This window comes from Benincasa hispida, chromosome 9, assembly GCF_027475165.1.
Source record: "Benincasa hispida cultivar pf3 chromosome 9, pf3_genome.v1.1, whole genome shotgun sequence".
NCBI classification, from domain to species: domain Eukaryota; kingdom Viridiplantae; phylum Streptophyta; class Magnoliopsida; order Cucurbitales; family Cucurbitaceae; genus Benincasa; species Benincasa hispida.
The window spans coordinates 42,712,701-42,784,789 of NC_143486.1; the positions used below are offsets into that span (position 1 = coordinate 42,712,701).

A 72,089-nucleotide genomic window follows, 5' to 3' on the forward strand; every position below is an offset into this window, starting at 1 on the left:
TAGGTATACTTTCAATTTAAGATTAAGTGTACAATTTATTATCAAAGAAAAAGTAATCAATGCTGATTGGGATTTGGAACTTTGTTGTCTTTTTGTGTGTGTGTCTCTTCTTCCCCACACCCCGCGGTAATCAGCATCAATCAGGATTCCTTTTTTTGGTAACATTCGGGCTGTTCGTGGTTTTGCCCTTCGTACTTGCTATTTCTCTACAAATGGGTTCTTATAAGGAAAGAAACATTCAACCTTTCATCTCAATTGGGAGTTGGAAGCTATTCCAGATTTATTATTCCATTGAATTCTTATCTTTGCCGTGCCATGAAATTTATTATTTAATATATTATATATTGCTTCCAAATTTTATGTTTGTGTCTTAAAAACATTTATTTTTAATTGGGGAGATAATTGATAACTATGAAGGATACTTCAACTTTTTAGTGAGACATGGTATGCATGCTGTAGTTATTATTAGAGGTAGTAATAATGGGACCCTTTATTTCTTTTTTTAGCCACAGGCCCAAGTTCAGGTGCTTCAAGGTTTCAAATGGCAGGAACAACGTCTGTATTCTACGTCAGGTCCTCAGGATGGCTGTAATGAAGAGAATGAACCAAAAGAAACGTAAGTTCTTTTAGCTTTTAACATTACATATATATGAGAAGACTTTAGTCTTTAATCGCACCAAGCAGTATCACTGATTAAAATAGTATGCAGGTGCAGTGTGCATTACATGGTTGTGAGTGACTTATTTTGGATTTGAACCATCATTCTTTGTTCAAGTTTTTGTGGCTTTCTCTTTGATAGATATATAACTTTTTGAGATGGAAACATTCCCTGCCGCCAATGTAGATAGTTAAGATAATAACCCAGTTGAAACACCCCTCATTACTATATAGTGTTGATAATGGAGTTAGGGTGTACATGGGTTGGGTTGGGTTGAGTTGGGCTGAGGATACTTTTTGGAGGTCTGGTTGGCATCCCAAAGGACCCAAATAATGTCTCTAACCCAACCCAACCCAACTCTTAAGATTTGGGTTGGGTTGTCGGTTTGTAACTTATTTTTTTATATACAACACATGACTAATAACTCTAATCTCATAAAATTCAAATGCTAAATACCAAATATCTATGATATTTATTGCAAACTTTAAACAAATGCAAATATCAAAACAATTTTAAAAGAAAAATATTAAAAATTCACAAATCTCTCTCTCTCTCTATATATATAATTCGAGTTGGGTTAGGTTAACCCACAATTTTTTAGCCAACCCATGACCCGACCCAATAAAAATGGAAAAAGTTTAACCCAATGCAACTCTTACATTTTGGGTTGGATAGTCTGGATTGTTTAGGTTGTCGGGTTATTTGAACACTCCTAAATAGATTCTCTTTATGTATTTGAATTTTTAGATTTTCTACGTGTGTTTTTGGCTATTCAGGATTTTTTTTTATTACTATTTTTCTTAATGGCATTTGCATTTCTTAGTACTTTTGGAGAGCGAGTGTGGATGCTTGCGTAAAAACAATTCATATATATATAGAAACACATACAAATAACATTTTTTCTCCCTCTAATTATACAATTAATTTTGAGGTCCAAAATCTTTTATCAACGAGAATACTATTAAGAAAATCCTAGTTAACCTTACTTTTTCAACGTCAAGCTGAAGACTCTTTTCTTGTGAAACTGTACCACTTTGGCCTTCAATAATAGACTCGCATCCTGAGTAAGAACATAATTTAAAATTTTCTCGGTGGTCTGCATTTGAGTTATTCTGTTGATTCTTCTCTACCAGAAACTGTGATTTGCAGGATATCTGTCACATTTGTCCTTAAGGATGGAGAAGAGCAACAAATTAGAGTTCCCGTTGGAATGTCCATGTTAGAAGCTGCTCATTTAAACGATATAGAACTTGAAGGTAAGGAGTTTGATTCACTCCCTCCTTAAAAAGTTTAAGCACTATCCTGCATTTCCTCATGATTCAAGCATTTATTTTACATAGCTAAACATGGTATATTATGGCATGCTGGCTCTTGAGTTTCTGTTTCATCACTAGAAACTGTTTTCTCTCTCAAACCAGGAGCATGCGAAGGTTCATTAGCTTGTTCAACTTGTCATGTTATTGTGATGGTAAGTTGCTCTCTCTCTCTCTCTCTCTCTCTCTACAATTCTAGACTTGACTTTTGTGTAAAATCTGATTAAATCATGTCACAGGATATGGAATACTACAACAAACTAGAAGAGCCAGTCGATGAGGAGAATGACATGTTGGATCTGGCGTTCGGGCTTACAGAAACGTGGGTTCCTTGCGCATAAATTAACTTATTTTGATATGTTCTTTGATCTTTAGAGTATACACCAGTTATTTAATTTACTAAATGCTATAATTCCACCCCGATGTTTTAAAACATTTCAATCAAATTTCTAGTCAATTACATTGTAGAAATTGAATAACCAGCTAATGACGTGGCATTTCAAACACTAACATTATACTGTATTGGGTGAAAGATGAAACGTTAGTGAAAATATCTAACCAGATGAGTTTTATTTATTTTCTATCTTTTTTATTCAGTTTTGTATTTGTTTTTTTGTCGCTAGTATATCACTTCCTTGCGGAGTTTGTTTCCGATAGACATTAATCTCTTTTCATTTCATCAATTAAAATTTGTCTCTTATTAAAACAAATTAACTTTGACAGTCTGAAAACTGATGACCGTACTTCATAAATCAAATGATATGTTAACCTGTTTTTGTTGGTATTAATTTGTTGGGATACTGCAGGTCTCGTTTGGGATGTCAAGTTATTGCAAAACCTGAACTTGATGGAATTCGTTTAGCCATTCCTGCAGCCACCAGAAATTTTGCTGTTGACGGCTTTACGCCAAAGCCACACTAAGCATTTTGGAACTATGAGATGGGGATCAAACAAGGTTTAACCCACTAGTTTTGCCTCATGATTCAATTTATCTCTGCTTTCATGGTTCAAAGTATGTTAGAAACTGTTTCGAGTATTGGTTAAACTTATCTTCTATTCTTTTGAAAATGTAGCTGATATGTCACGATCAAATTCCATAAAAGAAAGAAATATTTAAATTTTTTTGACTAATCTCTGATTCAGGGTCAATAATTTATTTAAAAGTTCTTGGTGATCCTTTATTTATTTCTTTTCTTCCTGTTCATGCAATTTCTTTTGTTTAGTTCCTCTTTTCCACTCTCGATTTGGGTGGGCATCGGCCTGTGGCACATTTGATCCACCTTGAAGGTTGATATATCTTAACCATCGAGTTATATGGCCATATTTGAAAGACTTGTTATAATGTGTTTTAGAGAACTTTTTTAATAGTACTGTTTTCTTAGAACTCTTAGAACTCAAGGACTCATATAGAACAAATCCTGTTCACGTAAGGTTGTTTTCCAACTAAAAAATAACTACATATGAGAATTTTAAGTTGTATGGATTCTATTAAAAAAGTAGTACGCATTATAGTTTGATTTCCATATGTTTTTGATTGACTTAAATATAGCTTAATTAGTTAAGATTTATTTTCTTAATCAAGAGATTGGAAATTTGAATCTTTCCACCTCACTCGTGTAGTAGTCGGACTCGTAGAAGAAAATTTAAAATAAAATGCTATCTAGAAAATTAATACTTAAGTTTATTCTATTTTAGAGAAATATTACAAATGTAGTGACTCAACTTTTACAAATTAAGGACATGGATGGAAGGAACTAGAAAGCATTTGCAAAAATATGCATTTTTTTAAAATATTTATAATTTTTTTATAAGTTAAAAATTAAGAGCGATGTATTTTACCTTCAAAATTTATTGCTTTTGTCCTATATTAATATGTGCATTTAATAACTTGTATCTTATAATTTTGAGCATTAATCTCTTTCTATTCACTTAATAAAAAGTCTTGCTATTCTTTTCTAAAAGAAGTGTATTCAATATGCTTTAATAAATGTTCAATACATGTTTATTAAGATGTTACATCAAACACATAGGTGGCGGAGGTTTTGAAACCTGTGAAATATAGGGGATTGGGTATAGGAAATTCGAAAGCTCGTAACTCGACTTTTTAGCCAAATGGTGGTTGTGCTTTTATTAGGATTTCGATGTTTTGTGACCCAAGGTTATTATGGGTAAGTTGGGTTGATTTGTTCCTTTTTTAATGGACCTTGATTAGGGTCAGCAACATTTATAGGTCAGTCCCTCTCATGTCTCATTTTACTCGTCAAGTTAGGGGATGGGAAAGGTACTTTTTTTTTTTAGGAAGATTGGTGGTTGGGTGAGTCCTCTTGATTATGTTTTTCTCCATTTATACCCGTTGTCTTTCTTGAGGAATGCTTTGGTGGTTGTCGTTTTGGCCCAGTTTGTCTCTAATTTTGGGTTCCATCGTTCGTTTTTAATAGAGAAACGAGTGATTTTGTTGGTCTTTTTCTTTATTGGGTGAGGTTTAGTATTGTGTTGATAGAAGGGATATTCACTTTTGGTGTCCTAACTCTCCATAGTGTATTTTTTGGGAGACTTGGTTTTTGCCTTGATGTGGAGTATAAAATTTCCAAGAAGATGAAATATTTTGTTCGGAAGGCCCCTCCATGGCACGATGAATACCTTAGATAGGGTGTCTCGGTGGTGGTTGAATTTGATGGGGTTGTGGATTATTTTATTTTATCATTCTTTTTTGGTAAGAGGGTTGTTGAAGATCTTCATCATATCCTTTGGAATTGTGACTTTGTTTATGTTGTATGGACCTACTTCTTCGATGAGTTTGGACTTGATTTGATCGATATCATTTTGTTCTCCATATTGCAAAGTTCCATATCAACCAAGCTTGCAACATATTGAGGTTATGTCTATAGATTACTGACAAACTAGCAATGCTTTCAGTGTAGAGAGTAATAGGAATTAGGCATGTAGCTAAAAAAAAATTGAAGATCATTGTTTAAAGATAGACGAACGTGAAAAAGTACCTGGATCAATGACTTCCACAAGGATAGATATCAAAAACATTAAAAAGGAGGAAACTGTAATGGAAGACAATAAATCGAGATAGAAGCAAAGCCATTCCATTGCTGCAACATTGTGAAACCTGGGTCGAGAGTACGCATCAATCAATTTCATATTGGCATCCTTGAATCTCGACTCTTGATCGAAGCTCCTAATAGTTATTGATCCATAAATTGTTTCGGAGAAAAGTTGTATCACTGGAGCCTTGCATACTCCCATAAATCGTGATAGCTCTTGTGCCGTCGGAATATAATATTGATGTGCAGCAAAAGCTCAATATAAGGTAAGTGCATGGTAGAGGCTCTAAAGATTTTGGTTTTCACATTATGTAACTTTCCTATCAATACAACCCACAAGGTTAGAAGGTATACCTCATACCAGATGCATAAAGCTATCACAAGTATAAAGATAATGAAAGCCTGCCATGCAACTTAAGACATTATTACAATGGTTCCTAAAAGTTGAATCACATTGAAGCAAAAGGCTCCAACTTGAAATGGTATGTCCATATCAATAGCACTTTGGTCTGTGGAGGCCCATAAACAAAAGAACAATATTTACAAATTATGATAAGAGGTTTCAAGGAAGTGCAACATGAATATAAATTCACTCACTCTATTGAGGATTCTTCCACTTGGAGTAGTATCAGAGAATGACATGGGAGCACAAAAGATGCTTGTATGCATTTTAATGAAAAGTTCAGTTGTAGCTTTAAAACCAGTTGTCACAAGAAAGGTTGATCTCAAAAGGAAACAGAACGAGCTTCCAACAACGAAAGCAATAAAGATGATAAACAACCAAAAGGTAGAAACAAGAGGCTCTATATCCTTTGAAATAGGAGTAGCCCATGTCATCCAATAATCACTTCCTGTTTGAAGAATCTGAAAGAGAACTTGGCTAAGCAATATAATGGGCACAAGAGCTCCACCATAAGCATACTTGATGTATTTCCAATAAATTGAAAATCCAACTCTTCCTTTCTCTCTTTCTTCTTCTTGTACAAGTTGCCCATTCGATTTATTGGCATTAACTACTTTCCCGTCTTGTATACCCGTTTTATCTTCCTCATGTATAATTCCATTAATACTAATCATAGACTCCTCTTCCTTGCTAGTAGTTTTTCCAAAAGTATCTTCTTCAACATAATTAATGGTTGATAATGCTTCCTCGTGTGCACCAACAAGTGCCATAAAGTCGGTTCCGGACTGTAGAATTTCATCGTACTTTCCTGCTTGAGTAATTCTTCCATCTTTCATGACTTAATAATGAATCTTTAAAGCTCGCTTGTAATATTATAAGGAAATAGCTAAAAATAGAGAGGGAAGTCCTCAAATACTTACTAAGATAAGATCTGCCATTGGTAAAAATTCTATTTGATGAGTAACATAAAAAATGTTTTTGAACTCAAAACACCAATGAGACATTCCTGTTAGGATAATACCATACTATTGATCATTGTAAATCCATATATCAAGTGCTAATGATGGTATAATTCAACATACACATTGTTTCATTTTGTCTGAAAAGAGGGAAGTAACTTAAAAATTACAAACAAAGATTAAATAGCAAAAAGAATTACCTTGAAGAGATGAGAACCCGTAAGAGCACCAACTGCACTAAAGGGATCATCAATTAAGTAAATATCAGCAATCAGAGGACCAATCCAAGAGAATGAAAGGATACTGAAAATTCCAGCAGTCTTGTACGGGGTCATAGTTTCATCTCCATTACAGTTCATTGACTCGATACTGCCATTATAGAGTGTAGTATACCTCATGTCACCATTTGGAAGGTGTTTTTCAAGAGAGTCTTGTTCACACACACTCTTCCCAAAGAACCCAACATATATGATCAACAAACCAGAGACGACAGACATAACATCTAAAACCAAGTATATAATGGGAAAGGAATGGATTTTTCTATAATAAACTAAGTCCACAGTAAGACAGTAACAAGAAATTGTTGAGGTTAATGCCCTAAATCTCGTATGGTCCTATAATTTGTAAACACATGTATGGACAAACATTTGGTGATTTATAATATGAGCTATTTTATTCACTCCTGTCTATAAAATATGAGATATTTTAGTTGAATTAACCACCAACCAATAAATTAAGATCCCTGGTTATCGTTGTAACTTAAGCATGTATGTGGAGACATATAAGTGGATCGTACTTTAAGTGATAACCTAAATGGTCTGTAGTATATGGATAAAGGAGAGAAACCTTATCTTGGTGACGCTACGAGTGTGGTGCGCTTTGTAGGTGTTACAAGTGTTGTAAAGTGCTACAAATGGTTTGATCCTGACTATTCATGTATTAGACATACGAGCAGTGATGCTCCATACAAAGGAGTTTGTATAAGACTGGACCACGAAATGTTAATTCTCGCTATATAACGCCGTTCATGACAGGGACTTTCATTTCACTAGGATGACCATAGGTAACATGAATCCTGAGTGAGTTGGGAACTTCTGCCTTTGAGGGCGGTTATTTGATTTGCATGGGTGCGAGTGGCCAGATCGTCGACTTAAACCTACCACTTTGGGGATTCGTTTGATTAGGGAACTGGGAACTCAGCTACACAAGACGAAATTCACACCTTCCCCGAAGTAGAGGCAAGTAGATAAATTGCTCCCTTAAGGGCTGATTTCAGGGCTTGAACAATGTGGTGTCACACCTTCTCATGGCCCGAGAAGGGTTTACTCAGAGTAGGACTATGAGGTATTGTTCATTAGAGGAATCAGTGGTACTTAAGGAGTTAGATGTAACTACAAGGGCAAAATGGTAAATTGACCAGTTGTACTTACGAACGATTTGTGAAGGGTCATTGTACTGTTGATTGGTTATATTCGATAGACACAGAAATATATATATAGTGCGAAGAGTGCAGCTATCGTTCTTTAGTGGAGGGCCTGACAGTTAACAGATGGTGGATATCATGATTAAAGAGTTTAGTCAGTTATTCACATACCGTTGGTGCTTAAAGCTACAGATCCCTAAGGTCTCCTTGGTAGCTCGAAGATTCAAGTTGAGAACCAGTTTTTGGGTCAGTTTGAAGTGTTCAAATTAACTAGAGAGAATTTGATTATATATGATATAATTAAATTGATTCAATTATATGTGATATAATTGATTTTATGTATTAGATACATTAATTGGAGGAATTAATATAAATTTGATATTATATTAAATGCCAAAAAGGAGAAAAAGAACTATGGTTTATATATTACATATGATATGATATTAAAACTATAGGTTATAAATATAATATGATAAATAAGTTATTATATTTATTTATAATTAAATCGATTATGAAATAATCATTTTTTGGTTTTTCCCCCTAATAACCGAATTAGTGGGAAGTTATAATAAGTTTTTGATAACTGATGGATAAAATGAAAATCGTTTTCATTTTTTCATAAGACAACGCACATAAGGCAAAAAGACACACGATAGCGTTGAGAGAGTAAACGATCAAGGAATGAGTATCTATACGATAGTCATTCGCTACTAAACGATCAAGTACCCAAGTCAAACGATAGATTTCTATCTTCTCCCACTTACTCGATCATATAATCGATCATCCAGTTCCTCTTTCCCTCTACCAAATCCATACAGAGCCCATATCTTCTAGATTCTCACACCGAGAATATTAAGGTAGCCTCTTGGTTGTGTCGAGTTTGAATTCGAGGGTCGAGTATCGAGTTTAACTCGATTGTGATTGAGGATCTTACAGTTCGTGATGTTTGCTGGATTTTCTTGCGTTGCGTTTATGCTGTTGGACGCTTGGTTGATAGATCGAGGGATTACTAGAAGAAAGGTTCTTCAAGGGTATGTTTACTTGATCCCTTTGTTTTTACCTAATGCATAACTGTCCTGTGTTAGATTGTAAATGTTGATGTTCTTTCACAATGGGGTTTGGAACGATCTGTTTCTGCTTATTGGTTCTCTATTTTTAGAGTTTCTTTAGAAACAACAAAGTAAGAAATCCACCGAACTCTCAAATGAATTGCAAATTTTGATTTCTTAGTTTTGGTAACTTTAAAAACATTGCCCCATGCAAATACTTTCAACCCAAAGTCCAGAAGAGTCATCAGAGTTTCCTCAGACCACCCATTTCTATACCAGTAAAAGCAGTCAAGAGAGAAAAAAATAAGATTGAAAGCAGAAATAATGAGGCAGCATATGAACTTTTCGTTATAGTTCAAATACCTTATCTCACTCCGACGTTCCCCACAGCCTGATTTCAACTTTAAGCACACCCATGAGAAGCAAAGAACAAGCAACAAAACCAAGTGAGCCAAACCAGAAAGCCCATGAGCTAAAATGGGTTTAAGGAGAAAGTGATCAGTAGAGCCCACAAGGGAAGAAGGGTCATTAAAGAACAAGTTAGTTAAGCTTTGCATAAAATAATCAAGGGAACCCATGATTCAAAAAGCCTATTGGGAAAAAGGGTGTGCTATAAAACTCAACTAGGTTTAGCTAAATCCAAGTGAAGAATGATGTTAGTCCTCAACTTCCAAAGATACATTCATTAGAAATAGAGGGAGAAAACGATTTAAAAACAAAAAAGGTATTCCCTTTGTACTTTCTAGGTAATGGGCGACAAATTAGCAAGAGACAGAGACAAGGTGGATTGAAAAACATGAGCAGAAAAAACTGAAAACTTTTCTCCTTTTTTTGGAAACCATTGAAACTTATTAGAAAGGATAGTTGAAATCATGTGGAAATGATAGTCTTAAAGGTCATGAAAAAGCTATGAGGTATTTGAGAATGCTTGAAGTTAGTTGGTAAATTTACCAAAGACGAAAATGATCTATTCGATATTGTGGATGATTGGTTATGGAGGGACCGTTTCGTTTTTGTAGGTTGGTCCAGTCTATTGCTCTTTCCTTGTGCTTATTTTGTTGTTAGAGGTTGGTTTACAGGTATAACCTTTATAACTTCATGATACACCTATGGATTGGCAAGTTTCTATGGGAAAGATGCAACTTCTTAACCACTACAATTTCAACTCCTACTAATAGTTTAGCCCACTCTTTGTTGTTACTATGAAGTCTAAAGAATGAGAAGATTTTATTCAGTGGTGTTACAAAGGCGAGGAAACAGGTTACAGGTACTAGATAAAGAGGGTTGGCATCTGGTGTCTTCACATCTTCTTCTAGGTTAAGAGGGTAGTCTAGGAGGGGGTGTGACAATTACTTATCAATGATATACTTTATCACTGTCTATGAGTGATAGATGATGATAGAAGTCTGTCACTAATATATTTATTTGATATTTTATTTGTTTGATGTTTGTGTTTAATGTCTAGTTTGGGCCTCCAAGTGAAACTTAAGAGATTCCTGCAAACACTGAGAAGAACGGTTAACAAGATTAAAAATTATAAAATTTTCCATCATCTTACCTTGGCATGCAGTTTGAGAGGCCAGTTACTTAAATTGATAGTGTACGACTTAGTAGTTTCAGAGGATGGTGGCAACAAGGGATGGTTCAACCTCCCAACTGATTCAGCAATCTAAGCAACTAGGTCATTCAGACTCTGAAGATCAGTTCTAGCTTCAGATCCAAAATAAAGACTATCCTACTGGAAGTTTAAGAACTCCTGTTGCTTATGTAGTTTCTGGGAAAACTCATAAAAGTTGTTAGAAAGATCCATAACCAGTTCCTTTAAAGACTTACCCGAGTGGGTAGAAGGCATGCTTCGACATCGAAATTAGTTTAGGAAACTCCTAAGGAAAATATGCATCATGCACAGGACCATGCGAAAATTTAGGACATGCTTTGGAAGTGGGATCTTGAACCGAACAGACTCTGCATGCCTCAAAATCCCGCAATTGTTAGATAAATCTCGAACAAAAGAGGTTAGTTTAGATACTTGACTTCTAAGCTCACAAATTTCTCTTACCTCTTCTTCTTCTCTTGAACAACGTGCTTTGAATAATAGATGCATTGTTCATCTGCCATGATAAAAACAAGTAGATACAAAAAAAAAAAAAAATCTTTTTGGGGTTTTTAAAGTTTACAAGAAAAATAAATTGGTTCCACGGCAACGATACCAATTTAGTCGGAGGAGAGTTGTGAAGGCTTCCTAACTACATCTGCTATAGAATTATATCGTGTCAATGCATGATAACCAACTTTTAAATTAAAATTTAAGAATATCAATTAATTCTCACCCATTATTATTGCAACCTTCTCTCAGCCCATAATTGCATATGCTACTCGATTCGATTCACAGAACGACACTAAAATTAGTTTGCTACATTTGTAAGATATTCAAATTATTTGCTATATTTGTAAACAATTTGATTGCATTTATCATTCAATATAATTCTCATAAATTATATAGAGATTAAAACAATATTAGAATCATATTTTATTTACGACATAAATGGCCTTTAAACAAAAAGTAAACACCTTTTAGTTATTTTGAATTCAAATGACGAGATTTTACGTTCATATATATATATATATACATAAAAAACGCTCTTAAGCTATAGGAGAGAATCTTTAATTTCCTTTTATTTTCCTTAAAAGTTTTTATAAAATCTTAATTTGGGAGTCCCACTTCTTGAAATTTCGCAAATATTTGGTCGTCTAACTGACGACGACTGTTTGAACAAGGTATCGGAGAGTCTCTTGGGTCCCTGTGGCTACCCCACTGGGACTTCCTCTTCGGGTCCCCTGCCTCACGAGCTCTTCCTCCTCTTCTACCTTGTCCACCGACACGAGAACCTTTCCTTTGAGTAGGCCCATTCCAACATCACTATACCAAATATTACTTTCTTATAAGCCCTGTTTGTTTCACAAGTTTTCCTATAGAATTTCAAATAGATATTTAACATTTGTTTCATAAAATTACATTTTTTTAAAATCCACGATATTATTATCCAGGGAATTTTAGAATCCATCTCACATGAGTTTTTTTAGTATCGTGCAAAAGTATGGGATTTTCATGTCTGGAAAATAAACAATAAAAATATAACTTAATTAATTAATAAATTAATATCAAGTATTCTTTACTATTCATTTTAATTAATTATTACATAGAAATATATTATTTAGACTTAATAAATTTCAACTAATATCTTTGTCATTAATATTTTATGCTATCTTAACTATTTAATATAAATTATTATTGATAATTATCAATATTCTAATTTATTTATTTACTAATTTAATTATTTTTAGTACTTAATTTAATTATCTTTCATTAAAAAGTTTTATTAATTAAATAATTAATTAACATAACAATAAATTAATTAATGTTAAATTTAATTAAGTATTTATTTACTTTTAGTTTATATGCAAACTATTGAATTGAACACAAATATTTAACTTTCATAATTATCTTGCACATTTAAACACAAACATTAACTATCCCATACATTTAAAATCCAAACATTGAAATCCCATATATTTAATATCTATATCCATGAAACAACATCTACAGTCCAAATGGTCCCTTAGTTTACCTAATATTACTAATCCATCAGTGCATTAGCTATAAATTTAGAAAACTCATGCCTAGATAATTTCAAATGGACTCAAATAAAAAGATTTTTCCTTAACATTACATTCTTGCAAAAATTTAATCTATTAAATTAAGCATATCAACATGCATCTCTTCTCTTATACCTGCATTGACGGAGGATCGTTGTTTGCCTATAGAGATATTTATAATTTACGATGTAAGTTAGTCTACCGAACTCATGATCTTTTTGCTCTAATACTAATTGTGATGCCTTGACTCTTAAAAAAGTAGACATCGTCGAAACTCATACATTCTAACATCTATTAAGACAAGACAATGACTTGACATTTATTTTAAAATAATACTTATGTTCAACATTTGGAGAATACTCATATACAAACCACAAACTTTAGTTGTGGGATCCCAAAGAAAATATCATAAAACCTCCAAACTCATAAAACAATAAAATAAAACACAATGATAAGACAAAAGACTCGCATGAAAATCATACAAATAGATTGGAAATAAAACAAGATATCTCCCAGGGCACTTTGATTCGACTCTGCTGCCTACCTTGGTTGATTTGTTCTTGCATGAAAAGAAAGTTACAAAAAGGAATTACTTCAATTACGTTTGAGTACTATCCTTATTCAAAGTGAATTTCCACAATAATGATAAGTATCATTTTAATAACTAATTGATAAATGACCTCAAGAAAGTCAAACAAATTTAACTTGGAAAGATTGATCAAAACATCAAGAAGAAAATGAGACTTTGTTCCTAACTTCAAGATTTCGAACTCTTTACATTTAATTAATCAAACTAGATTAAAAGTTTTAAAACATGCGTTCTAAACACAAGAATACAAATAAAGCATAAAAGCTCGAAAAATTCAATTCTATGAAAAACTCATTCAAATTCCAACTTTTTTTTTTTTTTTTTTCTAAATATGCAAAAATACGATACTATTTAACTAAGTGAAAGAACACCAGGTAAAGATACCATTTTTCACCTTATTTATTATTGTAGTTCTTTTCGATGTCATTTATTTCCTTATCATTCTCTCTTTCTAGGAGAAAATTCTTCCTCGAATCTTAAGGATCATCTTATAAAGCAACTTTGTAAGCAGCATCTCGAGTTCGTTTCAGTAGTTAGATTGTAACATCTTTTATTTTAAATATGCACTTCATGTGTAGAGTAATCTACGCCTTTTGCCATGTCTCTCAATGAACCATAAAAACAGAAGAAAAATAATATGAAAAAGCATTACTTGGAACAAATCCCACTATCGTGATTTTCTTCAGATAAATATGTTTACAAATTTTACTCTTTTCTTTTTCTTTTTATCTCTAATATATCACTTTTCTATATGTTTAAGTCTACACAATGTCCTCACCTTTTCTAGAGAGTTTGTTATGATCTCATTTAGTTGGGGATGGATCTTCATGGCTCGACGCTACTAAAGCGAGAAAAAGAAACGTGAACTTTTCAGAGTGGCAGATCTACAAAGGGGTCAGAAGGCACGTGTCATACTCAAATAGTTGAATTTTATATAAATGTATATATTTTTTATTTGATTATACAAAATTTTGTTGTTAATTATACTAAAATTTGTGAACAATAGGAAATTTTCATAGATAGAAAAAATGTCAAACTATTTAAAAAATATTGATAGACACTGATAGACTTCTATCAACCTCTATCAAAGAAGATTAAAATTTTACTATTTTGTGTAAATAGTTTTTCTTATTTTTTTTATTTTTTAAAATTTTCCGTGAACAATTCTATAAAAGTTTATAGTAATTTTTAATTGATATTATTTAATGTAGATATCATATCTAAGTGCATTTAAAGTTACATATTTATATGAAGGTTAAATTACAATTTTAGTCCCTAAGTTTGGAACACTGTGATTAATAAATCTATGAACTTTCATTTTTAACTCTAATGAATTACTTAAAAATATCCGTTAGATCAATAAACTTTCAATTTTAACTTTAATAAACCTCAAATGTATTAAAAATGTTTAAAAATTAATTATTTCATGAAATCAAAAAAAAAAATCTAATTGAATCTTGAATTTTCAAATTTTTAGTTAATAATACATTATTTTTTTAAAATATCCAATAATATTTATTAGACACAAATTTGAATTTGATATTTAATATAATATTCCGTTTTTAACATTTTGAATATATAAGAGAAGAATAGATGGATCTATTGAAAATTTTTTAAACGAAAAAACTTGGATGCAGTTGGAAAGCATCCATCCTCTATGCATTCCAAACTACAAATTTATGTCCATTAACCTGAATTTCTAGATCCATCATTGGAAAATACGAACTGCCGAGAGAGAATGGAAAGGGATGCGACAATGGGTTGGGTGGAAGATAGGATTCGTGGACGGCTAGGCGGCATTTTAAAAATTGAAAAAACTTCTTTTTTTATATGTGTTATTTTTTTAATGGGAATTGGACTGTATGGAAAATTTTAGGATTTAGTATTGAAAAATGGCAAAACCGACATTTATGTCAACTCATATGACTGCAAAATTTTTAAATCCTTGTTTACCCTTGTCTGGTTCGTAGCTTTTGTTATTGATGAAACTACTAATACATTATAATTGTAGAATCATAAACAATGACGGGATTCTGTATGGAGGATAATTGCTGACTCCTTTGTTTTTCATTTTCCCTATAATCGATTCATTTGAAAAGATAAACATAATCGTCTTCCCAAAAATAACCACCATTCCTAATTTTCTTCACCTAGTTAACATTTCAATGTAGATTTTATGATTAGTTTGGATTCTATTTAATCATTCTTTGCATTAATCTCACATGAACTAAATATCCATATTTTTCTATCAAATTTATATTTTAAATATTTATATATTATCAAATCACTTTTTTTTTTTCAAATGTTTGAATTTTTTTTTCATTACTTTATACACATTCTTAATAAATTAACTAGATATTTTTTTTCATATTTTTTAAGGTTAAAATATTTTATATTTAGTCACTATTTTTATCTCATTTTATCTCATATTATATTTGAAGGAGTAATCTAACATGCAACGAAATAAATCAGAATCAATAAGTACTCTAACTACTCTTAATTTGAGTTTTAAACATGTTATTCAAAAGAAGTTCAAAGAGGGTTTGAAGCAAAACTTACCTTTGAAGACTTAATCCACGAATTTAGCAGAATCACATCAAGATTGAGCTTGAAACTTCAACAAGACCACCAACAAGATCTTCTCTACAAAGATCAAGTAGGAATATGTGGTGGAAACACTCAAATCTAGCTAAATTAGAGAGGAATTTTGGTGGTTTGTGAGGGTTTTTAGAATTTCAGCACTTCAGTCAATATTTTTAGCAAATCTATCCAAAATCCATGCATGAATACTCATTATATAACAGAGAGAGTGACTTACATGGAGGGTAGCTCCTACTTGGAGCTGATCACTTGACATCTCCCACTGCATGAGCTAAAATGACTTCATCCATTCCCATCTTGAAAGTCATTTCCTATTTATAAAGTTGTCTCAGAGAACTAGTTTCCTGTAGAAAAGTGTAAATATGATTAGCGACGCCGGAATCTAATATCCAGGTTCGGTGAGTATTCTCCACTAGACATGTTCAACTACTAGTAAATCTGTTTTACCTTGTTTCGCCTTTTCCGCTTTCTTTTCCGCCAAATACTTTGGGCAGTTACGCTTCCACTACCCATCCTCTCCGTAATGGAAACACTTTCCTTTGGGAGTCTTGTTTTTATTTTTGTTTAGCAGTGGATTTCTTATTCCCTTTACCCTTCTTCTTCATTTGTATAGATTTATCTTTCGACGAAGAGGGAACAAACTTCTTGTTATCAGTCAGTCTTGTTTCAAACGTCGACCCTTTAAAAAACTTCTTAGATCGAGAAATAACATTTGCTTCTTTTTCTTTAAGTTTCATCATCGACTGATATGTCTGTAACTCGTTCAACAACATAGTCAAATTATAAGTAATTTTGTTCATAACAACATTGGTTCTGAAAGGCAGATAACTCTCGAGAGATATTCCAATATCATATTGACTTGACTTATCTCATCTATCATCGCCCCATGAGCCTCAACAATATTAAAATGGGCCATCATATCGAGAACATGTTTTCTAACATTGGACCCATCTTTCATGCGAGTACTGTAAACATACTTAATAGCTTCATGTCGAACAGAGGATGACAGTTGCCCGAACATCTCCTGGAGCGATGCCATTATCTCACGGGCAGTGGGCATTACCTCATGTTTCTTATTATGTACATCAGATATACTTGCTAAAATGTAGGCCTGAGCTTTTTCGTTAGCCCTAATCCACCGATCATAGATGTCCCGAACATTTCGGTTCGTTGTTGTACTGGAAATCGGAGGACATTCCTCCGTCAACACAAACCTCAAATCATCCACAACTAATATTGTATTGATGTTGGATTTCCAGTTTGAATATCCTTCATCGTTAAATTTATCGGAAGCTAGCAGTTATATAATTGAATTTGACATTGCTGAATATTTTTTTTTTAAAATTCTATTAGATTTTATGCATCTAAATCCAAATTTAGCAAAATAATAAAGTACCCATAAATCTTTATTTATTTGCAATGATATTTTAGTGATTTAGAACAGTTGTTACCGTGGGGCAATCAACAATTCATTCACTAAAACAAGATAATTTTTGACCAAATACATATAAGAATAACTCTTTATTCTTATAGTTCTTTTGGTTATCGTTTTCGGTCAAGATCTTTACTAACAATTAGTAATTCTTGTAACTGTGACCTGCCATTTTTAGATTTTATATAATGGTATGAATATGCCCCCGAGACGGAAGAAAATATTCAAGATAGAACTATAAGACCCTGTTCATTACTGAAGCTTGGGTTGTTTCTGAATCCAATGTTACAACCCTCTGTGGGGATCACCGTGGTTAACGACTAGCTAGTGCTGCCTAAAAAACGACAACAGGCGCAACATAGGAATCTCATGGTTCAAACTAATGGAGGAGATTGTAGGACAATGTTGACATATTTCTTTCACACACTTCCTATGAACCACTCCCCCATTCACCTTGTTATTGACCCATGCAAACACTTTCCGTACAGAGTAGTTGCGGTAAAAGCGACATGAAGTCGAGCATGGATCTCACGGTGTGAACTCTTGGGGACGCGAAAGCTATTAACTTTATATCGAATATATTTTTAATCTCCCACTGAAGTGTTCTAAATGTTTGAGTATTTATTTACTTAGGTTTTATTACGACTAATTTAAGAAAAATCTAAGTTTATGTGATTTTATCCAAGTATAATGTTTACATTTGGATATTAATCTACGATGTCTATATGTTTAAACCAGTTTTAAACCTCACACAGCTCACACAAGCTCATAAAATCAGTTAACAATGCTCAATATTTCGGTTATATCCCTAAGTAGAAGGTGTTACGCAAACTGTCAACTTAAGTACCCCTAGCCTTAGACAGGTTTATGAATCGATTTGAGTTTGTAACCAAATTTTATAAGTTAATAATCTATTTTAACCGTTAAAACTAGTTGTTAGCCTAAATGAGCATGTTAATTATCTTTGTTATGGATTTTAAAGTCTAATTTCATTTTATAACTAATTTATAAAACAACATGCTTCAAAGGCAAAAATTAACATAACAATTACATCAATTTTTAAACAAACCATTAAAACATGCATACTATATTATAACTAATTATAACATACAATAATGCATGTAACATGTTTACCTATGGTGAGATTTTAAATCTAAAATGACATACTTTATGCACTAACATGTTTAATAAAAAATAATACATATCAAATGCATAAAATAATTAAATAATACTAATATGGTTCAACTTTGGCATTCTAAACCAATAAATAAGCTAAATTATTACAATAATAGGTAAAAAATACTTTTAATTTGACAAAGAACTGCTCGAACCGACCTGAACTGAACCTAAACCATCTAAACCAGACCACCAAGGCACCAAGGATGTTGAATCGGACCGGTTTGGAGGTGAACTGGTCGAACTAATTTCTTCAACCCACAAACCGGCCAGGCAGCACACGAAGCAAACCCTTGGGATGAACAGCATCGTGATGCTGCATCCCAGCGTTGCAACGCTCAATGAACAGCGTCACGACGCTCCTGGGCAAAATGCATAGCTCCAATTTTCTACTTGAACATGCTTGCTTGAATCTTCAAATTGCAGCTTAATTTGGATCTAATGACTCCAAATAAATTATAAACTCTAGAGCACACACATAAGTTCATCAAACAAGAGCCAATTACAAATTTCACTTGGAAATCAAAGAGAATTCTAATACCAAAGTTGAATTTAAACCATATCAGTCACATATTCAAACATGCTTAGAAATTCACCCACCAAACTCAAATTAACGATAAGTGAGTGCTTAAACCTAACTCTGATACCAATTGAAGGAGTAATCTAACATGCAGCGAAATAAATCAGAATCGATAAGCATTCTAACTACTCTTAATTTGAGTTTTAAACATGCTATTCAAAAGAAGTTCAAAGAGGGATTGAAGCAAAACTTACCTTTGAAGACTTAATCCACGAATTCAGCAGAATCACTTCAAGATTGAGCTTGAAACTTCAACAAGACCACCATCAAGATCTTCTCTACAAAGCTCAAATAGGAATATGTGGTGGAAACAATCAAATCTAGCTTAATTGGAGAGGAATTTTGGTGGTTTGTGAGAGTTTTTAGAATTCCAGCACTTCAGTCAATATTTTCAGCAAATCTATACAAAATCCATGCATGAATACTCATTATATAACATGTTTTCATGCAGGGAGAGTGACTTGTATGGAGGGCAGCTCCTACTTAGAGCTAATCACATATTGGAGGTGGAATTGGGTGACAAACCACCCAAGAATTGGTTAGTGGATTTTTCCCAAGAATTGGTTAGTGGATTTTTCCCAAAAATTAAATCCAAACCCTAAAATCAATTTTAAAACTAAAATTGATTTTTATAATTAAATAAAACTATTTTATTTAATAATTAGTTTTATATAATTAATAAAACTATTTTCAATTTTTTCAATTTTTTAATTAAAAATGATTAATTTAATATCTTAATATTAAATTAATAAAATACCAATTCTATCAATATGATTCAATTTCATATTTAAATCATAATTTAAATATTAACTGATTCTCCAATATCATTTAATTTCAACTAAATTAAATGTTTTATAATTGTATCAAATACAATAAATTGAAAGCCTTAATAACTAAATTTGAACATTTCAAATTCATAACCCTAATTCCAGAATTCATCCAATTTAATACTCAATTTGTTATTCTAATTTATGAGCTAGTAGAGGGATCTAATGGACCTACAGATCATGAACTCCAACGATTTGTAATTAATCAGTTAAACTCTTTAAACCGAATTAATTACTATTTGTTGACTATCAAGACACACCACTATAGTTCAATAGTTGCACTGTCCTCACTATAGATATATTTCTATCCATTTCGACCATAATCAGTAAGTCGATCTTTCACAGGTCGTTTGTATTTACAGCTGGGTCAAAATTACCATTTTACCCTTGTAAATATATCTTGTACCTTAAGCTTCAACTGACCTTCTATTGAACAATTGATTTGTAATACTATTTATAAATCATATCCCTCTCTACCAAGAAAGGGCAGGGCTCCGTTATTCAAGACTAGACATCAGCGCTTAAGAGAACAACCTATCTGTTAACTCTAAGTCAGGTAGGAGTGAATTCCATCTTGCATAGTTGTGTCCCCAGCTATTTACTTGGTCTTATCCCTAAAATGGAAGGCTTATTAAGCAGTGTTGTTGGACTACTCTCATCTATGCAGATCAAAGGACAATCTTGAAATAAACAAGAGTTCATAGTTAGCTCAGAATTAAGATCGTGTTATCCTAGGTCATTTTAGTTTGAAATAGTCAGTTTTAACAGAAAACAATCGTTATAAAGAAAAGTGACTACTTCGAGGTCCAGTCTCATGCAAACTCATTGCATAGGATGTCCTCACTCATATGTCTCTACATGAATGATTTATGGATCACATCATTTTTATCAGTATATGAAATGGGCCGCATCCAATAGTGTTACCAGGATGAGATACCCAATTTCATCCATATACTTATAGACCATTTAGGCTATATACTATTAACTTGATTTTGTTTATGTCACCACATAAAGTTGAAGTATTTATACTATAGCCATGGATATGTTTATTGGATTTTCATAATAGAATACAAAATCAACAACTTTATTGAATAAGATACTCAATAATAATATTTTATTGATAAATAGAATGTTTAACAAAATTTACGGATTGTGAGTTCTAGGACATTCCTAACAATATTATTATATTACCATTGTTAATGTTTGAATTACATTTTTAGTTATTTTACATTTCATTATCTAAAAATCATGTATTTGTTATTGACACATTAGGATTGAATTTACAAATTTACTTTTTTTCCTTCTTAATTTCAATTTTTTCATCCCCATCTTTTTATTTTACCAAACGATTCTATCCATTGATCCATCGGTTTTCCTATTTTCCTCTTCATCTGTTCTTGTATGACGATTCAATCTTCTTTTACTTCATTATTATAATAAAAAATTTTCTTTTTTTGGCAAAAGAAGATGAAATCTTGTTCATTAGAGAAAATCAGAGTTAGACACTACAATAAATTGAAACTTCTGCAACTGCATTGGATGCTAGAGAATCGGAGTTATGATTTTTGTGTGGTGGTTGACTACTCTTTAATGTGTCTATGAATCTTTTAAATACACTATATTTGAATAATAATTCAGCAGAAACATATCATTCTCTCCAACTTCTAAGAACATTATTATCAAATTTTGGTTATCTAACTCTTTCTAACTTGGTTCAACTTTTTGTTACCAGATTTAGTTTTATCTAAATTTTTTTCATTTGTTTAAACATGTTGTTATCAGATTCAAAATGTAATATGAAGTTAAACATATTTCTAGTTTGTCTTCAGTGGGCTCTGGAAATTAACTAATATACATTTTCACATACAATGTAATCGTAACATGAAGTTACGAGATTAACTAATCTACATCTACACATACACTATAATTGTAATATGAATTTATGTGATTTTAATATCATTTTACATGTTTTGTGATTTACTTTAGAGATTCTCACTAATTTTGCTCCAACAATATTCATCATTAGAATTTATCTTTTGTTATCCTATTTTGTTTTATCTTATTCTTTTTTATTTGTTTATACGTTTTGTTAGCATATATATATTTGTTTATTACTATTTATATAGTTTATACTTTTTAAAATGTAAACCTAGTGATATAACAATATATCATTAGTATATAAAACATATTTATATACCTATTTATTATTTTAATAAGATTTTTCTTCTCCATTGTTTCATTAAAAAAAAAAAAAACAAAAAAAACTAATCCTCATTTCCAAGTTCCAATACATTTATAATTCTTTGTGTAAAATAAAATAAAAATCTAAGCACTCTTATCCTTACATATTTGTAAATATATATTTTTTAAAAAACACCAGTTCTACTTTACCTCCCTCTCATCCCTTCCCTTTCTTCCTCTCTTTTTTATTTCTCATTTGCAACAAGCTTGTAGCCATAACATCTCCATAACCTCTCTTTTAAAATTGATGCCATCACACCCTTCTCGCCATAGTCTCATCTTGGGTCTCTTCCTTTAAAATCTTCAATTCTTCTCTTCCTTTAAAACCTTCAATTCTTTCTTCTCTCACCATCATCATCTTTGTTACATTTTGGCTTGCATAACTATCAAGTCTTCTTTTGCTCATCACCAACTGGTTCTCTAAGCAACCGCATGCCACCACCTGTGACCATCGTACTACAGGCACACCATCGTGGTCGTCCATCAAAGAAGCAGCTGCCAATTGGTTGTTGGTGAAGACCATATTGGTTGGTTTTTGGATTTTGGAACCCTTTCTACGATTTTGGCCATGTTATTTGTTGTTTAGCTAACTTTTGGTTGAGATTGCATTTTTTTTTTTTTTTTTTTTTTTTGCTTCTAGAATATTTAGATAATGTATTTGCAGTTTTCAAGTTTTTTTTTGAAGTATTGTCTATTTGTACTAATTTTGTTAGTTTTTGGATAGTTTGATCCTTTATTTATTAGTATTTTCAGTTATTTAATTTTATTTTACTATTTTTATAATTTTGAAACTTTTTTTACCATTTTTTTAAATGAAAATTGTGTCGTCCTTTTTTTTTTAAGGAAATAACTTACCCTAACACTTTACCAAATCCACATTCCCAACCCACATCAAGCCCAATTGCCACATAAAACTTCAACGAAGACCCAAACACCACTTGAATCCAATAGTAATACTTTGGAGAAATAAATAATAAAACAAATAAATGAATTACTTGACACTCGGATGTTACATTTGTCATTCGAAATCATTGCATTATCTATACTACAAAATTGAATTGTTGACATATTTATTCAATAATTTAATAATTAGTGTAATTTTTACTTTGTACTATATAAAAAAAATTGTGAAAACATTAAAATAAAATTGGCTACCTTATCTAGCTTTTAAAAGTTTATGCTAACTAAAAACAAAACTAAGACTATGCATTCAAAAAGCAAAACTAAAACTATATAGTATTTATATATTACAGGTTGAAAACCCATATTTTTTTTTTCAATAATTATAAAATTGTAATCAAATATAAGAAAATGAATCAAAACAAATATAGTAAAATTTCTTGTCTATCGATAGAACACGATAGACTATTATCTATCTATATCTAAGTACTATCTATCTATATTCAAGTCATGATAAATACAAATAGTAGTCTATTGTAGATAGACTGTGATATTTTGTTATTATTTGTAAATATTTTTAACAGTTTTGTCATTTAAAATAATTTTCCTAATTAAAAACTATAAAAATTCCATATGCTTAACTTGCTAAGTGTTATACTTGCCTCTTTTCTAGATGTGCTATATTTACCATTAGAGGAAGTCATATTGCTACCCACCACCATTATTTTTGTCATATAAGCCAAGATTATAGATCATATCAACTTACTCTTCTCAACTTCAAATTTATTAAAATTATAAGCAAAACATCCTATTAAATTGCTAGCTCAATAAAAATAAATAAAGAAAAGCTAGCTATGCTAGTTTGAATATTTATTCTTAACATTAATAAATCACAGTTTCAACGCCATAGACTTGGTATATTATGGCTAGCCATGCACTTGCTTTTAAACTACAATATGAGTCAATTCATGCACACATTGTCAAAGAAAAGCAATATTTTATGAAATAACACTAGAAAAATATTAAATGAATGACTTAGAACATCTTGGGAATACGAAAAAGAGTAATAGCTATGTTGTTAAATTTTTATCAACATGCCAATATTTGCATCGATATTTTCATTTTCATGAGTTCCACATCAATATAAAAGGTTAATCGATGTAAAAAAATTCATGAAACATAAAAAATGATAAACAAAACGTCACCCCATATGAATGTGGTACAAATATTAAATATTTTAATTTGTTTAAAAAACATAAAATATTTATTTACTAACTTAAATATTTAAATATTTGTTGATTTTTATAACTTTTCATAAATTTTCATCAATATCAATATTTTATCAATTTTTTTTTTTTAAATTAAGACATCGACATCTTCGTCATCATCGATCGTTTAAACCTTCATTTTGGTGAGTTTAGAAGTTAATTAGTCACCCAGATATCCTAATTTTCTTTCTTCTTTGATAAAACTAATATATATCCCATATAACAAAAATCTAAAAAAAAAGTTAAAAAAGAACTCTCACAAAGTAATTCTTAAATCCATTATATTGTAAAATTAATATATAGAAGTAATAATTTTTTTTTTTTTTTTTTAAAAAACCAAGTTAAATAACTTTTCTAACAGTAAAAGAAGCTTGATTTCATGTATTTAAATAATAATCCAAACTAGTTTCTTTATTTTTACAAAGATGATGGAAAACTTAGAACAAGTCAAGAAAATATCAAACACGTTATTTTTTTCAATATCAACTTGAACTAAGGTTGATCAATTAAAATGCTCTTAATCGGCCAATTCCGATTAATTTTACTTCTATTAAAAAAAGAAAAAAAAAGTTAGATCCAAATTTTGTGGTTTGTAATAAAAATAAAACATTATATTTAACTGTATACAATCTTGTTGGTCAACTATATTAACTTCAACTCAACAACTTCTTATAATTGCGTAAGTACAATCTTGTTTTTCTTCATTGATAATATTTTACTGATTCCACTTTTGGTTATGTTATAATGATTTTTTTTTAAAAAAATTATTTTACAATTTACAATGACTCGGTTTGCGTTGAAGAGGTAAGAAAAATTTGTCTATATAAAGGTGGAGCATTCGTTTCAAATGTAGAACCCCAAACCCTAATTGTAAACAAAGATATGGGTTCTTCAATGGCCTCCCTTCTTATTGCAATCTTTGTTGTAGCTCTAAGCTTGCCATCATCGTTAGCTGGAGATTACGGTTACTATTTCTCCCCACCACCACCTTCTACATATAAGTCGCCGCCGCCGATTTACTATACACCTTTACCACCAATTTATAAATTTTCTCCACCTCCTTTGTACTATTACTCTCCTCCTCCTGTCTACAAATCTCCTCCACCTCCAATCTACTCATCTCCTCCACCTCCCATCTACAAATCTCCACCACCAGTCTACCCCTCTCCTCCACCTCCTATATACAAATCTCCTCCTCCACCTGTGTATTACTCTCCTCCTCCACCCGTTTATCCCTCTCCTCCACCTCCCATTTATAAATCTCCTCCACCCCCAGTATACACATCTCCTCCACCTTCTGTCTACAAATCTCCTCCGCCACCAGTTTATCCCTCTCCTCCACCACCTGTGTATTACTCTCCACCACCACCAATTTACCCATCTCCTCCACCTCCCACCTACAAATCTCCTCCACCACCAGTGTATCCCTCTCCTCCACCACCTGTGTATTACTCTCCTCCACCACCAATATATTACTCTCCTCCTCCACCAGTTTACCCATCTCCTCCACCTCCCACCTACAAATCTCCTCCACCGCCTATGTACCCCTCTCCTCCACCACCAGTTTATCCCTCTCCTCCACCTCCTATATACAAATCTCCTCCACCGCCAATATACCCGTCTCCTCCACCTCCCGTCTACAAATCTCCTCCACCACCTGTATATTACTCTCCTCCACCACCAGTATACTCATCTCCTCCACCCCCCATCTACAAGTCTCCTCCACCTCCAGTGTACTACTCTCCTCCTCCACCAGTCTACTCATCTCCTCCACCTCCTGTTTATAAATCTCCTCCGCCGCCAGTCTACCCCTCTCCTCCACCTCTTGTATACTACTCTCCTCCTCCACCAATTTATCCCTCTCCTCCACCACCTATTTATAAATCTCCCCCTCCACCAGTCTACTTATCTCCTCCACCTCCTGTATACTATTCTCCTCCACCAGTTTACCCATCCCCTCCACCGCCCGTTTACTACTCTCCTCCACCACCAGTCTATTCCTCTCCCCCACCTCCCATTTATAAATCTCCACCACCACCAGTTTATCCCTCTCCTCCTCCACCAGTCTATCCGTCTCCTCCACCACCTGTCTATCCGTCTCCTCCACCCCCTGTTTACAAATCTCCACCCCCACCAGTCTACCCTTCTCCTCCACCTCCTGTATACTACTCTCCTCCACCACCAATCTACCCCTCTCCTCCTCCTCCCGTATATAAATCCCCCCCACCACCAGTTTATCGTTCTCCTCCACCACCAGTCTATCCCTCTCCTCCACCCCCTGTCTATAAATCCCCTCCACCTCCTATGTATTATTCCCCTCCTCCACCAGTCTACCCGTCTCCTCCACCTCCAATCTATAAATCTCCTCCACCACCAGTCTATTACTATCTTCCTCCACCAATATACTACTCCCCACCACCACCAATCTATTATTCTCTAACACCACCTACAAAATATATGTATAAGTCACCTCCACCTCCATCATACTTTTAGGTTAAGATATGTACTCTACTATTAAGCACGTTATGGTGAGCTTCAAATGCATATATAAGTTAATAAATTGATCAAACATATTCATGTATCTCAACTTACATTTTACTTATACTTAATTTTTTATTTACACAGGCTCAATGTTTAATTTTGCAAGGGAAAAAAAGTAAGAAATATACATCTTTCGAATCAATAAGGAGGATAGCCTGATGAAGATCATCAATCATTGTTATACAAAGAAGGCTCTTTAATTTGTTTGTTGATTACCTCTGATATCTTTAGTTGTTTCTACATGTTTCCTATTTAATCAATAAAATTAAAGCTTTTGTGCTTCTTGATAAAGAAAAAAACTTAAAATCTTTGCATTGTGAAACACGTGAATGAAAATTTTGTTTCTCCAAATTATGTGGACAATATATTAAAAGGATTCAATATAACATATTTGCTTTAAGTATGTGTGAAGTAATTGTAAAATTAATTTAAGAATCTAACACTATAAATACGATAACAAAATAACTTGGATGTTTCAACAAGAAGATTTTCACGATCGACATCAAACATAATTTGATCTATGACATCAATTTTACTAAGTAATGAAAGAGATCTGAAAATTTAGATTATCTAACACAAGACCAAACTTGTTGCACAGGATGTCACAACATTTCTAAAAACATCATAAATAAATGCAGAAAACTAAAACCAGAATAAAACACGGAGTTTGGTAACTCAGTTTGGTACAATACCATTTACATTTGAAAGGCAATGTACTCGTGGAAAGATATATTCACTAATATAAAGTCAAACAATTACAATGATGTACTTATCTGTAAATAAAGAGAGAATTTAATTATATATGATATAATTAAATTAATTCAATTATATATGATATAATTATCATAATGTATTTAATACATTATTATTTGATTGGAGGAAATAAATATTTGAATGAGATTCAAATAAATTTTCTATGAATGTGATTTATAGTTGTTAAATTTAATATAAATATGATTTATATTAAATGCCATAAAATAGAAAAAATGAACTATAATTTATATTATATATGATACAATATTAAAACTATAGATTATGTGTTATATTTGATATAACATATAGTTTAATATAAAAAATATATGATAAGTTAGTTATCATATTTATTTATATTAAATTTATTATTTTGGATAATTATTTCTCTTTTCTCTCCAACCACCTTAATGGGTGGTTAAATAGTTTTATAGCAAATTGAAATAAATGAAAATTTGATTTTTTTTTCTTCCACACGATACAGACACAAGTTTGAGAGATATATGATTGAAGTTTTGTTATACGATAGAAGAGTTTTGTCTTCTTCAATCTTGTTCCTCCTCCAAACTAAAAATCGCCTTCCTAACCAAAATAGTCAGAGCCCACAACTACTGGACTCTCACCTTAAGTATACCGAAGGTTCCTGGTAGTTATGTCTCTTGTTGGTTCGAGTTTTCTTAAAGAGGATCTTCGATTCTTCAAGCTAGTTGTTGTTTTTGGGTTCGTGATAGTTCGAGGGTTCCACACGAAGAAACATTCTTTAAAGGTCTCTTGAACTCTTTTTCTTAGTAAAAATCATGTTGTAATTTACTATTTAAGAATGCATATCCTGTATGTTTACTGTAAATTTATTTTTCAATCAAATTGTAAATTTGTAGGTTACCAATTTGTTCAACTATGTGATTCCAAGGTTGGCATTGAACATTCCTTACGATCGCATAAGTAGATTTCCTGCACAAAAAAAAAAAAAAAAAAAAAAACAATTTTTATAACTTTCGTAGATAAAGAGACTTTGTGTGTGTGATCACATGATATAATTATTTTTATGAATTCTTTATCAAGCCATCACATTTTCAGAGTCTTTTTTCCCAATTGTTTTAGATAAAAGAGGTAAAATAACTTGTATTTCTACAAGTTATCAGTGTGATAAAGGATTTGGAGTTGTATTTGATAAAAAGAATTACATAATCGAAAATGCTTGGGATAGAAAAGTCTTATCTGTTGGAAATAGGGATGAAAATGTGTACACACTTGATTTGAATGATTGCCCTATTATTGATAAATGTCTTTTTGTGTTGTATGATAATTCTTGATTATGGCATAAAAGACTAGGACATGCTAGCATGCACTTAATTTCAAATATTTCCAAGATTTTTTTGGTTAGAGGTCCTCCTAAATTTAAATTTGAAAAGGACAAAGTTTGTGATGCTTATCAAATGGGTAAGCAAAGTAAGTCTTCTTTCAAATCTACAAATATGATTTCTACTACTAGATCCCTACAACTGTTACACATGGACTTATTTGGCCCTTCTAGAATTACTAGTTATGGAGGAAATTATTATGCTGTTGTGATAGTTGATGATTTTTCTAGATTTACTTGGGTCTTGATGATAATATATAAGGATGATGCTTTGAAATTTTTTTGTTAGTTTTGCTAAAAGAGTTCAAAATGAAAAAGGATTTTTTATTTCTAGAATTAGAAGTGATCATGGAGGAGAATTTGATAATAATGCTTTTAAAAAATTTTGTGAAGAAAATGGTTCTTCTTATAATTTTTTCTCTCCAAGGATTCCTCAACAAAACGGTGTGGTTGAAAGGAAAATTCGTACTTTGCAAGAATTTACTAGGTCAACGTTCAATGAGTATAGTTTACCTAAATATTTTTGGGTGAAACCCGTTAATACCGTTTGCTAAATAGATTTTTAATTAGACCATAAGATAAAACTCCTTATGAGCTTTGACATGGAAAAATTTCAAATATTGGGTATTTCAAAGTTTTTGATTACAAATGTTTTATTTTGAATAACAAAGAAAAACTTGGAAAATTTTATTCTTATGTTGGTATTTTCCTCTACTAGTAAAGCTTATAGAGTTTTCAATAAGAGAACATTAGTTATTGAGGAATCTATGCATGTTGTATTTGATGAATCTTGTAATGATGTTTCTATTGAGCCTATTTGTAGTGATGATTTAGAAAATGATATTGGAGATTTACTTGTTAGTGACAAAGGTAAAGAAATTGTTTCAAGTATGCAAGAAGTAAGCATCAATGAAAAGAAAGAAGATGATTTTTCGTCCATGCTTAAAGAGTGGAGATATGCTCCATCTCATCCCAAGGATTTGATTCTTGGTGATCCTAAACAAGGTGTGAAAACTCGTTTTTCTCTTAATTATTTAGTAATCTTGTTTTTTTTTTTCCTTCAAGTTGAACCTAAAAGTTTTAAACATGTTGAATGTGATGAGTTTTGGATTTGGGAACTAAATGGGTTTTTAGTTTCTAGACCTTCTAATGCATCTATAATTGAAACTAAATGGGTTTTAGAAATAAGCTGGATGAAAATGAAAATACAATTAGAAATAAGGCTACACTTGTAGCTCAAGGTTATTGTCAAGAAGAAGGTATAGATTATGAAGAGACTTTTGTACCAGTTGCTAGATTAGAAGCTATTACAATGTTGCTTGCTTTTCCTCTCATAAGAATTTCATTTTGTATCAAATGGATGTAAAGAGTGTTTTTTTAAATGGTTATGTTGTGGAAGAAGTTTATGGAAAGGATCGGGTTTGCTCTTGAACCTATAAAATGAGCAAGGTAGAAATTCGGCTTTCATATGTGAAAATAGTCAAAGGAGATTTTGTAATTGAAATCCTAAGAGGCGCTTGGAAAAGTGGATGTAGGTCAAGTTTGAACCACTATAAAAATTACAATGTCTTATTCTCTAACTCTTTACTGATTATTTTGCATTTAATCTTAACTGCATGATTTTATTGTTGAGATTAATTGAGTATATTGTTACATAATTTTTATCGATCTTGTTATTTAGCATAAGTTAGAGTTTTTATTAATTTAATTTTAAAATATCTAATTAGATCAAATTGAGCATACTTTTAAAAAAAAGTTTAATTAAACCTATTCAACCCCCTAGGGTTTCCATACCATTCAACAAATACTACCCACGACAATTCCGTGATGCAAAAAGGAATGAATTCTTTAAACTTAAACAAGGATCTATCACAGTGGTTGAGTATAAGAATAAATATACGAAGCTATCAAAGTATGTCATCAGTGTAACTAGGGATGAGGTTGAGAGATGTAAATGATTCGAGGAAGGATTAAGAGAATAAATTCGTATACCTATAATAGCTAGTGCTGAGTGAGATGATTTTCTAAATTGGTGGAAGTTGTTATAGGGGTGGAAAAGAATGTGGTAGAAAGAAACTAGGAAAGAGAGACTGTGCAGGATATTAGTATATCCAAATCTCCAAGTCCATCTACTGATCAAACAAATGAAAAGGGGAATAAAAGGTTTGTACCCAGAGTATCTGGCAAAGGAACTTTTAAACACAAGCATAGTGGAACATCAAGCTCTAAATCGAGTTCGAGTAAAGAAATTCAGAGATAAAGGAAGTTGGTCATTCTCTAAATCCTTTAGGAGATTCACAGCCTGAGTAATTGGAGGAGATTGATGTTACTATTAACAAGAGACCTTTGTGTTCCTTGTGAGACATATATCATTGGGGTCAGTTTCTCGACGGAACCCATGCGTGTTATAAATATGGATGGTCTGGTCACTTCAAAAGAGAATGTCCACAGTTATGCAAGAGGACAAGGTTGCACAAAGAACTTCATCGTAAATGGCAAACCAGTGGACAAGTCTTGTAAATACTAGAGAAGAAGGGTCAAGTGGAGTAAAACATAAAGGAATCATAGGTCAATCTCACCAACAAGGGAGGATGTATGCAGTAACACAACAGGAAATGGAAGATCCACCTAAGATTGTGAAAGGTAGCAGTCAAGCTCCAGGTGTAACGACTCGACCTTTCAAGTATTCCGACAATGGTCATTACTCATATTTACAGATTTACATTCAAACCATTTTGACCATTAAAGCAAGAATTTATTGAAACAGGACCCAAACATGCATACTATATATTATAACAATTATAATATACTTTCAATGCATGTAACATGCTTTCTACGGTGGGATTTTAAATCTACATGGCATACTATATGCATATACATGAATTATTTAATTATCACATACATCTCATACATAAACAATTAAATACTAACTGTTATGGTTTTTGTTTTGGCATGAACAAGTAAACAGATAACTAACTATTACAAACAGCTTCAAAACTATCTTTGAACCGCTTGAACCACTCCAAACCAAACCCAAACAACTTGAATCGGGTTGGATGAGTCTGAATCGAACCAACAAAGTCTGAACCGGGCCAGCCAAAACCTTTTAAGGTTGAACCGGATTGGACCTTAAGAAAACCGGTCGATCCGGCTGCTCTCGGTCCAACCTCAAAGTGCTGCTAAAGCCGATCATGTAGTGCTAAATGTAATCGTCTAGTGTCATTGCCTTAGGTTGAGAGGAAGTATACGATCGTTTAGTGTTTGCTGAAAGCTAAACGATCGTTTAGCTCTATCGTATAGGACTACACGATCATTTAGTTCCATCGTCGTGCTATCGCTTAGCTCCATCGCCTAGAGCTAAACGATCGCTTAACACCATCGCCCAACGCTTTCATCGCTTAGTATCCGCCGCAGCTAAACGATCGCTTAGCTTCATCGTATAGAACATCATCGCGTCACTTAGCATTTATCTACACGATCGTTGAGCTCCGCGACTAAATGATCGCGTAGCACTTCATCGCATCGCTTAGCGCACATCGTAGCTAAACGATCTTATAACACCATCGTTTAGCAAATTCAACGTATCGTTTAGTTCCCACAACAAAACTAAATGATTGCATAGTGTTATCGTATAGCAAATTCACGCATTTAGCTCCCGTAGGTACACGATCGCTTAGCGTTCAACATCACAACGACCAGTGCCCATTGCTAAATGATCGTCTAGCTTTTCTTCACATCGTGTAACGTCTAGAGCTAAATGATCACTTAGTAACTAGACCTCAACAACAAATTTGAGCAGAAGCTAAAGAAACTAGAACAGTAACTCGGCCTCCTTCACTTGTTTCTTCAATTACATCTTAATTTCAACTCTAATGACTCCAAATAATTACAGACTCTTTCTAACACACAAAAACTCATCAAACAAGAGCCAAAAATTTAATTGAGAAATTAAAGAGAATTAAGATGCCAAAACTCAAAAAAACCATAGCAGTGCATCAGTTTCATATATCTCATGAAAAACACCTACCTTGTCAAAATTAAACCGAATTAAAAAGATGCTCTGATACCAATTGAAAGAGTTAAATAATATGCAATGAAGTATCAAGGATCCATAAGCATTCAAATTCACTAATTTTGGCAGAAACTAAAGCATGCTCTTCTAAAAAGAGGGTTTTAAGATCATACCTTTGAAGAACACTCGAAGAATCCGAATGTACAGCAGCAATCTTCACCAGAAATTACCGTGAACCACCTCAAAGTCTTCCCTAGGAGTTTTAGATAGAGTTGTAGGACTCAAGAACAGATTGAATTGGTGAAGAACAATGAAGAACACACAGCAGTCGGATGGGAAGAACAGTTTCTTCTCACAGAGATTTTTCTCTCAAAATTTCTGCATTAATTCTTCTCAAATGACTCCAAACTTCTTTATTTATTGTAGATGAACATGCAAAGAAGTGAAGTGTATGGTTTGCAGCTCATGCTTGGAGAATTAATGAAGAGAAGTTGATGGCTTTTGTGTGAGCATGAAGATGAAGGTAATGGAAAATCTACATTTTCCATTTTGTGCTTGGCATACAAAAATCAGTTTTCATTTTTCTTTTAAAATCAAAAAATGTTTTCAAAAACATTTTGATTAATAAAATTGACAATGATTTTCTAAAATTAAGTTCATAAATTAATTTAAAATATTAATTAATTTAATATCAAATATTAAATCAATTTTGCACAATAATCATCTTCATATATTTAAATCATATTTAAATATCTATTCTCTTGTTCCGTTTAATCTTAACGTTTCAAATTAATTTCTCAAGCTACTCTAAAGCTTATCCATTTACGAGCTAGTAGGGAAACCTCGCGGACTTACAGATCATGAGCTCCAACGATTCGAGATTAATAGGCTAAACTTATTAGTCCAATTTAACCCCAATTAGTTAACTAATAGGACACTCACTATAGCCCATAGTTGAACTCCCCTCATTGTAGATATATTATGTCCACATAATAACCATAATCAGTAAGTCGATCCTTCATAGGTTGTTCGTAATCACAGCTAGGTCAAAAATACCATTTTACCCTTGTGAATACATCTTGTTCCTTAAGTTCTTACTGATCTTCTAATGAACAATTCTGATTCATAACCTTCATGAATCAAATCCTTTATCTATCATGAGAAGGCTGGGTCTCGATTGTTCAAGACCTGTAATCAGTACTTAAGAGAACAACCTATCTGCTAACCCTAAATAGGGTAGGAGTGAATTCCATCTTGCAAGACTATGTCCCCAGCTATTCATCCGGTCTTTTATTGAGCAGTGCAGTTGGACTACTCTCACCGTTTGCAGATTAAAGGATAATCTCAAACAAACAGAAGTTCATAGCTAGCTCAGAATTAAGATCGAGTTAACGTAGGTTACATATTAAATGAAATAGTCAGTTTTAACAGTAAATGGTCATTATAAAGAAAAGTGACTATTTTCGTGGTCCAGTCTATATGCAAACTCATTGCATAGGATGCCCCCACTCATGTCTCAACATGAACGATTTGTGGATCACATCAGTTGTAGCACCTTACAACTTCTTGTAACAACTATAGAGTGGGTCACATCCAATAGTGTTACTAGGATGAGATACTCAATTTCATCCATAAACTCATTAGACCATTTAGGCTATATATTGTCAACTTGTTTATGTCATTACATAAAGTTACAACATTCAAACTATAGCCAAGGATGCGTTTATTGGATTTTCATAATAAGATGCAAAATCAACAAGTCATTATTATTGATAAAATAGAATGTTTAACACGAACTGTGAGTTGTAGGACATTCCCAACAATTTTCCTAGTCCAATCTGTATCATCTAGATTGATAGATGCTTTAGTGTTGCCCTCTCCCTCCCTTTTGATTGCTTACCCACAAAATGCATACTTTTTGTTGGTAAAAGCCAACACATTTTAGGTTTTCAAAAGATGGACTTGTAGTGCTACATGTCGTGTATGATCTACCACCTTTCCTATCATTCAATTTGTTGCTAGAAAATGCTGAAGTTTCCTTTCTTCAGCTGTTATTTATTACATATTTTAAACTACTTCTGTGTTTTGTGTTTCACTCCTAGCGTGTTATAAATATGTTTTTCTTGTAAGATCAAGGAAACCTTCCATCTTTGAAATGGACATATTTCTTTCCATAGGTCTCCAGTTCTTGTATCAGTGTTGTGGTTTTGATTGCAATATTTGGTCAGATGTACCTGATCTAGCCTTTGACTTGTCTCAAGGTAAGTTGAGTTCATTGTATTTCAATAATGAAATGATTTTGAGTGAAGTTTTTCATTTTGTTAGGTTCAAGTTTGACGTGTAAGGCTAAATTTTGATTCTTGGGGATTTGGAAGGAAGATAGGAAGATTGCATTGGACATGTTTTAAGAAGTTAACAAGTGGAGAAGGTACACCCAACACAAAAAGGACTTCATAACAACATTAATAACAAGTACAAGGTAATATTTATAAGATGCTTATCTTAAAAGTCTATTTGTTCTAAAGGTTTGGATTAGATTCAATGTTGGAATGCTATGACTATCCTGCAGTTATGGTAGTCATAGCTTAGTCGTTTATGACTTCCATTGAGTGGTTTATGGTAGTGGAACTTCTTAAATATCATTTGGTAGTTTATATTTATGCATTATTTGCCTAAATGAATCTGGTTGCACTATGGTAGTTTGTGGGTTATTCATGCATGGTGGGTTAGATTAATTTTTCGTTATCATCGTCGAATCTTTTGTTATCACTTGTTTAACCATTTATTGTGCTTCTTCGTCAATTTGAATCTAATTCTTCATTGGAATCTTGTTTGAATAATCTAGGATTGACCCTCGATAACATTTTTTAATTGGAGACGTTTTTTGTGGTTTCATTTTATTGAAGTATTGTATCTATTTAGTGTACTTTTTAGTTGCTTGAAGTTTTGGTGTTGATTACCACAGATAAGTTCAAGATTGTATGTGACTTGGGGCATCTTATGGAGTTTTCCTGAGGTCAAATCCCTTTTGTTTTTTTTTGTTTTTCCCATTTCAATTAACCATAAAATAGTGTTTATATTGTGATTTTAATTGATCATAAACTGATTAGTGCTTTATTATGGTAAGTAAGGAGACATATACTTGTTACCTCCTTGGTCATCAGTTGGTCTATCACTGAGGTAAGTACCCAAAACCCCATAGCTTGTCATTTTTCTTTGATTACAAACTTTATCTATTCACTTTTTCTTTTAGTACTTATTGAGCTATTGTAACTTTGAGCATTAGTCTGAGATCTGTTCAATATTTTTTAAAAAAAGATCTTTGTATATCATATTTATGTGATTCAAATGGTGGATGATTTGTGATATGTTTCCATCTGTTAGATATTTTGTTCATTGTTAGCTTGTTTTTCTTGTTAAGTGTGCCATTCATTTTGTGTTTTGTATCGTAAAGTTTTATTTGATAGATGGTTGTGGGCTTATTCAACTTAACAGACTTAGATTGAGTTTGACATGATTTGTAGAATAGTAAAAACTGCTTTTCTTGAAGTATTTATAGAAAGAGTCTAACTCTAAGGGCACGATTCTGAAAATATATCTCGAAATTAATATTTAGAGTTCTACTTTCTTATTTGATAGATGGTTGTTAAGAGTTCTCCTTTTTATGCTAACTACTCGTGTTTGCTGGCTTTTAAAATCACTTTCTATAGATTTTATGGTTTATTGTGATATTTTTTTGGATTGATGGAATTTTGAACTTTGCTGAGTTTTTGTTTTTTAGCTTTTTATTTCATTGATAGGAACCGAGTCCATGAATCTAGAGGTATAAGATCGAATGCCATGTGACAACTTTTGAGAATTGAAGTCAAGTGAGTAATTAGATCTGAGTTTTTGTAAATCATTGTTGTTTATATTGTTTGTTCTGTTGAGAGAAGATTGTTGTTTGAATATTGTTGGAAGTGCATTTCTTTGAACAGGTATTAAAGTAAAAGTCTTTTGTATTGTTGTGGTAGTGCTGTCATGTTGCCGAAATTTTTCTAAAACATAAGAGTTATAAAGTTAATTGTAGGTTAAAATATGGTAATATTCCTTAGTTTAGCATTGAAATTTGGGATCATTACAATGATTATTGTGCAACTATGTAGTTGTTTATGGGTTGAGTTCATTTCTTTCGTTATTTATAAATTACTTATATTAAGGCAACTTATATTTGTTTGTTTATACACTCTCATATGACATCGCTCGCATGAGTACAAGGAGGTTTTGCATTCATTCCTTTTGGTAAGTTTGTATAAATATAGTTTCCATACTTCATGTAATTTCTTTTAGTATGATTCATTTATTTTTAAATTATTCTTGATTTTATATACTTAAGCCCAGAATTATTGTCCATTTTTTGGGAGCTAACTATTATTCGTTGTTTGTGAGTAAGACTTAGATTTAAATTTTTGTGTTTGTTGAGATCATAATATATAAAAACAATTCTTGTTTGTGGATAAATTATTATAATATCGTTTTTAACTTTTTGACCGACATTAAAAATGGATTAGACAATGACATTTTAAAAAAAAACGGACAATAATAAAAAAATGGACAATAATTCTAGGCTTTAATGTCGATTTAAAACTGACATTAAAAGGCTTTAATGTCGATTGACAACCGACATTGAAGATCGTGTTATAAAAGGTCTTTAATATCGATTTAAAACCGACATTAAAAACCTTTTATAATACCATTTTCAATGGCGGTTGTCAACCAACATTAAAGTCTTTTAATGTCAGTTTTAAACCGACATTAAAGCCCAAAATTTTTATAGTGTAAATTTAGCTTAACCAATAAAAGCTTTTCATTTATTTTAATTTAATCCCAATTTTCAAAAATGAAAGGGAAACTAAAAATTATTGAGATAACCAACTTAAAATTTCTTGAAATTCAAGATGTTACACCAAGTGTTTGAAAAATGCAATATACCACTAAGGAGCATTCCTTTATATAATATATAAATGTGTTTGAAATGTAATAGTAGTAGGATATGGAGAACAATGCACTAAATAGTTTTTGAATTCGTAAACTTTGGAGTAGTTTGTATGTATGTTAGGTGATGATGTTCCTTAAGTAGTTTATAAATCAGAAGTTATAAGGTAATGTTGAAATGTTGCTTGGATGAGGTTGATATGTATGGAAAGATGTGTTGGGTGTTTATTATCATCAAAGGAGATGGGGTAATGATAACTTCAAGTTGTTTTTAGCTGAATTTTGAGAACGAAATTCAAATTGGAGTTAAACTACTAGGGAACGAAAATTATCCAAGTGTTATAAGAAGAGAAGGATGAGTTAAGTGTTCAAATATGAGAAGAAAAATATGTAAATATGGTAAACACTGACACACCAAACAACCCTCCAAACTTTACGCCTCAATCTATTCCCTTTGTTAAAATGGTGATTCCAAGCAAGCTCGGTATCCCAAAACAAAATTCCACGAGAACACTGACCCCATAAAAGCATGTCCTCCCAGATAATCTTACTAAATGAACACTCAAAGAATTCCATATAATTCATAAAAGAAATTGAATAAATAAATCGGTAAATGACTAAATGTGTGTTTAGAATATACTTTCAAGTGTTTAATTTAAAAAATAAGTCATTTAAGAAGAAATTGAAGTGTTTGTATCTACTCAAAATAGTTTTTCAAATGTATTCTAATTCATTTTTTATCAAAAGTATTTAAATAAAATCGAGTTTTTTTTTAAAAAAAAAACATTCCTTTCTCAAGTCAATTCAAACTGTCCTAAAGGTGTGAACTGAAATATATATTTAATGAATAATTGTGAAAAATCTTCTAAAATCAAACATTTGCATTTGAAATATTTGATTCCGTATATTCATCAACAACCGTTTGACTAGGGATATGATTGTCCAAAATTTTCATATAAATCTAAACATGAAAATTTTATAAATTATGGACATTCATGAAATTAAGTTTGTGAAATGGTTTTATTGTCTAAATATTCCTTATTTGGGCTAAATTTTAAAAGCCCAAATAAGCAGCCCAACAACTCTTCAAGTCAGCCCAATGCCAAAAATAGGGGGGGGGGGGGGGGGGGGGGGAAAGCAAATTAAAAATTCAAAGCCCTAAATCCTTTGCTCCTCCATCTCTGATCATACCAATCCACGCTTTTTCGACGCCTCCACCGGTCCACCGCCACTGTAAGCCATCAATTTTCTCTCTTTTTTGTTTATCTGATTTCATGGTTGTACCTCGTTTTTCATTCGGCCTTCGATTTTTCCTTTATTCCTATCATTTTTCTTTTGTTATTGACGAAATTGATTTCAAGTTGAAGGAAAACTAATCTTCAGGATCTGTTTCTGGAATTTTGTAGTTTCCTTGCCGTGTTGTTCAGATCTGTGGATCTGTTTTTCAATTTGTTTGAAATGTTTTTCTAATTGCATCTTGTAACGATCTGAAATGAAGAATGTGATGGTTGCTTTAAATTTATGTGTTTATATGAAGCAGATGACAAAAATGAAGAATTTTGGGATTCAATTTTGTTATACTCCCCATCTAGTATTATTCGAAGAAGACTAGGATATTCGCTATATCCGTTTGTGTTGAATTATCTGTTGTTTTTCGTATTTGCTTACGGTACTTTATGGCTTTCGATTATTTATTAGCCTTTATAGGTTTGGAGTATATACGTCATTATCCTGCCAAAATAGTGGCGTTTCTGCCCACATCTCAAGACCCAAATTAACAATCTGTAATCTTGCTTTTTTCAAAACTTGTTTTAAAAAATGAATAGAGTTTCAGAATAATTAGTTTTTTGGTTTAATATGTCAATGAGCTCCCCCTCTCTCGGAACACACAAGTGGCCTTTAGTAGTTATTTGTAATTCTATGAATATATTAATATTATCTTAATTGTAAAGGAACTCTTGGTTGATCAAATAAGCGAAAAGGGAGAACTAACTGCAAACAGAGAAAATGTCTTTGGCCAATGGAGTGAAGTCATGCGCAAAGCTGCTGAAGTCTTCAGAATCATTGTTGGTGAAATCAGGTTTCATTACTTTGTTAGCTAGCAATTTAGATTTACTTTACCTTACATTTTACCGTTCCTGCCTATGGTCTTAACTTGCAACAATCTCTTAACTTGCAACAATTTTTCCCAAGTTCATAATAGTGTAGTTGTAGGATTTTCTCAAACAAATTTAATTAAAGAAACAATCAAATCATTAATCAAAGTATAAGTAAACTAAAAGAAACTGCAAAATGACAACAAAAGATTATCATAAAATGTAGTTTTAGGAGACTAACTGAGCCTGAACCTTATTACAAATACTTCTAAGCTTGAACATTGGACATTGTGAAGAGCATTACTGAGAAAGAGTATATATATATATATGAAAAGATAGGTTTACTAAAATGGATTGGTAGGTCTCTTTAGTGGGTTGTGAGGTAGGTCATTTTATCTCATTTTACATGGGCCTTTCTCTTGGTAACAGTCTTAGAACTTTGTTGCTTTGCGATCTGGTCGTGGAAGAGATAAAAAAATGTCTATTCTCATGGAACACGAGTTTTTCCTCTAAGGGAGTTAAGGCAAACTGTTGCTTAGGACCTCTGGTGGCTCGAAATTTACCTGTCGACTTGCCATGGATGCTTATAGAAGCTTACAGAATAGTTTGTTAATGAAATACAACCTCTGATGCAAAATCTCCATTTAGTTCCTAAGCCTTTGACTTTCAACACGTTGAGAAAGTCCCAATTAACCTTGTCAAAAGTTTTTTCCACATCAAGTTTTATGACCACCCCCTTTTGTTTTTTTTTTCTATGCCAAACTTCAATGATCTCATTGGCTATGAGCACTGCCTCCAATATTTGTCTACCTTCAACAAATACTGACCATACTTGTGAATGGAAGGACTTTCGTGAGTCAGTTTGAGAGAACATGGGAGATAATCTTGTAAAGACAAGTAAAGCGACTAATTGTTCTGTAATTGCCAATTCTTCTAGCATCTATTAGGCAGATATATGTTTCATTAACATTGGAGTCAATAATATCATAATACCTTTATGAAAAAAGATCTTGGAGCACCCTAATTAAATCTAGTTGAGGATGTTTGAAGACTTTTTGAAGAACTATGCATTGCAACCATATGGTCCAGGAGATCGATTGGATCCCTCCCAAAGCATTGATTGCCAACCAGATTTCTTCTTCGGCTTGCCATTGATGATAATAGAAAATTTTGTTGATGAAATACAACCTCTGATCTAGAGTCTCCATTTAGTACTGCCTTTGACTTTCAATATCTCATTGGGGAAGTCCAAATCAACCTTGTAAAAAGCTTTTCCACGTCAAGTTTGATGACCATTCCCTTCTGTTTTTTTCTATGCCAAGCTTCATTTGATCACATTGGCTATGAGCTTCCTTCAACAAACGCTGAATTTTTGCTTAGTGATCCAATTGAGATATTTTAATGTCTTTACAATTCTGTTGCTAGCGATGGTATGTTGGATTTCCTATTTGCACACTATTATTTCACTCAGAAAGTTCAATCATTGTTGTGTAGTTACATCTAATATGCGATCGTAGTAATGTTAAGTGCAAATTGTAACTTTTAGTGGAAAATCATGGTATCACATATTTCAAAATTCAGAGTCATATAAATAGTGTGAACTTCATATTTGAATTTTGTCGAAGATTTCAGATCTGGGTCTGTCCCAAACAAAATTTTGCCAGTTAGAATTTATGGATTAGTACAGAGTTGCTTCATGATAATAGTCTCTGAGTAGCATTAGCATTTTGGCTTCGGTAATGTGTCTATGTCCCAAGTGTCCTAAACTTTTGTTAGCACAGTAGATATGTATCAGATACTAGTGGTAGAAAGTCTCTGATTTCAACCCTCGTCAGGCGCATATCTCTCAATTGATAGACATAAATAGTAATGAAAGACATAATTAATAAATCTTGAGAATGATATGCTGCATAACGTTTATTCTTTAGCATATAAATGCACAAGTTTCACGGTTTTCTAGTTTTTTGGTATGAAAATTATACATTTGAAGAAAATGCCTTAAGTAAACAAACGATGTTTTTGCATTATCCGGATGTCCTAGATTTTTTGAAAATGGTGTGCCTATGTTCTTGTTTTCTGTTTGTATCTGTTTTTCATAGATTATTCTATTCATTTGTCCTAATTCATGATGTTCATGTACCACTCAAGGTTTCTGAATCCTAAAATTTGATGGTTCTGTCTGACCTCATGCTGCAGCTAATCGAGGGTTTCATTCAACTGGTGTCAAGAGAATGGGAGGACATGCTCACGGACATGACGAACCATATTATTTGCACGCAAAGCATATGTACAACTTGGATAGGATGAAAAATCAAAAGTTGACCATGACGCTTGGAGTATTTACTGCATTCAGCATTGGCGTGGCTGTTCCAATCTATGCAGTCATCTTTCAGCAAAAGAAGACGGCCTCTGGATGATTGACCAAAGAATGTGTGCTTCATAGCAGGACAATAAGAAGATTCACGTTGCGTCTCAGTTCGTCTCCTTCGTTTTCTGAACTTTGTATAAACTCTCATTTCAAAATGCACAGAAACTCAGAATGTGGATTCTGATTTTGGCAATAAGTCTTTTTCATCAACATCCCCATTATTTGACATTTTTGTTCTATTCTGTTACACTTCTAGTTTGTTCCCAACACTTACTTTCCAATGAATATGATATTTATGGTCGGAGGAGGTGACTTGGTCTGTAGCTTTTTGTGCTGTGGCTACTTATTGGTTTCCTGCTAACGGATACCATGTCAGCATAAGTTTGGCCTTTCCAAGATTTTCTAATTTTAAATCAGGATAGATGATAATGCCTTGGACTGTGAAGCCAATTGGGTCATATGGCATAACTAGGTTGGCACATTCGCATGAAAATATAAAGGGGTAGTTTGGCCCATTGACTTCTTAAGTTTGTGTAATCAATTAAATTTTAATGGATACTAGGATTAATTGTACAAATAGTCAAAATAGAATGGTATTTTTGAAAAAGGACCAAAATGGTTTCAATTTAGAAAAATGGTCAAAGAACTAAATCTTCTACTTTTTAAAATATAAAAATGGGTTAGTTGCATAAATAGAATTCAAGTCCAAAATAATAGAATATGTAGTACAAGGATAAATTAATTGCATATATAGATCAAAAAATGGTAAAAGACTAAAGAACTCATGCCTAGCTATCATTTTGTTCGTTTCACTCAGCTATCAGTGATAACCATCTATAGCTTCTATCAATTGCTATCGATAATAGTTGCTAGCGATAGCTTTCAATTTGAGAAAAATTAATATAATCTTGAAATATTAGCTTTTAATATACTATCAATTATTAGTAGCTATCATTGATTCACCTTCATCAATTGGAATCAATGTTGAAATATTATTACTAGACCAACAACTTTGATTAGTATCACTAATAATCTTTTCTGATAACATCACTCATATTGTGGTTATCAATGATAGAATATTATTACTAGACCAACAACTTTGATTAGTATCACTAATAATCTTTTCTGATAACATCACTCATATTGTGGTTATCAATGATAGCTTCTTTCACTGATAACATCACTAATAAGATGCTATCAATGATCTCACTAATATCATGCTATCAGTGAAGTCTATCACCGATAACGTGCTATCAGTGGTACCTTCTATCACCGATAACGTGTTATCAGGTAACTTCTATCATCGATAACATACTATTAGTATTAGCTTCTATCACTGACAACATATTATCAGTAGTAGCTTCTATCAATCATAGCCACTGAACATCTTTTTGCCTCTTTCTTGTCCTTCCCAAACATTTATAAGTCCTTTTTCTTTTCGATGATAACTTCTATCACTGATAAACATGCTATTAGTGATAACTTCTAGGCATTTCACTTACATTTTTTAGTTTGAGATTCAACTTTATTAATTAAATTGATTAAGTTGGCTATCAATGATAGATTTCTATATGTGGCTATTAACTATGAAAATATAATCAAAGATTAAGCTATCAATGATAGAAAATATTAATGGCTATCACTAATAGACTTTCATTTGCTATTTATATTTATTATTTGTTATAATAATCAAACTTGATGATTGACTTGTTGGTGTTAAGTCACTTATGAATTGAGTACTTTCAAGTTCTGCGTAAAAATCGAAGAAGAGAAAGAAAATAAAAAGACTAAAAAAAAAGTGTAAAACAAGATGAGACAAGGGAGGGCGAAATTGGAATTTAAAAAAAATCAAAGATTAACTAGTCAATTCATCCATATTTGCAAATATTTTAAAGATGTAATATATTTTTAGATTTTTCTCTTATTCTACTATGTATTACAAATATCCTATAAAAATGGACAAATATATTTGGTTGTCCAATCCCTATAATTATGGTGTGTTTTAAACAAATCTAATAAATTAAAAATAAAATATCTAATAATCTTAACTACTCGACTTGGTGTCCATGTATGTTAGTCTTGCAAATACAATGAAAATAGAATCAACCGCCATACAAAAACTTTGTAATTGGATAAAAGGATTTTCTATTGGATAACTTAGTACATGGTATTTTTAAGACATTGAAAATCTCAAATGTTAGAATAACGAAAGATAAATAAATAGTGTAAAGAAGACTCTAATAGATTTGAAAGAAAAAACATGTAAATATCTAGTATTTGCACATTTAAAAATCACTTATAATCTTAAAAAAGAAACAAAAACAAAAACATTTAGTGCATGCAAATACTTCATAATTACAACTCATCAAAATCTTGAGGGTTAGAATAACAAAAAGCAAAAGAATAGTGTAAAGAAGAGTATAATAGATTTGAGAAACAAATGCAAATACCTAGTGTTTACAATGTTCCAATGAAAATCTCTTATCATATCAAGAACACATTTTATTTCTAGAGAGAGAAAAACAATACCTTTCTTCCATCATTAGTTCTTTTGGATAGGGTTTCAAAGGTGTCTGGATATATTCAATGAGATTAGAAGAGCTTCCAACCCTCAAATTTGTCCAACCCTTCAATTTGTCAACAATCAAGCATTTGACAAAAATACTCAATACTTTTTAGCTTTCCTTGAGCCTACAAAATCCAAATCACTCATCCTACTCCATGCTCTTGAAAACGATCAACAGTATATTGATGAATAAAGGGTAGAGTTACCTACACTGACTTCCCCATTGGACATTGTCCTATATTGCTAGCCGTTGTTTCCTCTTGGACTTGAAGATCATGCATCAGGAAAGAAGATGAAGATGGGTGGAAAATTTTTCAACTAATATACTAAATGAGCATTTGGTCTACTCGATGGAAAAGAAATTTGAATAGGAGATGTGTTACGCCAACAACGGCAAACGATCAAGGTGACTGGTGTAAGGCAAATTAGGAATTTATCGAAGAAGTTTTCATTGTTTTTTTTTTATTAATTTTTTAATTGTCTCTAATATTTTAAAAAAAAATAATTAGTAATCAAATCCCAACAAAATCTAATTTGGAGAAGATATACTAATTTTATGAGGAGATATACTCAACAGAAGCAAGCATGGGATCGATGGGGCAAAATTGAAAAAATTAAGTAGAAAGATTGGTCCTCTTCAATATGTTTTGGCCAAAAATCAAAGAATTAAAAAATGACCATTTTTCATTGGGTATTTCGTTTTAGCTATTCCATGCAATTTCTCTAAATACTATTGAAGTTTGTGTATCTTTTGAGTAACTTGATACTCCATTTTTATTTTTCACATTCATTGAGAACTCTATATTTCTCTATATTTATCTTTTCGCATTTATTAAGTAATTTTTTTTTTCTCTACTTTTCATATTTATCAACGTTCCATCTTACAATTATACACTTTAAATACAAACTTACTTATTCCAAACTTGTTAACTTCACGCAGTGTCATTATGACCCCAAAGAGATTTGAATGAGTTACCCTTATAATCATCTCCACTCAGCATGTGTAAGAAACCATATTTTGTCCTATTCAATTTCTTTTGATGTTTTAGCCACAATACAAAAATCAGATCTTCCCTTTAGAAGAATCTTCAATGATGTTTGTATGGATCACTTCCTCTCTTTTTCCCTTTTTTGGGTTAAATTATGAAAAATACATTTAAATATTGTGTTTCTTTAAAAAACTACTTTTAAATCTTCAAAATTTTTTAGAAGTTTCATTAATACTACTTTAAAAATAATAAAAAAAAAGCTTTTGTCATTAATATATGGATTATTAGACTTTCACAAGTTTTCTTAGTTCTTAATGTGTATCTTTTTTGTTAATTAAATCAAAGCATATTAACTCAAATTCAACTACTAATGTACACACTTGTTAAAACATTTAAGTCTTTAGGTCTTTTGGTGGTTTCCAACAGGATTTGGAATCCAGATTCAACATCCTATTTACCCTGACAGTCCCTTTCATCCCCTGCAACCTGACACGTTATCCTCTTGTGCTTTCAAGATTAAAGATCATCCCCACAAACTAACATTGATCTTTTCAACATACTTTGTTCTCACTCACATGCATCCTTGGAAAATTCCTAGGAGGTCACCCAATATAGGATTTTTCCAAATTATTTATGCTTTACTTTGGAGTTCCTATGATTAAGCCACCGAAAAGGAAGGTGCACCTTATTGGTAACTTTCAATTCTTTTAAGTCTTTCTCAACCATACTTTTATGTCGTCAAGATACCTCTCATTTGAATGTGATCTTAGTTCATTCATGTACCCCACCTAAACTCGATTCATTACAAATATGGATAAAATGAAAAAAGAGAAGCGTTAGGTCATAGATTGAAGTAGAGGAAAAAGATAAAATGGAAGATGGAGGGGAAATGGGGTATAGACAAATGAAATCCATATATATACTAACACTAAGAGCATTTTGTTACTTATTTATTTATTTATATATTTTAAGTTAAGACCATTAGTGCAACTTTGAAATTTTAGTAGTATTTTTTTAAACAATGTTAGCGATTTTCATCCATATATAATAGTACGAGTATTTTAAACTTTTTTCCTTTAAAAATGGTTTAAGGGCATTAATGAAACTTTGTAAATTCATGAGTGTTTTTGGAAGGAAAAAAAAAAAAAAAGCGCCAATGGTAAGGATATTTTTTTTATTTTTTATTTTTGAAGTGTATTAATAAAACTTCTAAAACTTTTTAGGCATTTTTATGTATAAAAAAAAGTACAAATATTAAAGATATTTTATATAATTAATCATTTTCATGGTTAAAATACAAATTTGATAAGTTAGAATTTGGTTCATATTATTTTAAAACTTAGAATTTTGTCAATTTGAATAAAGCTTCATAAATAGTCTCTCTTTTTAGTTCCTAACGCAACGAGTATGTAACAGTTAGCCATCAATAGTTCCATAGGTTAATATGGTCTTTTGTATTTAGCATATCATGGGTCAAATAGGTGATTGAATAAAAAAAGAGGTGAGAATAAAATGGGGCTTTCTACACCAATAGTCTATTTAAACAGGCTAATGATCGGCCAAAATTTGTCCAACTTTGAATCAAATCATTTTTGTCCTACTTAACATGTAGTAGTGGTAGGTAGGGGGAACTAATATGTTTATCTAATAAATTGCTTATAGTTCAAGGTAAGTGAGAGGTAAGGGAGGGGAGCGAGTTGAGATAATCCATAAGAAAATTGCGTAACTTAGGTTTAATTTGGATTTTCTCAATTCAATTCACTGATCACAAAATTTTCTGTAGTTGGTTTCAATTATTTGTTTGTACTTAACCTAATTAATCAGGAAAGTTAATTAACCGACTTAATTATCTAATTAGTCCAAGTTGAATAGATGAAAAGCATACAAATCCAATTGGCCAAATAGCATTAAGATATTGGGCAATGTTAACTTAAATATCTAATAGAAAAAACCATGATTAAATATTCATATGATTTCTTCCTAAGTTGATTAGAGCAATATTCACCGTCATAGACAACAATTCACAAGCTAATATAACTCTTTGCTACTCTTGGATTAAAAAACAATTATATGTCACATATTGCAATTCAATTCCTAGCTATCGAATTTGAGAGAGTTTCTGAATCTAACTTAGATGGCCAAATAGAACGCAAACAATCAGCAAAAATAAAGGAATTTTACAAATAATCACCAATCTGTAATTTCAATATTATACAGAGATCCGCACATAACGTCACCTCTGAAAACTGAGAACAACCCGCTGCAAAACAACCCAAAACAGTGTGCTACCCGCCTCTGACCAACGAACCACGCGCAGACCCGTGCGTATCTCTCGCTGCTGTCAGAAGCAGCCTCCATAGCGAAACTAAACCGCCGCCTGCGCAAGAACCGACCACGCTCTTTCCACACAGAAAACCGGCCGACCGCTGCTGCTCCACGCAAGAACCGGACAGACCGAACCGCCGCCCACGCCACAAATTGATCTTCCAAGCAGCTGTTACGATCGACGACCTTGCGTGGACACACGCCCACCGATCGATCGTGATCGACTTCCACCGGCGGCTGCTGCTTCGAACGTCGGCAGCTCTTCGCCAGTGAAAAACTCAGGCGGCTTCGTATTTTCTTTCAGCGGCTATCTCCTTTTCTTTTTTGCCCCAAGGTCACGAATTCAGACCCTAATTTGGAGAAGAAGAGATAATTACAAGAATACCACTGTTCGATAATTACAATAATGTCATTGGGCGTTTAATTTTTCCAAAAACTCATACCTTGTTATTTTTTACAAATCTCCCTCATTGTTGATTCTCCAATCTTTCTTCATCCAAATTTAATATTCAGGCCATCATATCTGAATCTATGGGCTGGAAGAACCTTGGTTAAAATATTTGACAAATTCTCAAATGTATGAACCTTGATCAGTTCAACATCTTTCTACGCCACAACTTCTCTGATAAAATGAAATTTGACATCGATATGCTTAGACCGTTCGTGATGGGATGGATTCTTCACAAGATGAATAGCACTATGGCTATCACAACGGACGATAGGAATGAACTCCTGCGACACAACTCACCAACTATCCTTTTCAACCACGTTAACTATCCTTTTCAACCACGTTGCCTCTTTCACAGCTTCACCCACTGAAATATACTCTGACTCAGTAGTAGACAAGGCAACAACTGACTGTAGAGTAACTTTCCAACTGACTACATTACCAAACAAACGAAAAATATGACCTGATAGAGACCTTCTTTTGTTAAGGTCTGCAGCATAATCTGCATCTGTGAAGCCTTTCCAACAGTACTGATTGATATCGAAACACCCATTTAACTGCATTCCAATGCTCCTTCCCAGGATTTGACATAAACTATCCCAAGTCAGGCTTAGTACAAATCATCAAATACATAATACTTCCAACAACATTACAATAGGGAATATTAGCCATCTCTAACCTTTCTTGTTCAGTAAGGACACTGAGATGAAGAAAGCCGAAAATGAGATGCTAAAGGTGTCGAAACTGCCTTACAACCAGACATATTATACTTCTCAAACAGTTTATGCACATAACTCTCCTGCGAAATGGTTAACAAACCTTTCTCCCTATCTCTTTTCACATCTATGTCTAGGATCCTTTTCAGTTCACCTAAATCTTTCATCTCAAATTCACTACTCAATCGTTTATTGAGATCACAGATTTCAGAATAATCCTTAGACACCAGAATCATATCATCTACATACAGAAGTAGATAAGTATATGTACCTTTCTGAGATAGTTTCTAGTACACGCAGGCATCATATGAGCTCTTGTGAAACCCCTGCTTCAGAATAAAGGTGTCAAACCTGATATACCATTGTCTCAGCGATTGCTTCAGTCTATAGATGGACCTGTGAAGACGACAAACCATGTCTTCCTTTCCTTTCACCTCATAGCCCTTAGGTTGAGCTATGTAGATCACTTCCTCCAATTCACCATGAAAGAAAGCTGTGGTGACATTCATCTATTCAACAAACATATCAAAGTGAACAGTAATAGATAAATTTAATCGAATGGACGAATGTCTCACCACCGAAGAGAAAATCTCATGAAAGTCAACTCCCTCCTTTTGAGTGTAGCCCTTGGCTACCAGTCTAGTCTTATACCTAGGCTTGCTGTCACCTCCTGTACCTGGCTTGATTTTATAAATCCACTTTGACTGAATGAGTTTCTGATTAGGAGGCTTTGGAACCAATGATCATGTCTGATTCTTCTGCAACGAGAATAACTCTACTTCCATAGCATCCTTCCACTGTTCCTTCGAATCATATACAATAGCCTCCTCAAAAGTAGAAGGCTCTGCTTCAATACTGTCAGCTGCACAAGTAAGAGCATAAGCAACTAAATCAGCATAACTATACCTTGTAGGTGCTTGCCTCACCCGCTAAGACCTGTCACGCGTAAGCTAATAGTTCTGTAGGTCACTGCTACTTGAGCTTTCCTCATCAATCAAAGTCCTCTGCAGTTGAGGTTGTCTACCATCAGAACTGGATGACTAATCACTGGAATCACCTGAACTAATTGATGGTTGTGCTTTAGAATCAATTCTAACCTCTGCCTCAACCTGATCAACTGTCTGTTGTTTCTGCTGTTTTTTTTATATGAAATGGCATCTCTGTTTCATTAAAGGTCACATCTCTGCTAATAATGCATTTATTTCTGCCCTCTTCCAAGATCAAAGTTTATATCCTTTCATACCCTGAGGATAGCCAATAAACATACATTTCAGTGCCTTCTTATTCAGCTTCCCTTCCTTAACATGAGAATAAGTTGAACATCCAAACACTTTGAGATGATCCAAGCTTGGAGCTTTTCTTGTCCATATCTCCTAAGGAGTCTTTAGGCCTAAAGCGGATGACGGATTCCTATTAATAAGATAACAGGCTGTTTGGGCAGCTTCCCCTCAAAATTTCAAAGGTAATGAAACATTTGTTAAGAGACATCTTGTACGCTCTCAGCTAAACCATTCTATTGAGGAGTGTACGTAATAGTGAAATGCCTCGTAATTCCCTCAGATTTGCAAAATTTATCAAATGTGTGATTCACAAATTCCAAACCATTGTCCGTTCTTTACCTGCTTGGTTCTCAACCTGCTCTTTCCATTCAAAAAATTTTCCAAAAGCTTCATCATTCTGTTTTAGTGGATACATCCACACCTTTCTTGAAAAGTCATCAATGATTGACATAAAGTATCTCGAACCTCCCATAGAAGGTACCTTTGTAGGACCCCACAAATCTGAATGAATATAATCCAAAATTCCTTTGGTAGAATGCTTCCCTTCCCAAACTTCACTCTAATAGACTTTCCTATTATGCAATGTTCACAAAATGGGAGTTCAATGTCTTTAACTCCTCCAAGCAAACCTTGTTTTGAAAGAGCTTGAAGTCCTTTTTCACTCACATGAGCTAATCTGTTATGCCATAACATAGATTTATCTATTTCTTTCCCAGATGCAACAGCAGCATTACCTGAAATTGCAGTACCTTCCAACACATAAAGGCCATTCCTCAAGGTCCCCTTCAGCTCAATCAAAGAACCCTTGATAACCTTCAGAACTCCATTCTCAGATTTATAAGAATAACCTGCTCTATCTAATTCGCCCAGAGAAATTAGATTTCGGTTGAGTTCTGGAACATACCTTATATTTGTAAGAATTCTGATCATACCATCACGTATTGCAATTCGAACTGACCCAATTCCTTTTACATCACAAGCACCATTATCACCAAGCAGAACTGATCCCCATCATTTTCCTGAAAGTCAATTAAGAAATCCCGATCATTAGAATCCCCTGTATGCTTGCTACTTGATGCTTCCTTGCTCTTATTCAAAGGGCAATTTTTTCTAAAGTGTCATTCTTTATGACATAGGAAACACTTTTTGCTTTTCCCCTTTGATTTTGACCTGGATCTCGACTCTTTTCCTTTTCCGTTCTTTTTCTCATTTCTGCCTCTGGCCATGAGTAACTCTCCATCCTTGCGTTCCTTTTTAATCTCGAGATTTCTCGTTCTCAAGGCATCCAACACTATATCCATAGACAATGAATCTCGTCCATATTTAATAGCTGTCTTAACTTCTCGATACGATTCTATAAAGAATTCAGAAGAATAACTGCTTGATTTTCATCCGACATCTTCTCACCAATGTTATTGAGATCAACTATAATCTTCTGGAATTCATTTAGGTTTTCTTCTAAGCCTTTACTTGAGTCCATCTTATATCCAAAGAATTTCTCCTTTAGATATAATTTATTTGGCAAGAACTTAGTCAAATAAAGACTTTCCAGTTTCTTTCACAACTCCGCTGTAGTAGTGGCCTCATCTACTTGACAGATACAAAATTATTGTCGAATAGGCCATCTCATCCATATCCTCCCAAAATCTCCTTTCCCATCAAATTTAATAACTTCGAACCACATCAAAGTCATCTGTCAAATTAATTCCAACAAAAAAATTCCTGAACACAGAATATGCCAGCACACACTACCACACACCCTTCTTGGATCAACTGGAGCTCTGATACCACTTGAGAGAGTTTCTGAACCTAACTTATATGGCCAAAATGCAAACAATCAGCCGAAATAAATCAAAAGCAGCAGTTTGGTCTACATCCACTTTGAAAATCAGCTTGAATTGAATTAATTTATTAATAAGCAATAAATGAATTTTATAAATTACAGATAATCAACGAAATCACCAATGTGTAATTTCAATATCCACTGATATCGAGAGATTCACACACAACATTGCTGAGAACAACCCGCTGCAAAACAGTCCAACACAGTGTTACCCGCCTCTGCTCGCGAACCACGCGCAGGTCTCTCACTGCTTCCAGAAGCAGCCTCCACGACGAAACCGAACCGCCGCCTGCGCAAGAACCGGCCGCGCTCTTTCCACACAGAAAACCGGCTAGCCGCTGCTGCTCCATGTAAGAATCGGACAGACTGAACCGCCACCCATGCCACAAACTGATCTGCAAAGCAGCCGCTACGATCGGTGACCTTGCGCGGACACCCACGCTGAACCCGCGGACACACGCCCACCAATCGATCTTGATTGGCTTCCACCGGCGGCTGCTGCTTTGAACGGCGGCGGCTTTTCTCCAGCGAAAAACTCAGGTGGTTTCGTATTTTCTTTCAGCGGCTATCTCGCCCCAAGGTCACGAATTCAGACCCTAATTTGGAGAAGAAGAGATAATTACAAGAATGCTACTGTTCAATAATTCCGGTAATGCTATTGGGCCTTTAATTTTTCAAAAAACCCCAATTTTCTACAGATTTCATATCCACAACAAGTTTGTTAGAAAAATTGCAAAATAATGAATCAAAGTCTATTAAATTAGAACAAGAATCAACAAACAAATACAACCAAATTCGAATTTTCACAAGTTTACGTGAAATGGGGAAAAATCGTCCTAAGAACCCAAGCTAGAACGAATACCTTAGCCAACAATTAGCTTCATAATCGATGGAAACATGCTCGTGCTCATCAAAACTATCCTAAGGGGAGAAAAAGGGAGAAAAATTGCTGGGAGAATAGGTCTGGTGACTGTTAGATAAATGGATTGTTGGGCTTTTTTACAAATGGGCTTTCGAATGAGTGCATAATGTCGCGGCTCTGCCGCACTATGCGCACATCTATACTTCGTAGTGCTGCAATTCTCTAAGATAGTACCACGACGCTTAATACAGTACTACAAAAGCAAGCTCTTGGGAAAATATACCTAACTTGGCACCTGGTAGTGCAGTTGCATCATGCCTTAGTAGTATTTTTGTAATTTCTACTCTTTTCTCGATTGATGCATTTGAGCTCCATTTTGGTCCATTTCAGCTCCATTTTGTCACTAATACCTGGATCTACCTCTTAAGGGCTTAATACCTACAAAATCATGAAATAAACTCATAAAACCTAAGAACAACCTCAAATTAAGCAGAGCAAGATAACACACTTTTGGTGCTATCAACTCAATTACCCTAATAGCCTAAAGCCACTGTTTTTTTCCCTAATAACCTAATGGGTTAGGATATGACATAAAAATCATACCCAAATGACATTTACCCCCTACATAATTCTAAAAAAAAGATTACGAAATGCCACGTGTAGAAATAAAATATTAGAAAGATGTGCCTCAAAGAAATTTGGGATGGATCATGACGAGGTCTCACCATTACTTTCAGTGAACATGTCTTTCAAGCCTTGACTTCAGCGCTTCTTACTCAACTTTAATTCATACTAATGATTAATCACATATGATATATGCGTTTATGAATTTTGTAGTGTGAAAATTAAAATATTATAAATTTTTAAATTCGAATCATGCTAATTTATTTTTTTTAAAAAATATTGACTACAAAATTGATTAAAATATCACATTTTTACAATTATTTAGCTTCAAATATTATACTTTTATAATTATTTAAGTTTGTGTAGGGCTTGGTATGCAAACTTTTTTGCTCAAATTAATCAAATCCTAATTTTATAATTCATACCATAGTTTAATTTGTTTATATAATATGACTAGACAATGCATGTGAAAGCTTAAAGAAATCTTCCCTCAAGCAAACAACACAAACTTTTAAAAAACACATATATATTTTTTAAAGAAATAAATATAAGGATATAAAAGGACCAAGTTAATTTTTCTTTAAAGATTTGGTTGTTTTTCTAAAATAGATTTGGGAAATTTCATCAGGTAGCTTATTTCAATTATACCTTAGCATCCATGTCTTCATTATACATATATATATATATATATACATATATATATATACACACACACACATATATATATACACACACACACATATATATATACACATATATATATACACACACACACATATATATATATTTTGTAGATATGATAAAATATATAAAAATATTCAGCTGGCTAAAATCAGGGAGATTTCATTTTTCTTTATTCCAAGACTACCCTCCTAATATATATTTCAAATCTGATGCGATTCTCTCCCCCATTTTTCCTTCTTCATCAGCTTCACCTTTAGCAACACCGAGCTCCAAAATCACATTTCGCCATTCTCTCCCCCTTTTTCTGTTCTTTTTCAGCTTCACCTTTAGCAACACTGAGCTCCAAAATCACGTTTTGCAATTCTCTCCCCCTTTTTCCCTTCTTCTTTAGCTTCACCTTTAGCAACACCGAGCTCCAAAATCACGTTTAATATTTCAATTGTTTCTTTATTTTTCTGTTTATAATTGGTTTCGATTAAGAATCTCGAATTGATTAGCTTGAGATTTCGATTTCGCTTTGCTAACTGTAGATTTTTTTAGCCAAGTGGTGGAGGGTTCTCATTCAAAGTTTTAGTAGAAGTTTGTCTTCGCCTTCTCTCATTCTTACAGGTTTGTTTTTGAAATCTATTGTTTTCAATTTTGATTTTGTCAGCTGGAGATTTCGGATGCGAATTTTAGTGAAGTTTACAAAAACTTATAAAATTGATTGGTCTAAAGTTAAGACCTAAATTACAGATCCAAAAGGAGATTTAAACTAATAATTTCATTTCTTTGAAATCACACACATGATAGGACAGAACGTAAGTCGAAATTACTTATTTCAGAGAAATTTTTTATTTCTAAACTCTTTTTTTGGTTTTGATTCAATGTGAAATCGAAATGGTACAACCGAACAGTGATCGAGAAGATTTTTTAAACTCTTCTAAATTGTTTACCTCAGCTAAAGATTTTTTTTCTTGAAGTTTGTGTTTAACTGGTTTCATGTTTGTGTTCTCTTTTTTACTTGAAGATTTTTATTTGATTGGTATTTGATTATCATGTGATGACTATCTTTTGTATTATTTACTAATATATCAATGTAAATTTTATCGATGTGTTTGTTATTTAATTTTTATTTGATTTGCATGTGATTACTTTCTGATTACTATTTTGAGTTATATCTTATTTTTATTTTTTATATACTTTTACCACATTTTATAGTTATGATTAAACTTCCAATAGTCATTTTTCATAGTTGAAACTGGGATGATCCACAATGCTATGTAGGTTACAAAACTATTGGTGTTTTGGTTGAGGAAGCGATGCTTTTTGAGTCTTTTGTTAACTTCATACGGAAGGAACTTCAACTTCATTCATCTATTGAACTTTCAGTTTCATTGAACTTAGGTAGTAATAGGGTTCAACATGTTGTTAAGATTCTTGAGGATAAAGATGTTTGTTTGTTTTTGTCTGTGGTTAAGGACGAATTTACGAAATATCCTTTAGTGGCTCATACTGTGAATATACTTTTCAAAATTTTAGTTGCTACTCCTTCATTTGTTATTGAGGTTGATTTTGAAGGTGAATTAGAAGTTTTTAGAGATGTTCATATTAATAACATGTCATCTGCATTGTCTTTGAAGAAGAATGATTTGTTTGCTAGTAAGGAAATTTTGTTGAAGTTGTGTCAACTCATAGCTGTAAAGAATAATTTTGAGTTTAAAACTTTGAGGTCAAATTCAAAATCTGTTGAGTTGGAATGTATTTAATAGGGTTGGCAAAAAAATCCGACGGGACGGGTCCCCGCAGGGACCACCCCGTTCAAGGCGGGGATTCACTGGTTTGACCGGGGATGGGGTCAAACCGGGAAATTTATTCGGGGCCCCATCGGGGGATGGGGACAGTATCCCTGCCCCGACCCCGACCCCGACCCCGAATTTATATATATATTTTTATCCCCTCCTCAGTCCCCTCTCACTCTCTGCAATCTGCAACAAAACATCCCTTCCCTCTCGCTCTCTACATCGCTCTCGCTCTCGCTCATCCTCCCCTCTCACTCTCGCTCATCCCTCCCCTCCGTTGAAGTCTGCCACGAATGGGCCCCGGGGGGACCCCGTTTCCCCGACGGGGAATCCCCGCCCCTGTCCCCGCCTTCAAATGGCGAGGATGGGGACGGGGATGGGGGACAATTTCCTCTACAGGGTTGGGGACGGGGGACACCCCCCCACCCCGCCCCAACCCCGTTGCCAACCCTAGTATTTAAGATGGTTGTCAATGATTTGTTAAAGCATCATGTTATAAAAGTAGTGAATTATGGATGATTCGAAAGTATATTTTAATGAACATAATTGCTCTTTGATGGTTCATTCTTCTCACAGACAAGCATCTTCACCTTTTATTAGTCAGTGTATGGTTGAAAATTTTAGACATATCTATGATCGTTTAACACCAAAAGATATTATACATCATATGCGAATGGATTATGGGGTTGTTGTTAGTTATTATAAAGCTTGGAGGGCAAAATAATCCATTATGAAGATGTTGAAAGGAGATGTCGGTGATTCTTATACCTTGATTCTCAAGTTCTTTTTGAAGTTAAAAGAAATGAATCCATGTTTGTTTTTTTCATTTATTTTTGTATGTCTTTGATCAATTTTATAGTAGTGAGTTAGTAATCAGTTGACTGCTATACCTATTAATTAGTATATTAGTAAACTGCTTGTACCTATACGAAGTGCATTATTTCTTCTCCCCTTTTGTTTAGGGTCATTTACTAAATATGAATTAGATTCAAATGGTTATTTTAAATATTGCTTCATGGCTATGGGGTCATCAATTGATGGTTGGACGTATTATAGACCAAATATTTCTCTTGATGGGACATTTTTAAAGTGTAAATTTGCTGGAATGTTATTGACTATCTCAACATTGGATGATAATAGTAATGTATTTCCTCTTGCTTTCAGTATGGTAGATTCAGAAAATGATGCCTCTTGGAAGTTGGTTTTTGAGAAGTTAAAAGTTTGTTTCGAAGACTGGGAGGGATTAGTTATTGTATCTGATAGGCATATAAGCATTTAAAAATATGTTTTAAATGTGTTTTCATTGGCTCAATATTGTGTTTGTATGGAACATCTCTTGAACAATTTGAGGTTTTCATTCAAAGATTCTACAATAGAAAAAGTTTTTCGCTAGTGTGCAAAATCGTATACAATAGATGATTTTGAGTTGTATATGAGATGGATGGAGTCAATATACCAATCTATTAAAGAATATCTTGGGAATGTTAGGTTTGAGAGATGGGCCCATGTCTACTCTAAGCAAAGAAGATATCCAATGATGACAACTAATACTTCCGAGAGTTTGAATTTAGTGTTGGAAAATGATAGAAATTTACCCGGTGCTTCATTACTTTATGCAATTTGAGAGTTATTTCAACAGTGGTTTATGATAGAAGTAAATCAATATACTCTTTGAAGAGTATTTTGACTAGTTGGGTTGGAGTGATGAGAAGTATAGCTGATGAATCATGGATTTTCACTGTAAGTAATTATTTTTTATTTATGTTTGATTGTTGCATCATTATCTTATAGTGATTGCTGTCAGATTGATATTAGATTACCATATTATATTGACTGTATTAAAGTTTATGAATTAGTTTATGAGTTATTTTCTTTTATTATGCTATAGTTGCACTTGTCGTGTTTAGGATTTGGAAGAAATACCATAGAATCATGCTCTTGTTGCTCTTCGTACTCTTGATTTAAATCCTTATTCTTTTGTCTCAAAGTATTATTTTGTTAGCACATTGACATTAACTTATAATGGTGTTGTCTGCCTTATTGATAACCATAATGAATGGAGTATTGTAGCGATGAATGACACTATACTTCCTCCAATTGTTAAACGTCCAGTAGGAAAACCCCGAAAGTGAAGGATCCCTTCAATTAGTGAATTGGGAAAGTGCAAGAAGTATAGCCATTGTAAGTATAATGGTCATAATAAAAAATATTTATAAATATTGTGTTTTGTTTCTTTCTTGGAGATTTGTGTTTTTTTGGCATTTCCAAATCAGTAGCCTTGGGAGTCGATTTAACCTTTTTTTTTTTTTTTTTTTTTTTGTCGATCATTCTCCATTTTTGGGTTATCTCAAGAAGATTTTCTCATATGCACTCTATTCTCAACAACCTGAGGAAAAAGAATCAATTATAAATAAGTATATGAATAGTAATCGATTATCAATCTAATAACAATCACGCGGTAATCAAATAACAATTACAATGAAAATAATGTTACCGGTTTTTTTGCCTTTGTCATGTTTTTTCTTTTTCCTTTGCTCTTCATTTCCTTCTTTTGTTGTGTTCTAATTCTTGGGTTTCATGTTCTCCAACCTATTATCAAAACACAAAAAAATGTATAATTATGTGTAAAAAAAATAAAGGTAATCAGATGACTATCAGACCATAAAATAGGTGATGAGACACTAAATTAGTGAAGATGATTATGTAGAAAATAGTGCTACCGAGTTTTTGCCTTCGTCATGATTTTTCTTTGTCCTTTTCTCTCTATCTCTTCTTGGGTTCTATATCCTTTAGCCTGTTTTCAAAACACACAAATCATTGTTATTCCAAAAAAAAAAAAAAAAAAAAAAAACTGAAATTGCATAAAATCATGTTAATTATTTACTACTTACAACCCCCGGTCTTCTTCTCTTGTATTTTCTTTTTTGTTAGTTCTATCTTCTGGTTCATTTTATTGTTCTTCGATTTATTCGTCAAACTATTATATATAAATTGAAGTTTATTAAATGACAATAAAAAAACTCAGATGGCTATTTAGTATCAATTAACAATTAGGTGACATGCTAACTATATATATATATATATATATATATATATATATATAAAAGAAGAAGAAGAAGTAATCAGAAAGTCATCAAAGTCAATCAGATGGAAATCATATATCAATTAGAATATAGTTAGAAACAACTTAATTTGGAATAGCAATATCACCTGATTAATGTTAACAAATTCATCAATTGATCTTAAAAGTTCTTCCAATTCTTCTCGATCTTTTTTCTCTTTTCCTTCTTCTTGTTCTCTTTGTTTTTGTCCTTCATTGTCTTCTTGTTCTTCTGTTTCTTGTATTCCTATTTCTTCTTCTTAGTCATTCTCTTCTTGTTTTTGTCCTTGTTATTTTTCTTTTTCTGGGTGTTCTACCCATTTTTTCCCTCTCCTTCTTCATTAATCTAAATAAAATTAAAAGGTATCAATAAGTTAATATACTTAGTTCCAAAATGTATTAGTAAGCTAATAATTTTTTTTAAAAAAAATTACCTCTTTATCTTTTAAGTGATGTACATTCATCTCATCTTCAATTATTTCAAGACTTTTTATAAGAGGATTATTTAGATAGATTGAATCTTGAGACTGGTTGTCCAAGTTGTTCTTGGAGGTAATCTTTTATTTATAATTTCTATGATGGAGTTTAGCAATCTCAATGCTTTATCTGTAGCTTTTGTCAATCTAGTAGCTTTCTCCTTTAAAAAGGCCAAATCCTTTTTTACTTGCCTCCTTTCAACTCTTAGAAATACTTCTTTCCTTAAACTCTCCCTTGATTGTTCATTCAAATGTTCATCATCATTCAAGTTTATTGTCCTTTTATATGCCCATACTTCTTCAATTACGTCAAATGGTTCATTGTTAAAATGTTGGTAGCAATTTGAACGTAATTCAGAATCCAATGGATTTAAAGAAACAATAGTAAACTGTATAAAATGAATGTAATATATAATTATATGGTAATCTATAGTTGATAAACATATAATCAAATGGTAATCTATAGTAGATATACTTACATCAATTGATTTGAAGATCTACTCCTAGAGGTAGTTCTAATCGGGCTTTTTTTTGTTAGTCTCCATCTCAACATTTTTGGGTATTTTTCATTATTTTTTTGTTACAATCTCAACACTTTGTTTAGAGAGTTTTGGGATGATTTCATATGCCCAATACATCAAAACTTGTGGGAAACCTTGTAATGTAAAGTTTAAGCTTTCACATCGTACAACCTTTCAAAAGAGTTTCACAGTCAAATTGAAAACTAACCTATCCCAAAAAAAGTTATTTAAAGTTTCCTCATCCTCCAACATCTGAACTTCTTTCCATTCAACTTTAGTATGCATTGTTTACAATGTAGATAACATTCTAAGATGAATAAGTTTGCAACTTTAACCCTTGACTCATCATCTAAATGGCTTACTTGAAAAAAAGCTAATATGTTATTTCTATCAACTGCATTTGTGTTCTTGAAAATAGAATCTCTTGAAAAATGTGGTTTATCTTCTTCATGGGACATTTCCAAGGATTTTGGAAATGGACTACAATTAAGACCAGTTATTAAAGAAAATTCTTTCATGAAAAATCTAACTTTGAACTCTTCTAAATGAAATACCAACTGTTCGTTTGTGCTATCTTTTTCAGACAATCTTGATATGAGATAAACCAATTGTTGAGTCCAATGTCTATAAAGAATCCAAATGGGCCTCTTTTAAATATTTCCATTTGGGTTGGTGTTAGGTTCTTGATTAGACTTTCAATAATTTCAAATTTACAATAGCAATGAACTTTGAGTCTAAGTGAATGAATTTCCTGTTAAAGTATATTGTATGCAATCAAACAGTAATCAACATGCAACCAAATACAGTATACTGCTTACTTCAACACTTTTCATTTTTCCTTGATTTTTTATCCTTTCTTTGTTTTGAAGATTCTCCCTTCTCAAATTTCCTAGGTCACTTTTTGCTTTTTTTTTTTTATCTTCCTTGTTCTTCCTATTTTTTGAGAAAAGAATAGATGACAATCAGTAGATAATCAGATAGTAATCAATAGACAATCAAATTGAAAATAAATATATAACCGATCAGATAGCAAGCAGTAGACAATCAAATAACTTTCCAAAAACTACTAAATAATTGAGGAAAAATATAAGGCATCAGATGTTAATCAGTAGACAATCAAATTCCTTCCAGAAACTACTAAATAATTGAAAATATATATATATAAGCAATAAGTAAATAATCAAGGGACTCAACATTATTCAACAACAATATTGGCTTAATCCATTTCAAATTCAACCCCAATTTGTTCAAAATAAACAACAGTGAACTTAATTAGACATCAATTCATTTCAATCAAATAGTATAATGGTAAATAGAAACCTAAAATTATCAAAGAAAAATTTTCGAAACTAAAACAGGGAAAATAAACCTGGAGAAAAATGACCAATCCAAACAACCAGACTAGATTAAATGCAAATTTATGCAATTGAAAGAACAATAATACACATCTCAATAAATTGGTAAACATAAGCGAAGCTATGCATCAAAACAATAACATAAACCCAAAACTTGCATCAAAACAAAAGAATCGCTGAGAATAGGCATCAATTATCTAACATATGGATAAAACACAACAATAAAAAGGTAACAAAAACATCTTTAATATAGAAGTACAACACAAAATTAAAAAGGAAGCTATGTTTGCATGTTACGATCTGCACAAAAAAACAAGAATAGGTCTAAAAAAGCAACAGTGATTATGATTATTTTCTTTGTTCTACTTTGTTCTAGTGTTAGGCAGTTTATGATAGTAACCATTCTCAACATAAAATTCATAAGTAAATCATTCAATGGATGGAATGTAGGGTTAAAAAACATACATACACCAAGGGCAGCATGTACTCAGTTAATGAAGTCATTGAGTAGTAGCCATAAATTACAAAAATAAAGAAGTGGTTGAGATGAAAAATCGGGACAATGCATGTAGGAAATAGAAAATCTATTTGGAGAAAAACATAAATATTAACTTAATTTCCCGTAAGTTAAAATCACACCTCATTCTTCTTTGCAACTTGAAGAAAAATAGCGACCTTAAGCAAAAAAATCAGAAGAGGAAGAAATCGGAGGAGAATGAAGAAGAAATATGAGAAAAACGAAGAAGAAATCGAAGAAGAATCCGATGATAGGCGTGAAGTGATTTTCACAAACCTTAATGCGTTGTGAAAGAAGAAGAAGTCGATTTAATCTAAAGAAGATAGGCACGAAGTGATTTTCATTTGTAGGGGTATTTTCGATATTTGCCTATTAATCTATTAGTGAAATTGGATTGGACTTATATATTTTGCCATTTTAAAAAATTCATAAAATTGAGTCTATGACCTAATTTTAATATTTTTCTTTTGATATGGTTGCAACCACCCTTATTTATGTCAATTTTAATGCTTGGATAAAACTTGATTTTTTATTTTTAAAAGCATATAATGCCATTGCAATTAAATTAAAAAAATATATATATATAAATCCATTGCATTAAGATAAAAATTTAAAGAATAAAAAAAGGTAAAATAAACATGGAGATCATCTTATCTATGAAACCATGGAGAGAGAAAAAGAAAATGTGTGTTACCCACTTTCTCATCTCATCTGTCTGCTTTCCCATCACAATAGAAAATGCAAACAAAATAATAATAAGCCCTTAAATCGATTCAATAATAAAGGGATTCATTGATTTGACAAAAAAACAAAAAACACACTCAATAATCAAAACTTTTTTCAGACAAATACACAAAAAAAAAAAAAAAAGTACTGAATATGATGAATAAATAGTTAACAAAATTTGAATCCTACTTAGACTTCAATTACAAAAAAATCATAAAAGTGTATATCAAATTTTTTTAAAAAAATGTTTGATTGTTGTAGTAGGTGGTAGGGGTGTTCAAAAAATCCGATGACCCGAAAAAAATCGATCAACCTAACCCAATTCATGCGGTTTGAATTGGGTTATCAACTCATTTGGGTTTGGTTGGGTTCAAATAAATGAAAATTTTATGAGTTGGGTTGGTTCATTGGTTCATTGGTTCACCTAATATAACCTACACCAACCTGAATTTATTATTAACTTTAAAATATATTTTTTATTACTTATAATATAATTATTTATACATATATTGATTTTAATTTTATTTAATTCCAATATTTTTTGAATAATTTATTCTTCAACAACTCTTTCTCTACACTTTAGAAAGAAAATTTTCACTATATAAATTGAAATTGGGTGGTTAATATTAATTCAATATATGAAAACAATTAAATTAGATTTTTACATATTTACGTTTTACTTCTTTTTATAACATAATTTTAATTAAATGACCCGATTAACCCAAACCAACCCAACCCAAATATTTCATGGTTTGGGTTGGGTTCATTTTTTAATAAGGATGATTTGGGTTGAAAAAATTTATAATCCGAACAATTGGGTTGGGTCTAAAAAGTCTTACAACCAAACCCAACCCAACCCAACCTATGAACACCCTTGTAGGTGGTTTATAGAAGTGGTGGATCGTAATGGATTATCCCTTAAATCTCTAATATATGAACAAAATAAATAAATTAAATCCCTCCAAATGAATTAAAAATATCATAAATTTCTATATCAAAATATCTAAAAAAATAGGTGGTTGCGATGGTTTGTAGGAGTGTAATTTGCCCCTTAAATCTCTAATATATGATCAAAATAATAAAAAAAAAAATCCCTAGATCAAATCCCTCCAAAGTTAAAAAATAAAAAATAAAAAGAAAAAAAAAACTCAAAATCTGAAAACAAACATCAATTCTACATTCATTAAAAAAAATCGATCAACATAAAAAAGAAGAAAAAAACTAACCATTTTAACAAAGAAAATATCAGGCGATTGGAACCCATACAATGACATGATGCTTCTTCTGGAAACCACTTTAAAAAATGTAAAATGTCGATCAAAATATTTAAAAGCAGTGGTATTGATCACAATATTTTGTAGTAGCGGTGGATTGCCCTTACATCGACATAAATATGAAACTTTCATATTGAAAAAACTACATTTGAAGCCAAATTGATTGTATATACATCAAACTCTTTACATACTATCATGTATTTGTTATAATATACCATATCCATTATCAAGGATTCATACTTGAGAAAGTATGTAATAAGTCTCTAAAAATGTGTTTATTATATATATGAATTTACTATTTTATGTCACGTTAATTGTCAAATACTCAATACTTTAAACGTATCTAGTAGGTCGTGACTACTATATAATATACAACATGCATGTATTTACTTATATATACCACTTTTCATTGTGTTCAACAGTTATAGTAGATGTAATTATATCACTAATTATTTGTTTATTTTCCATTGTTGATCCAAACATAGTTTCTGTTAAGTGTTTTCTTTCTTTATCAGGATTTGCATATTTCTTAAATAAAAGAGTTGAATTCTAAAAAACAATAACACATTTTTAAACACTAATTTTATATACTTTTTGGAATTTGGCAGAGTATTTTTAAAATATTAGCAAAAAAAATATAAAAAAATAATAAATTTAGAGGTTGAATGAGTGTTTATAGGCTTAATTTTCAAAAACTAAAAACTAAAAACCAAGGCCCCGTTTGGTAATCATTTCATTTTTTGTTTTTTACTTTTGAAAATTAACCCTATTTTATCTCAATTTGTTATTATGATTTGCATCTTTCTTAAGTAGAAGAGTTGAATTCTTAACCAAAAACTATTTTTTTTTTTTTTTTTAGTTTTTAAAATTTGACCTAGTTTTAAAAACACTCTTAAAATGTAGCCAACAAAACTTGGAAACCAATGGATGAAGTTGTTGGGTTGATGTCCTAAATCTCGTAGGGTCCTATAGTTTGCAATTGTAATATACGAGCATTTTATTTATGTAATAAAATATTTGATGTTTTATTTCAAAATTAGTTGCATTAACCACAAACCAATAAATTAACATCCAAGGTTATCTTGTAACTTAAATATGTATGTAGAGATATACGGGTGGATCATGTTTAAGTGATAACCTAAATGGTCTGTAGTAGATGGATAAGACTGGATACCTTATCTAGGTGACACTACGAGTATGACTCGTTTTATAGATTTTACAATTATTGTAAAGTGTCACAAATGATCTGATCCTGATAATTCATGTGGAGACATATGAGTGAAGGTATTCTATACAAAAAAGTTTGTATAAGACCAAACCACTGAATGTTTAGTCTCATTATTTAACGTCGTTCATAATAAAGACTTACATTTCACTAGGATGACCATAGGTAACATGACCTGAATCCTGAGTGAGTTGTGAACTCCTGCCTATGGGGGCAGTTCTTTGATTTATATGGATGAGAGTGGCCAAATCGCCGACTCGACAAGCCTACCATTTTGGGGATTCGTCTGATTGGGGAGTTGGGAACACAACTACATAAGAGGAATTCACTCCTTCTCCAACATCGGGGTAAGTAGATAAATTTCTCTCTTAAGGACTGATTCTGGGGCTTGAACAATGTGGTGCCACACCCTCTCCTGGCCCGAGAGGGGTTTGGTCATAGTTGGACTATGATTTATTATTCATTAGAGGGATCAGTGGTACTTAAGAAATTAAAAGTAACTATAGGGGAAAAACGGTAATTTTGGCTAGTTGTATTTATGAGCAATTTGTGAAGGATCATCGTACTGTTGATTGGTTATATCCAATGGACACATAAATATATCTGTAGCACGAAGAGTGCAACTGACGGTCTTTAGTGGAGTGTTTGTCAGTTAACGGATGGTGAATAATTTAAATTAAAGCGTTTAATTAATTATTCACGTACTGTTGAAGCTTCAAGCTACAAGTCCATGAGATCCCCTCGGTAGCTCAACGGATTTTAATGAGAATAGATTTTTGGATTAATTTGAATTGTTCAAATTAATTGAGTGAATTAATTATATGTGATATAATTAATTTAATTTAATTATATATGATATAATTACTATAATGTATCTGATACATTATAATATTAAGTATTTATGAAAGAAAATAAATATTTGAATATGATTCAAATATTCATTATACGAATTGGATTCATATGGTTAAAATTAATATAAATGTAATTTTTATTAAAAGTCATTGGTGAGAGAAAGATATGTTATATTTGATATAACATATAATTTAATATATATTCATATGATAACTATCTTATCATATAATATATATATTAAACTATATGTTAAATAATTTATTAAATAATGTAATTTAATTTATTTAATTTTATTTTATTTTTTAATAATGTTATTTGAGAGGGAGTTGTAACTCGCTCTTTCTCTCTCGATCGTGTATGTGGGTTAGTTACACTTTATTCTTCTCTATGTGGTGAAGAAAAGAAACATAGAGAAATCACACAAGGGGTTCTGAGATCTCATGCTCTTCCCTCTTCTCCTCTCTCAATCATTTCCCTTACAAAAATAGTTAGAGGTCACTCCTCCTGGATTCTCATCCAAAAAATACCGAGGTTGCTTTTATGGTAGTGCCCTTTTAGTGTTTGTGATTTTCACAGTGAAAAGGAAACGTGAAGATTTGTTCTTCAAGGGTAAGTCTTCTATTCCCTTTTTCTCTGCTTAGTTTCTCAAGCATGCTGTATATTTTGTTTAATTAAATGCATGATCTGTTCTGTTTCTCTATAAAATTTTGTTATGTAAATTTTTTAGAATTGGGACGTTCCACTTCCACTGTGCACCCTTCACAGAGATGTTTCCGAAGTGAGATTTATAGGCTTAATTTAAAAATAAAATAAAATAAAGAGTTGACTAGATAAATAGCAAAATTTAAATTTTCATTTGGATAAATAGCAAAAACTTTTTAAAATTGTAAAAATAGTAAAATGGATTATAAAATTAAAAAATAATGATTAACAATTGTCAAAACTAGCCCCACATGGAATTCTAAAGGGGGGGGAGTTTTAAAACCATTTGAAAACAACAAATACACTCTACCTAAACAACTATCACACACTAAATAATGCATTTTGACAAAGTGTCTAATCCATGTGTACAAGGAATACACTGCTTCCTTCAATATAGACTTGCTCCTAAAAAATAAACCTACTCTAGTGGAAATACAAGATTGAAAGGAATCAAAATCTTGGAAATCAACAATTTCAGTGTTGTCCTCAGGAGGTTGGGAAGAATGATCAATGTTTGCTAATTCATTATTCAAATACAGTGTATTTCTAATGTTCGAGGCAACAAATGAGACATGGTCAACCACTACACATAAATCAATTGTGGGACTCTGATAAAACTGACATCAACCACAAAATATCTTTATCTTCAATTCGAATTGGCAGAACCAATTTGGTACATTGTCAAACGAGATATAGTTAACTCACAAGAGGGAAAAAGTTTACCTTGGAGATATTCTAAAAGATGTTGGAACCCCGAATTTGATGGAATTTGTGCCTCAAAATTTCAAAAATCATTGTAGTGAGAATTCTCATCCCATCAACCATCAAGGAGGAGTCTAATCCGTTGTAAAGCTAAAGAAAAACAATAGCCAGTTAAAAAAACCATGAATACTTTGTGTGAGTAACATAACTTATGGCCATTTTTCTTACAAAGTGATATTTCTTTTTTCCAAATCGTTAGCACAAACAGTATATAAAACTAATTTATTAAGAATATGAGAATATACAACTAATTTATTAAGAATGTAAGTATAATACAAAGATTTGAATAAAATTGAATATGTACAAAGTAATGAAAAACCATTCAAAGATTTGAATAAAATATATGGATAAAATAAAATTTAATAATATATGGATATTTAAAACATAAATTTGGTAGAAAAATCTGGATATTTAATTAAGGTGAGATTAATTTGAAAAATGGTTAAACAAAATCTAAAATAATAATAAAATATGGAGATTATGTTAACTACATGAGCAAAAGTAGGAGCGCAGTTGTTGTTAAAGAATATCAACAATTGCCCCATACACATAACTTGACCCTGTTTTTTATTCTTCAATTATCTGTATTTATAGTTTCATCAATTTGGGAGACTCTGATAAAACTGACATCAATCACAAAATATCTTTATCTTCAACAATATTCAAATTAATATAACAATTTTGATACATTGTCAAACGAAATATAGTTAACTCCAGAGAGAAAATTTTTACTTTGGAAATATTCCACAAATTGTTGAACGATGAACTTGATGAAATATGCTTTCGAAAATCATGGTAGTGAGAATTCTCATCCCATCGACCATCAAAGAGGAGTCTAATCCGTTGTAAAGTCATAGCAAAAATAGTAGTTTGTTAAAGAAACCACAACAAAACCTAAATCGATGAACATTTTGTGTGAGTAACAAAAGTTATGACTATTTTTTTACGAAGCGATATTTCTTTTTCTAAATCGTTAAAATAATAACAAAAACAGTATATAAAACTAATTTATTAAGAATATGAAAAATATATAGCTAATTTATTAAGAATGTATATAAAAAAATTATGAAAAACAATTCAAAGATTTGACTAAAATTGAATACGTATGAAACAATGAAAAATCATTCAAAAATTTGAATAAAAAAATATGGATAAAATAAAAGTTAATAATATATGGATATTTAAAATATAATTTGGTAGAAAAATCTAGGTATTTAATTAAAGTGAGATTAAATTGAAAAGTGGTTAAACATAATCTAAAATGATAATAAAATATGGAGATTATGTTAATTACATGAGCAAAATTAAGAATATTATACATAACTTGACCTTGTTTTTTATTCTACAAGTATCTAGTTTTTGTAGTTTCATCCACAAAACCAGACAAGGGCAAATAAGAAATTTAGAATTTGTGGTCATGTGCATGTCACGTGAGTTTTCATAAATCTTATTCCTAGGTGATTTTGTCATTTTTCAGAACGAAATCTTAAATTTTGTGTATGCTCATATTCCCCTAAAATAAAATAAAAAGTTATCAAATGGGGCCCAAATAATTACCAGACCTAGGCTTAGCAATTTTTTTCAAGACTTTTTAGTAAAATTTGAAATTTAAATTAGTTAATCTTATATATAAATTTTAGACTTAATTTGAGATTTAAATTAATTCATCTTATTTTCTTAAAATAATTGCATTTAATTTGAACTTTAAACAAAGTGGTAGAAGTGTAACAAAAAGTTAAAAAATTGAAAAACTAAACCGATTCATTGTTTTGGTTTGATTTTTTAGAATAAAATTAGATATCTTGGTTTGTATTTGGAGAAAAGTAAAAAGTATTGGTATGAATCGACTTTTAATTGGAAAAACCGATAAAAACCAAACTGAATCGAGAGTCTATATACTCTTAAAAATACAGGCTAACATTAGGTATCTTTAGTATTTTAATAATTATGACACATATATATTTATTGTTTAGAAAGAAGATCCATTATTACGGAGCATGTTTGTTTGTTATTTTAAAAAATGTCAAGAAAAAAAAGGTCCAATTTCAATCTCTAAAAAAAGAAATAAACCCAAATTTAATTTGAGAATAGTAAATATGACCAATTAAAAAAAAAAAAGTAGAAATAAAAATAAAAATTCGGAAAAAAAAATAGAAAATGCCAAAAATTGATCAAATTGATAATAAACCAAACAAAAATAAAACCAATTAATTGATTTTGTTCTTTATTAGACAGCGATTTAGTCTCTTCCCTATATAATTGATTGATTTGGTTTGGTTATTGTTTGACCCAAATCGAACCGACTATCATCTCCACAAATCTAAGATCTAAAATATCCATTTATTATTTGGAAACTTAATGTTGGATTTTATATCCTAAAACTCGTAGTTTGTAAATTAATAAACATATTCTGTTTTGTTTTTCGATAAAGTTGTTATTAAAATTGTAATCTTGAATCCAATAAACTAAGGTTCTAAGGCTATTTAATGTAGCTTGAACTTTATGTAGTGACATAAAGGTGGATCTGAAAGAAGAAGAAGGTTGGGCGCCTTGTTCTGGGAACACTATGGATGCGACCCACTTTGTAGTTAGTACGGACGATGTGATCCTGAATCGTTCATATAGAGATATGTGAGTAGGGGCATCTTATGCAATGAGTTTGCATAAGACTCAACCATGAAATGGTCACTTTTTACGTTCTAAATGCCGTTTTATGTATAAAATTGGCTATTTCGTTAATTGATGACCTAAGTAACTTAATCTTAATCCTGAGTTAACTATGAACTCCTGTTCACTCAGAATTATCCTTAGATTTGCATAGGTGAGGGCAGCTCATCATCGCTGGCCCAATAAGCCTCCCATTTCAGGGGTAAGATCGGGTAGATAGCTGGGAACATAGGGTGTAAGACGAAATTCACTCATACTCGTTATAGGGATAGTAGATAGTTGGTTCCCTTTAGTACTAAATCAAAGTCTTGAACAAGAGGCCCCACCCTCTCCTTGGCCTTAGAGGGATTCGGTTTATAGGTTGGACCTTAAACCAATTGTTCATTAGAGGATTAGTGGAACTTAAGGAATAAGATGTAGTCTCTGGAGTAAAACGGTTTTTATGACCCAGCCGAGATTACGAATAACTTGTGAAAGATTAGCTTACTAATCATGGTTATATCAAATGGACACAAATATAACTATAGTGAGGGGAGTGCAACTACGGGACTATAGTGGAATGACCCGTTAGTTAATGAATGTTGATTAGCTCCGTCTAAAGAGTTTAGCTAGCTAATCTCGGATCGTTGGAGCCCATGATCTATAGGTCCATTAGGTTCCCCTACTAGCTCATATGGAATAAACTTAGAACAGTATGATAGAATAATTCGAATTGTTCGAATTAGGTGAAGAGAAAGAAACCGATAAGTATATGTGATATAGTGGTCGGGTTTTTAGTTTAGAGATACAACTTTAATATTTCAATATGATTTAAATATCAAGAATATGAATATGTTCATATTCGGAAGCTCGAAAATAATGGAAATGGTCAAAAATGTAAAAAGAAGATATAAAAAGTCAAAGAGTTGACTTTTGACTTTGAAAAGTCAAACTTTGACCGACCTTTATATTCAAATGTGATTTGAATTTCAAGAAAATGAATGCGGATTCATGCTCGGGAGGTCAAAATTAGTCAACACGGAAAAAGTTATAAAAAGTCAAAATGTTGACTTTTTGGTCAAAGTTTGACTTTGACAAAATGACTATTTTGCCCTTTGACTATAGTTAGTGGAAAAATCCAAACTTTTGTTGGATAATTCCACTAACAAAATAGTGGGTTAGGTGTTGGCTTATAGTGGAGACATTAAGCCCACTAAGATAGTGGATTATAGGTGTTGGGTTTTTATGGATTTGTTTTATGCAATTGTTGCATGATTTTTTTCTATAAATTGAGCTTTCAATTTTGGATTAAAGACTTTTGCCATTTTTGCAAAAATTTGTTTTCATAAATGGGCTGAAAAATTAAAAACTCAAACCCAATTTCATTCTTGTTTTTCCATCTCTTTCTCTCTCTCAGTTTTCTTCATCTATCGAGTCTCACAACCCGGTTCTGAGTCCAGAGGATAGTAGGTCAACTCTAGTGATGGTCCGGAAGAGTTCGGGTCAAGATTCAGCGAGGAAAAACGGTTTTCGAGAGCTTCAAAAGTAAGTTAATTTACTGTTTTTTCCTTCATTTTGCTTGCTA

At 32.2% G+C, this 72,089-nt stretch overlaps 3 protein-coding genes and 1 pseudogene across 6 annotated transcripts in view; 3 read left to right on the plus strand and 1 right to left on the minus strand.

Annotated features, from left to right (window-relative positions):
* The window catches only part of LOC120085020 (uncharacterized), a 7,491-nt gene extending 4,389 nt beyond the window's left edge, over positions 1-3,102 (plus strand). For all 3 annotated transcript variants that reach the window (XM_039040839.2, XM_039040840.2, XM_090318399.1), the window contains exons 4-8: positions 507-616; positions 1,808-1,914; positions 2,077-2,126; positions 2,211-2,293; positions 2,778-3,102. In XM_039040839.2, the coding sequence (XP_038896767.1) occupies positions 507-616; positions 1,808-1,914; positions 2,077-2,126; positions 2,211-2,293; positions 2,778-2,892 (465 nt within the window). In that variant the 3' untranslated portion in view covers positions 2,893-3,102. The remainder of the gene's footprint in view (positions 1-506; positions 617-1,807; positions 1,915-2,076; positions 2,127-2,210; positions 2,294-2,777) is intronic.
* Positions 3,103-4,751: 1,649 nt separating this feature from the next.
* Positions 4,752-6,883, minus strand: LOC120084705 (ABC transporter C family member 3-like; annotated as a pseudogene).
* An 18,101-nt stretch (positions 6,884-24,984) lies between these two features.
* Positions 24,985-26,969, plus strand: LOC120084704 (uncharacterized). 2 transcript variants are annotated; one of them, XM_039040518.2, is made up of 2 exons: positions 24,985-26,657; positions 26,755-26,969. In XM_039040518.2, exon 1 carries the CDS (start codon positions 25,012-25,014, stop codon positions 26,620-26,622), a length of 1,611 nt encoding a protein of 536 aa, XP_038896446.2. In that variant the 5' UTR covers positions 24,985-25,011; the 3' UTR covers positions 26,623-26,657; positions 26,755-26,969. The 2 variants fall into 2 exon arrangements, with proteins under 2 accessions (XP_038896446.2, XP_090173465.1); XM_090317339.1 differs by having other exon boundaries at positions 26,777-26,969.
* Positions 26,970-38,948: 11,979 nt separating this feature from the next.
* Positions 38,949-42,553, plus strand: LOC120086696 (TonB-dependent heme receptor A). Its single transcript, XM_039043457.2, has 3 exons — positions 38,949-38,999; positions 39,719-39,846; positions 42,059-42,553. The coding sequence occupies exons 2-3, from the start codon at positions 39,774-39,776 to the stop codon at positions 42,277-42,279; spliced, it is 294 nt and encodes a 97-aa protein (XP_038899385.1). The 5' UTR covers positions 38,949-38,999; positions 39,719-39,773; the 3' UTR covers positions 42,280-42,553.
* The last annotated feature ends 29,536 nt before the right edge of the window (positions 42,554-72,089 follow it).

Excerpts from the sequence above, each read along its gene's own strand:
- LOC120084704 (XM_039040518.2), top strand. The coding sequence starts at position 25,012 with ATGGGTTCTTCAATGGCCTCCCTTCTTATTGCAATCTTTGTTGTAGCT.
- LOC120086696 (XM_039043457.2), top strand. The coding sequence starts at position 39,774 with ATGTCTTTGGCCAATGGAGTGAAGTCATGCGCAAAGCTGCTGAAGTCT. Across the intron at positions 39,847-42,058 it reads ATCATTGTTGGTGAAATCAG|CTAATCGAGGGTTTCATTCA; the intron begins GTTTCATTACTT and ends CTCATGCTGCAG.